The sequence below is a fragment of the Aotus nancymaae genome, unplaced genomic scaffold (genome assembly GCF_030222135.1).
Source record: "Aotus nancymaae isolate 86718 unplaced genomic scaffold, 86718_ANA_hifiasm-v0.15.2.pri h1tg000028l, whole genome shotgun sequence".
NCBI lineage: Eukaryota > Metazoa > Chordata > Mammalia > Primates > Aotidae > Aotus > Aotus nancymaae.
In genome coordinates, this window is record NW_026988441.1 from 31,306,264 (window position 1) to 31,367,260 (window position 60,997).

Below are 60,997 nucleotides of genomic sequence, written 5' to 3' on the forward strand. Positions count from 1 at the left end.
GTGTCCCTTCTGGGCCTGGAGGCTCGGCTCCTCCTCTCCCAAGCCTGGCAGGGGCACTGGGCCGGCCCGCATCTTCCCAGCAGCCAGTTACTCAAGAGGAAGCTGACTTGGGCTCCAGACCGTTAGATGCCAACTCCTGGCTTCCGGAATCAGACTGGGCTGACCTGACCTGGCCCCTTCTCCCTGGGCCTTGTAGCTTTCTAACGGCCAGGAGGAGCAGTGACTCCCGCCCCACATGTGGGGCACAGAACAGGGTCCGTGTGGAGCCAGAAGGGACACAAGCAGGTCTGCTTAGTTCTGGGGCGCTGGGAACTAAGCTGGAAATAGCTGATCCTCCCCACCTTGTGGGGGGTCTCAGGGCAGGGAAGAGTTAGGACTGCTTTTTTTGGCGGGGAGACAAAGTCTTGCTCTGTCACCAGGCTGGAGTGCAGTGGTGCGATCTTGGCTCACTGCAACTTCTGCCCGCCGGGTTCAAGTGATTCTCCTGCCTCAGCTTCCTGAGTAGCTGAGGACTACAGGTGCCCGCCACCACGCCTGGCTAATTTATTTATTTATTTATTTTCGAGATGTAGTCTCGCTCTGTTGCCCAGGCTAGAGTGCAATGGCACGTCTCAGCTCATTGCAACCTCCACCTCTCCGGTTCAAATAGTTCTCCTCCCTCAGCCTCCTGAGTAGCTGGGATTACAGGCGCCTGCCACTATGCCCGGCTAATTTTTTATTTTTAGTAGAGATAGGGTTAAGCCATGTTGGCCAGGCTGTTCTCCAACTCCTGACCTCAGGTGATTCACCCGCCTCCCAGAGTGCCGAGATTACAGGTGTGAGCCACTGCGCCCAGCCAATTTTTTAAAATGTTTTGTAGAAAGGGGGTTTCACCATGTCACCCAGTTTGGTCTTGAACTCCTGACCTCAAGCAATTTTCTTGTCTTGGCCTCCCAAAGTGCTGGGATTACAGGTGTGAGCCACCATGCCAGGCTTTTTTAGATGACAGACTCTCGTTCTGTCACCCAGGCTGGAATGCAGGATCGCAGTGGTATGATCACGGCTCACTGCAACCTTGAATGCCTGGGCATGAGTGTTCCTTAGCCTCCCCAGTAGCTGGGACTACAGGTATGCGCCACCACACCTGGCTAATTTTGTTTAATTTTAATTTTTGTTAGAGATGGGGGGGGTCTCACTATGTTGCCCAGGCTAGTCTTGAACTCCTGGCCTCAAGCCATCCTCCCACCTCAACCTCCCAGTGGACTGGAATTACAGGGGTGAGCCGCCGTGCCTAGCCTCTCTCTACTATCTTGAAATCAGATGGGAGGAGGCTCTTTTCTGGATGAGACTAAGCAGGCACAATGAAGTCCCCAGGTCATCGGGGCTTGGCCGTTGCCCCTTTCCCTGCCCTGGGTAGGCGTGGACAGAAGCTTGGGATGCGAGGGAGAGGAGAGATTGTGCTGTGTGTCATGTCTGTTGTTCAAGTAAATAAAAGTTGCCTTGACTTCGTTCCTGAAGGTCTGGTCTGTGATTCACTCCTGCCTCCCATCGCTGGAGTTTCAGCTTTTGATTGGCCTGAATTTACTGTGCTGGCACTCTGGGTGCCTGCCTGCCCATCCCTGCCCCACCTGCTCTGAGGACAGCAGCAGGGTGCCCTGTGCTTGGAAGCGTGAACCTTGGGGGTGTCCTGGATTGTGGGGTCACAGTGAGGGAAACCCTAGACTGGAGAGGTTTCCACATCGCTGATCAAGGGAGGATAGAAGTGGATCTGAAGTGGTGGTCGGTGAGGTGATCTTGAGGGAAACGCTAAGCCTGAGGGGTGACATGTGGCGATAACCAGGACCTGAGGGTCTTGAGCTAGTGACATTTGGGGGCAACTTGGACCTACGGAATTACTCAGACCTGCAGGGGGAGATTTGGGGTGCCTAGTATCAGAGAATGCTGGAGGGGAACTTGGGTTTGAAGGATGTGACATGAAGGAAACCCAGGTCCTAAGGGACATTTGGATGTGGTGGAGACCTGCGTGACGCCCCAGGTCCATGACACCTCAGTGACACCTGAGGGGCACAATAAAGGGTCCCCCAGGTCCGAAGGCGACATTTGGAGGCACAGGGACCACAAGGGGGTACACTCTGGGCTCTCCACACACCTCCATAGTCCCAGACCTCCAGGCGGCGCCACGGGGCGCGGGCTAGTCCCCAGTCCACCCTCACATACCTGCGGGAATAAGCGCGGAGGGGCAGGAGGTGGGGCCGTCTCCGATTGGTCTCCTCGAGCGGAGGGGCAGTGCCAAAAGCCAATCGCTGTGTCCAGCGCCGCCAAAGTCCCGCCCCCGACTGAGCCCACCGCCCTCTAGCGGCGGGCCCAGCCACTCCGAGAAGCCTCTGTTCTCTCCTGCCCCAGCCTTGACAGTGACCCAGACACAGTCCGTCGATTCATCCAAAAGGCAGGAAGGCCCCGAGGAAACTGCTTCTCGGGGAGCCAGGGGCGTTTAGACAACCACGGGCTTTCTCGCCGTCCCCTGGATTCCTCACTCTATTTGAGGATAGGGAGGCCTCTTCAGTGGCGCAGACACGCCCTGGCCACGCCCCCTGGCGAGCGTTACCACCCCAACCACGCCCACTCTGCGCTTCTTCTTTGGCCAGAGCCCCGCCCACCTAGGTAGAGTCTAAACTCGAGGTTCCCGCTTTTGATCGGGGTGTCTTCCCCATCCAGCTGCACCCAACACCTGCCACAGCCTCCCATGCTCAGCAATTTGGAGACAAGGACCCCCAATGTTGATGTCTGGAAACAGGGCGCCCCCAATCCCCCATCGTGGCCCTTCCCAGGGTTCAAGGGCCCTGCAGCCAAGGGTGGGCAGGGGTCAGTTGTGCCATTCAGGTCCTGAATCAAACTTCCTAGCTGTGTGTCCTTTCTTTCCACTTTGCAACCTCAGTTTTCTCATCTTCAAAATGGAAGAGATAATCCTACCGACTCACAGGGCTGCCGTGATGATTAAATGACAGCAGTACCGCATTCGGCTCTGTGGTCCCTCATGGTGAGCTATCCATCCCTGTTTTGAAATATTTACATAAGGCCGGGCACTGTGGCTCATGCCTGTCATCCCAGCACTTTAGGAGGCTGAGGCGGGCGGATCACCTGAGGTCAGGAGTTCGAGACCAGCCTGGCCAAAATGGCAAAACCCCGTCTCTACTGAAAATAAAAAAATTAGCAGGGTATGGTGGCACACTGTAATCCCAGCTACTTGGGAAGCTGAGGCAGGAGAATCGCTTGAACCCGGGAGGTGGAGATTGCAGTGATCTGAGTTCATGCTACTGCACTCCAGCCTGGGCAACAGAGCGACACCAAAAAAAAAAAAAAAAAAAATTTACATAATTACCATGTAATGAAGCCAGCAGTTCATCCCATCCCACCCCTCGCTTCAGAAATGAGGCCAGATATAAATAAATATATATATATATACACACACACACAAACATATATATATATATATTTTGTTTGTTTGTTTGTTTTTTTGCGGAGGAAACAGGGTTGAGGGTGTGAGTGGCTCTGGAGATACACCTCAGTCTCAAAATAAAGTTAAAAAGCCGTGCTCAATTAAAAAAAAAAAAAACACAAAAGGATAAAAGGACATATATGGTTCAATAAATAGAAAAAGTTACAAAATGACGTGTCCGTAATATACAAGATGGGGGGTATTTGTGGGGGTGACTGGGGGTGTGATGGTCTCCCTTCTCCTCCCTGGGTCAAGGTGGTGGAAAAGAAGGATGGCCAAAGAGAGAGGGGGCGAGGACTTAGAGAGGCGCAGAGACAAAGGCAGGTAAATGCAGAGAACAATGCAAACAGAGTAAGATAAAGGCGCGAAGCGGACAGGCAGGAGGAGAAAGGGGGAAAGAGAGTCAGAAAAATGCCAAGAGGGAGGTCTCTTTCCAGATCGAGGGCGGGGTCTCTGGCTCTCTCAGTCTGTGTTCCCTGACCCCGGGCTGGGAGGGGCAGTATGAGCCTCGCTCAGTTCCTGAGTTGTACGTCCCGTGACTAGCAGGTGAGAGGAGAGGGCAACTATGACTTCAACCCTGAGCCCACCCTGGGACCCTGGCGCCCAAGAAAATGGGAAGGTGAGGTATGAGGCTGAGGCCTGAGGCCTCTTCAAATTCTTCAGTGGGGGTGAGGCATTGGTCCTGGCTGGGCAGCCACTTTGAGGGTGGCACAAGGGGGGGGCCCTGAGCAGTAGGGGGTGGGGGAAGACTCCTGGCCACCCAGGGTGGGGTCGGGGGAGGATGTGCTACATTGACTCAGAGGGCCGATTTCTGGGAAGTCCTGCCTCCCAGCCTCCCTCCCAGAGCCCAAGCCAGTCCTGGGTAAGGGAAGAATTTGCCTATTGCTTTTGGGGTGTCCAAAGTGGGGTCATACCAGCAGCCCAAGCACACACCCCTTCCAGGCTTCTGGGTGGTGGTATGGCTTCTGCTTCTCGAGCCTTGCACACTTCCTCGCACACTCCCAGGCACACACGTGGCAGGACGCCGCTTCCCCTGCCCCCCATCTCCAGCCGGGATCCTTCCCTGACTTCATAATACTGAAACGCCACATGGGCCTAATTGGAGAGGAGGGGTGGGAGAAGCAGGGGCGAGAGGACTCCCACTCCCACGCACCCCACTGGCCCTCAACCGAAACGCTCCCGCACCAAAAGCATGAGTTTCTTCTTGCCCTTGTAGGTCTGTTTAAGGTTCTCCAAGAATTGGGCGAACTGGAGGTGCCCGTCGGGAGCCAGCAGGAAGGTCTCCCGGGCCTTGCCCAGGAATTCGATGAAGTCTCCGTAGTGCCGCGGGCTGATGTGCGTGAGACGGGAGTGGCTGGTGGTGATGTAGGCGGTGACTGCCGCGTCCAGGAGCTGGCAGAGAGGCGCCCGGTCGGCACCCAGTGGCTTGGCGGCCCGGCGGGCCCCTAAGGGGCCCAGGCCGGGCGCCGAGAGAGTCCAGCGGCGCAGAATATCGGACAGCATCGGGGCACAGTGTATGCTACGGATGATGAGGGGGACGATGGCGGAGAGCTCGTGCCGGCCCAGGGAGTGGCTGAGCGAGCAGGCCCAAAGTACGTCGTTGACGGCAGGGTGGCTGTCCTGGTTGAAGGCGATGCTGAGCTGCGCCAGGGCCAGCGTCGCCAGCTTGTAGGCCCGCAGCGGCAGCCCGCGGTGCTCCATGTAGCGCGCCACAGTGAAGAGGTGGGCGTGGCCCAGGCCGCCGGCCGCCGCGTCCAGCACGATCTGGTAGGCCGCCTCGAAGGCCGAGTGGTTCTTCTCGCACAGGGTCAGGGCAGGCAAGGCGCAGTTCTGAGGGTCCTTCATGGCGCACTGCAAGGCCAGGGTGCGGGCGCAGGCCCAGAGCTCCTCCCTCCGGGGCGTGTCCAGCTGCAGTCGCAGCAGAGTGGCTTGTGTGGTCCCCGTCACGGCCACGATGGTGGCCGCCTCCACCGGTGTGAATAAGGAATACCAGTTCTGCATGATGTTTATCAGGGCTTGTGGGCCTGGTGGGAGGTGAGGGGGAAACCCATTAGGACAAGGGGCAGAGATGTGTACATGTATGCGTGGGTGACCATGACACTGCCGCCTCCACACCCTGCTGAACAGAAACTTCCTTTACAAATCATTAGGGTGCAGCTGGACCACGTGGGAACCACGTGCTAAAAGGCTAGCTTTGGAGCCTCTTTCTGCACACCGCCCCCCCCGCCCGCCCCCACCAGCCCTCTGCAGACACAGTAGCCTGGCCAGCTTCTAGACCTTTGTCCAGCTCCATCAGCTGGTCGGACATTCCCTCCCAGCCAAGCCCTGAGCACAGGCCGGAATCAGGGAAGAGTCTCTGCTTCTCTTTCCTTTTTTCTGTTTTGAGATGGAGTCTTGCTGTCACCCAGGCTGCAGTGCAGTAGCGAGTTCTCAGCTCACTGCAACCTCTGTCTCCAGGGTTCCAGTGATTCTCCTGCCTCAGCCTCCCAAGTAGCTGGAATTACAGGAATACACTACCACACCTGGCTAATTTTTTGTATTTTTAGTAGAGAGGGGGGTTCTGCCATGTTGGCCAGGCTAGTCTCAAACTCTTGACCTCAAGTGATCTGCCCATCTCGGCCTCCCAAAGTGCTAGGATTACAGGCATGAGCCACTGCACCCAACCCTCTTTTTATTAAAAAAGTTTTTAGAGACCTTGTCTCACTGCACCACTCAGGCTGGAGTACAGTGGCACAATCACAGTTCACTGCAGCCTCAATCTCCTGGGCTCAAGTGATCTTCCCACTTCAGCCTCCCTGGTAGCTTGGACTATGGGTATATGACCATGATTGGCTTGCTTCTCTCTCTCTTTTTTTTTTTCCAGAGGAGGTTTTGCTCTGGCGCCCAGGCTGGAGTGCAGTGGCAAGATCATGGTTCACTGCAGTGTTGACCTCCTGGGCTCAAGCGATCCTCCTTCCTCAGCCTCCCAAGCAGCTGGAATTATAGTAACGTGCCACCACACCCAGCTAATTTTTAATTTTTTGTAGAGATGGGGGTCACACTATGTTACCCAGGCTGCTCTTGAACTCCTGGGCTCAAGTGATCCCCCCGCCTTGGCCTCCCAAAGTGCTGGGATTATAGGCGTGAGCCACCACACCTGGCCACTTCTCTCTTTCCTGTCTGCCTGGTTCTCTCAGTGCCCTCTACAGAACCAGAATAGGGGCTCTCACCGATCTCTGTGGCACAGCTGACCAGCCAGCGCACCATCTCCCTCCGTCGCCAGGTCATTACATTCAGAGTCATCCGCATCACCTGCAGGGTAGGGGTGGGGAGAAGGGGGTTAGCTGGAGTCTTGGGCTGGCCTATGGAGGGGCGTTGGGAGATGGAGGAGCCCGGAAACACCTGGAGGTTAAGGCTTTCCAGTGAACCTGCATATGTGATCTCAACTCTCTGGGCCTCAGTTTCCTTACTTAGAAAATCGAGATAAAAAAACAAAAACAAACAAACAAAAAAAGAAAATGGAGATAAAATAGTATCTGACTCATAGGATTATTGTTCTAGTTTTTTTGTTTGTTTGTTTGCTTTTTTATTTTTATTGTTTTATTTTATTTTATTTTTTTGAGTCGGAGTTTCGCTCCTGTTACCCAGGCTGGAGTGCAATGGCGCAATCTCGGCTCACCGCAACCTCTGCCTCCGGGGTTCAAGCAATTCTCCTGCTTCAGCCTCCTGAGTAGTTGGGACTACAGGCACGCGCCACGGTGCCCAGCTAATTTTTTGTATTTTTAGTAGAGACGGGGTTTCACCATGTTGACCAGGATGGTCTCAATCTCTTGACCTCGTGATCCACCCGCCTCAGCCTCCCAAAGTGCTGGGATTACAGGCGTGAGCCACCGCACCTGACCTATTTTTTTATATATATATATATATATATATATATATTTTTAAGACGGGGTTTCACCATGTTGGTCAGGCTGGTCTTGAACTCCCGACCTCAGGTGATCCACCTGCCTTGGCCTCCAAAGTGCTTGGATTACAAGCGTGAGCCACCATGCCCGGTGTTTGTTTGCTTTTTGAGATGGAGTCTTGCTCTGTCACCCAGATTGGCATGCAGTGGCATGATCTCGGCTCACTACAACCTCCGCCTCCTGGGTTCAAGTAATTCTCCTGCCTCAGCCTCCCGAGTAGCTGGGATTACAGGTGCCTGCCACCACAGTCAGCTAATTTTTGTATTTTTAGTAGAGACGGGGTTTCACCATGTTGGTCAGGCTGGTCTCAAACTCCTGACCTCAACTGATCTGCCCACCTCAGCCTCACAAAGTGTGGGATTACAGGTGTGAGCCACTGTGCCCAGCCTGACTGTTGTGAGAATTAAACAAAATTGTGTAGATGAAGCTCTCTGCAAGGTGCTTGTTGCTTGAAAATGCTCTCAGGTAATGTCAGCTGTTAATATCATTGCTGTTGTTGCTGTTCTTCTAAAGTGAGGCCCCATGGATCCTATCCCAGATCCTACGTCATAGATCTTACACTGGAACAAACCAACCTGTCCCCTCCCTCCTGAAAGCTCTGTGCTCCCAGTTGGCTCCTCTCCCTTGACTCAATTAAAGCATCAGCTGTATAAGCCCCACCTCTGATAGGTCCTACCGCGGATCAGCAGCTCACATGCTTGCCTCTCCCCGAGGCCCCACCCACAGGTCCTCTCCTGCACACCCTGCCTTCTGTAAGCTCCTACCTCATGGGTCTTCTCTGAAAACTCCTTGTCTTGCTCCCATGCCACAAGGCTCCACTCACCACAGGAGGCTGTCTAGGGCCCATTGTGCACCTTGTGGGCCCTTGTTTGTTCTACCTGGGAAAGTCCCCAATTTCTTTTACTTTTTTTTTTTTTTTTTTAAGATAGGGTCTCACTATGTCTACCGGGCTGGAGTGCAGTTGTGCTCTCTCGGCTAACTAACCTCCGCCTCCTGGCTTCATGTGATTCTCCTGCCTCAGCCTCCCAAGTAGCTGGGACTACAGGTGCCTGCCACCATGCCTAGCTAATTTTTTGGTAGAGATGGGGTTTCGCTGTGTTGGCCGGGCTGGTCTTGAACTCCTGGCCTCAAACAATCCTCCTCAGCCTCCCAAAGTGCTGGGATTACAGGTGTGAGCCACAGCGCCTGGCCCCAGTTTTTTTCTTTTTTCTTTTCTGTTTTTTATTTTAGAGTTAGGGTCTTTTTGCTCTGTTACCTGGTATGCAGTGGCGTGATCATAGCTCACTGCTGCAGCCTCAAACTGGCCTCAAGCGATCCTCCCGCCTCAGCCTCCTGAGGAGCTGGGAGCTGGGACCAGGGGTGCACCACCACAGCTGGCTAATTTTTAAAGTTTTTTTGTGGAGATGGGGTCTCACTGTGTTGTCCAGAGCAATCTCAAACTCCTGGCCCCAAGCAATTTTCCCACCGCAGCTTCCCAAAGTGCTGGGATTTCAGGTGTGAGCCACTGTGCCCGGCCCTATTCCTTATCTTCTTAGGGAACTTCTGCCACCCTCTGAGGCCCTGCCCCCACAGGTCCCTTACCTGTCTATTCCCACAGACTCTGCCCTCCTATAGGTCCCATGGGGTCCACACCCTACGGGTGACTCCTTTCTAGCAGGCAGCACTCAAGACTTGCCCCTGCAGGACCACCCTTTGTTTGGCCCTTCGGGATGACCCAGACACTCCATCGCAGGCTCTGCATACAGGACTTTTTTCGTTTTTTTTTTTTTTTTTTTTTTTTTTTTTGTCTTCCGAGATGGAGTCTTGCTCTGTCATTCAGGCTGGAGTTCAGTGGCCTGATCTCGGCTCACTGCAACCTCTGCCTCCCAGGTTCAAGCGATTCTCCTGCCTTAGTCCCCCGAGTAGCTGGGATTACAGGCATAGGCCACCATGCCTGGCTGATTTTTGTATTTTCAGTAGAGACGGGGGTTTAATCATGTCGGCCAGGTCGGTCTTGAACTCCTGACCTCGTGATCCGCCCGCCTCTGCCTCCCAAAGTACTGGGATTACAGGTGTGAGCTACCATGCCCAGCCACATACAGGACTTTCAACCACAGACCCCACCCCTAGAGTTGGCATCTCATCTTCCGGACCTTCCCCAAAGCTGGCCCCACAGTAGTGAATCCCTCTCCTTAGAGGGCAGTCCTCTTGAGGCCCCGCCCCCACGGAAGCTCCTTATTGGTAGGCTCTGCCCCACCCTCGGCTTCAAACCCATCCTCCCATGATTCTTAACCAATAGCACATCACTCCCAGGCCCCACCCCCAGACTCTGCTTGTGATCCATCTGCTAGCTTGCAGGCCTTAACTTTCCACTCCAGGGACAACTCTTCCCTAAACCTCAGTACCCTCCATAGGCAAATTCTATTAATAATTCATAGGCTTCAACCCCATTGGAGACCCCATTCCCTCACTCTCACAGATCTTGCCCTTCTGTGGTCCCGCCCCCAAAGGTGAGGTTCACACTCAGGCCGCACCCGCAGAGGTGTGGCTCACATGCAGACCCCATCCTGAGAGGCACGATTCACTTAGTCCCCATTCCCAGGGGAGTGCCTCACTCATGCCACGCCCCCAAGGAAGTGAGCCACACTCAGGCCACGCCCTCATAGGTGTGGCTCACTCACAGTCCCCGCCCCAAAGGGAGTGGCTCTCACTCAGGCCCCAGCCACAAAGGAACAGCTCACGCAAATGCCCCGCCCCCAGGGAAGTGGGGCACACTCAGCCCGCCAAGCTGGCGGCCGTCACCTGCAGGCCCAGCTCCAGCGCAATACCCAGCAGCGTGGTGTCCGGTGGGGCGCTGACTGGGGTGGCTGTCTTGCAGGCGTCTTGTGCCAGCTTGAAGAGCAGGGCCGGAGAGTGAATGTTCTGTTGGATGGAGCCCAGTACCGTGTGCAGCCACTTGGGGTCTCCTGGGAGAAGGGAGGGACAGAGGACACAGTCAGATACACCCCAGCACCAGCCTCTGACCACCGCCGACCTGTTCACGCAGGTCCTTCCACCCAGGGGCACATGTGTGAGTGTGGAGGGATGTGCACCGGGCAAAGGCTCTGTGAAGATTCAGGCCTCAGTGCCCCTGTCCCTGCCAGTTATCTCCTCTGTGCCCCTTTCCTGTTACAAGGGGCTGGGCCCAGTGGCTCACACCTGTAATCCCAGCACTTTGGGAGGCCAAGGTGGGCAGATCACAAGGTCAGGAGTTCCAGACTAGCCTGGACAACATAGCGAAACCCTGCCTCTACTAAAAATACAAAAATTAGCTGGGTGTGGTGGCAGGTACCGGTAATCCCAGCTACCGGTAATCCCAGCTACTTTGGAGGCCAAGGCACGAGAATCGCTTGAACCAGGGAGGCGGAGGTTGCAGTGAGCTGAGATTGTAGCACTGCACTCCAGCCTGGGTGACAGAGCAATATCCGTCTCAAAACACAAAGAAACAAACAAAAAACCACCTAGGGGTCCTGTGGACCTCTCCTCCCTCATCTCAAGGGCATAGGCTGCACACCCAGAATGCCAGGGTTCAAATCCTTGTCCTGGGTGACCCTAAGCAAGTCACTTTACCTCTCTGTGCCCTGGCTGCCCCATCTGTAAAATGGGTAACACTCAGGCAATGGAACCCACCTCACAGGGTGGTGGGCCCATACTTGGCAAGGCCTTAACATGGCAAGGAGCTGCTCAAATGTTAGCCTCTATCATTATCATTATTATTATTATTATTTTATTTAATTTTTTTTTTTTGAGACGGAGTTTCGCTCTTGTTACCCAGGCTGGAGTGCAATGGCGCGATCTCGGCTCACCGCAACCTCCGCCTCCCGGGTTCAGGCAATTCTCCTGCCTCAGCCTCCCAAGTAGCTGGGATTACAGGCACGCACCACTCTGCCCAGCTAATTTTTTGTATTTTTAGTACAGACGGGGTTTCACCATGTTGACCAGGATGGTCTCGATCTCTTGACCTCGTGATCCACCCGCCTCAGCCTTCCAAAGTGTTGGGATTACAGGTGTGAGCCACCGCGCACGGCTATTATTATTATTATTATTAAAGTTTTGTTCTTGTTGCCCAGGCTGGAGTACAATGGCGTGGTCTTGGCTCACTACAACCTCTGCCTCCTGGGTTCAAGCAATTCTCCTGCCTTGGCCTCCCAAGTAGCTGGGATTACAGGTACCCACTACCACGCACAGCTAATTTTTGTATTTTTAATAGAGATGGGGTTTCACCATGTTGGCCAGGCTGGTCTCGAACTCCTGACCTCAAGTGATCTGCCCACCTTGGCCTCCAAAAGTGCTGAGATTACAGGCATGTGCCACTGTGCTTGGCTAATTTTTGCATTTTTAGTAGAGATAGGGTTTCACCATGTTGGCCAGGCTGGTCTTGAACTCCTGACCTTGTGATCCGCCCACCTTGGCCTTTCAAAGTGCTGGGATTACAGGCATGAGCCACCGCGCCCAGCCATTGCATCACTCTCATCTTCCACTAGAATGTAATTCCACAGGGCAGGGGATCTGGGCCAGTTTTGTCACCTGCCACATCCCCCGCACCTGAGACAGTACCCGGTACATATAGGAGGTACTCAAGGAATTCGGGTGGAATTTTGTGAAAGGGTAAAAGGAGGTAGGAAAGTTAAGAGGGAAGGAAGGAGATGACGGAGGAGGAAAACAAAAGGATTGGGACAGCTGCCAGCCTCACCCTTGGCGGCTGTCAACATGGTGGAAGCCAGTTCACACTGGTGGGTCTCCAGGTGGCCAAGGATGAACCAGCGGGGGAAGCGGTTGCTCATGATGGAGTCCAGCGGGTTGGGGTGAGGTTCGCCAGCAGGAAATGCTGTCTCCAGTACGGGCAGCCTGGGTAAGGGGAGAATGAACCATGGTGAGATGGGGCTGCTGTCCTCATTCTCTCTAGGAGACAGAGAAGCCTCCTGCCCCTGCCTCCCCACTTCAGCCAGCAGAGCCCTAAGAGCCCATTATGGAAGATATGTGTGCAAGATGTTCACTGCAGTGTTGTTTATTAATTGATACATTACTTATTTTAGAGACAGGGTCTCACTCTGTTACCCAGCTGGGACTACAGGCATGTGCCACCATAACTTTCTCTCTCTCTCTCTCTTTTTTTTTTGGACGGAGGTCTCGCTCTGTCACCCAGGCTGGAGGGCAGTGGTACAATCTCGGCTCACTGCAACCTCTGCCTCCCGTGTTCAAGCAATTCTCCTGCCTCAGTCTCCTGAGTAGTCAGGATTACAGGTGCATGTGCCACCACGCCTGGCTAATTCTCACATTTTTAGTAGAGATGGGGTTTCATCATGTTGGTCAGGCTGGTCTCGAACTCCTGACCTTGTGATCTGCCCGCCTCAGCCTCCCAAAGTGCTGAGATTACAGGCAGGAGCCACTGCGCCCAGCCTTTTTTTTTTTTTTTTTTTTTTAAAGATGGGGTCTTGCTATGTTGCCCAGGCTGGTCTCAAACTCCTGGCCTCAAGTGATTCTCCTGTCTCAGCCTTCTTATAAGCTATACTGTTAAGTGGCTCACCATATATGCAGTTTTGTGTTTAGAAAGTTATTCAAGGCTAGGCATGGTGGCTCATGCCTGCAATTTTAGAACTTTAGGAGGTTGAGGCAGGCAGATCGCTTGAGCCCAGGAGTTTGAGATCAGCATAGGCAACATGGCGAAACCCTGTCTCTCCAAAAAATACAAAAATTAGTTGGGCGTGGTAGCGGGCTCCTCTAATCCAAGCTACTCAGAAGGCTCAGTGGGGAGGATCACCTGAGTCTGGGAGGTTAAGGCTATGTTGAGCTGTGACAGTGCCACTGCAGTCCAGCCTGGGTGACAGAATGAGATCCTGTCTCAAGAAAAAAAGGAAAAAAAAAAGTTATTCAAAGTTGCCAGATGATGGGATTAACAGCATGAAATAGGACTCAAGGCTAGCCTCATTCCAAATATTACCTAAACTTCCTTGCTGTTCCTTTAGACGGAAAATGAGAGTAAACATACTTATTTTGCTACGTTGTTTTGAAGATTATATGAGTCATTGAGTCACGGACTTAGACAAGAGGCCAGCACCTTTTTCTGAAAAGGGTCAGACCACTAATATTTTGGGGTTTTGCAGGTTCTTTCGTCTGCATTTCTTCTCTTTCTTTCTTTTTTTAGAGTCTTGCTCTGTCGCCCAGGCTGGAGTGCAGTGGCGCAATCTCGGTTCACTGCAACCTCCACCTCCCCGGCTCAGGCGATTCTCATGCCTCAGCTTCCTGAGTAGTTGGGATTACAGGCATGTGCCACTGTGCCTGGCTAATTTTTATATTTTTAGTAGAGATGGGGTTTCATCATGTTGGCCAGGCTGATCTTGAGCTCCTGAACTTGTGATCCATCTGCCTCAGCCTCCCAAAGTGCTGGGATTACAGACGTGAGCCACCACACCTAGCCACTGATCTGTATTTCAAAGACTTAATTCTGTCACTGCCCTGCCAAAGAAGCCACAGACAATTCACAGATGAATGGACATGGCTGTGAGCCAATGAAACCATTTCTGGACACTGAAATGTGAATTGCATATATTTTTCATGTGTTACAAACTATTCTTTTGATTTTTTTTCAACCATTTATAAATGTAAAAACCATTCTTATCTCATGGGCTGTACAAAAACAGGTGGTAGGCCAAATTAGGCCCCATGAGCTGCATTCTGCTGAGAAAAAAAGCCTTGCATAGAAAAGTCTGTTGTCTAAATCTTGGCTCTTACGTGTTCTTTCCAAATATTCTTTCCAAATATATTGGAAAAACACTCCAAACTCTCTCTCTCTCTCTCTCTCTCTCTCTGTGTGTGTGTGTGTGTGTGTGTGTGTGTGTGTGTGTTGAGACAGAGTTTTGCTCTTGTTGCCCAGGCTGGAGTGCAGTGATGTGATCTTGGCTCACTGCAACCTCCTCCTCCTCCCGGGTTCAAGTGATTCTCCTGCTTCAGTCTCCCAAGTAGCTAGGATGACAGGCGTGCACTGTGTGTTTCGCCACACCCAGCTAATTTTTGTATTTTTTCTTTTCTTTTCTTTTTTTTTTTTTTACTAGAGATGGGGTTTCAGCATGTTGGCCAGGATAGTCTCGATCTCTTGACCTCGTGATCTACCCACCTCTGCCTCCCACATTGCTGGGATTACAGGCGTGAGTGACCGCGCCTGGCCCATGTGTGTGTGTTTTAAACAGATGGGCCAAGGCAAAATGGTCACTTGAGGCCAGGAATTTGAGAACAACCTGGGCAATGTAATGAGATCCCATCTCTACCAAAAAAAATTTTAAACTAGCCTGGCATGGAGATGAGTGACTGTAGTCCCAGCTACTTGGGAGGCTGAGGTGGGAGGATGCTTTGATCTCAGCTATATGAGGCTGTGAAGAGCTATGATCCTGCCGTTGTACTCCAGCCTGGGCAATGGAGTGAGACTCTGTCTCCAAAAAAACAAAAAAAGGGAAAGATGGAGTCTTGCTCTGTTGTCCAGTGGCAGTTCATAGGTGGGATCATAGGTCACTACAGCCTTCAATTCCTGGGCTCAAGCAATCCTCCTTCCTCAGCCTCCCAAGTAGCTGGTACCACAGGTGTGTACCACCAGGCTGGCTCCCAGATTGTTCACGGGTTATCTCTGAAGGATGGTTTCAGAGGGTGTGGAATAGGTTTCACCTTGTTGGGCATGGCTTATCATCGAGTTGGTCGTTTTTCTTTGAGACAGAGTTGTGCTCTTGTCACCCAGGCTGGAGTGCAATGGCAAGATATTGGCTCACTATAACCTCCTCCCGGGTTCAAGCAATTCTTCTGCCTCAGCCTCCTGAGTAGCTGGGATTAAAGGCACGCACCACCACACCTGGCTAATTTTTGTATTTTTAGTAGAGATGGGTTTTCACTACATCGGCCAGGCTGGTCTTGAACTCCTGCCCTCAGGAGATCTGTCCACCTTGGCCTCCCAAAGTGCTGGGATTACAGGCATAAGCCACCGTGCCCAACTGAGTGGGCCTTTAAATATTCTCCTTCTGTGATCTGCTGGTGTACCTGAGAAATGAAAACTAGGTTATTCATTGCCCCTTTTTTTTGGAAATGGTGTAAATGTCTATCAGCTTCCAACCGATTCACTTACTGTGAGATATGACAAAGCCTGTAAGATGCAAAGCTCAGTGAAAAAAAGGTGCAAAGAATACATACAGGATGTACTACTGGTGTAAAAGGAGGATCAACATTCAATTTCCAGATTATGGGTTTGCAGAAACCTCAATTCTTGCAGGATAAATACAAAAGTGGCAACATTACTTGCCTCCAGAGAGATCTCGGTAGGCTGAGATAAACCTGCCTAGAAAAGATCTCAGCTTTGTGTAACTTTTCATGTATCATGTGAATATTCTCTTTTTATTTTATTTTTATTTATTTATTTTTTTAAAGACAGGGTTTCACCATATTGGTCAGGCTGGTCTCGAACTTCTGACCTCAAGTGATCTGCCCGCCTCAGCCTCCCAAAGTCCTGGGATTACAGGTGTGAGCCACCGCACCCGGCTTCATGTGAATATTCTCAAACTCAAAATAATATTACACATTCAGCCAGGTGCAGTGGCTCACACTTGTAATTCCAGAGCTTTAGAGAGCCAAGGTGGGCAGATCACTTGAGCTCAGAAGTTCAAGACCTGCTTGAGCAACATGGCAAAACCCCATCTTTACAAAAAATATAAAAACTAGGCTGGGCGTGGTAGCTCACGCCTGTAATCCCAGCACTTTGGGAGGCTGAGGCAGGCGAATTACCTGAGGTCAGGAGTTCAAGACCTGCCTGAGCAGCATGGCAAAACACCATCTCTACTAAAAATACAAAATTAGCTGGGCATCGTGGCACATGCCTGTAATCTCAGCTACTTGGGAGGCTGAGACAGGAGAATTGCTTGAACCTGGGAAGCAGAGGTTGCGGTGAGCTGAGATCGCACTGTTGCACTCCAGCCTGGGCAACAAGAGCAAAATTCGGTCTCAAAAAACAAAAATAAAAACAAAAATTAGCCAAGTGTGGTTGTGGATGCCTGGAGTCCTAGATACTCGGGAGCCTGAGAAGGGAGGATTACTTGAGCCTGGGAGGCAGAGGCTGCAGTGAGCAGAGATTGCACCACTGCAATCTGGCCTGGGTGACAGAACCAGACCCTGTCTCAAAAAAAAAAGCACACATCTATACTTAATAATAGAAAGCACAGCTGTGTGAGGTGGCTCACAACTGTAATCCTAGCACTTTGGGAGGCCAAGGTGGGTGGATCACCTGAGGTCAGGAGTTCGACACCAGCCTGGCTAACATGGTGAAACCCCATCTCTACTAAAAATACAAACATTAGCCAGTCGTGGTGGTGCATGCCTGTAATCCCAGCTGCTCGAGAGGCTGAGGCAGGAGAATTGCTTGAACCCAGGAGGCGGAGGCTGCAGCGAGCCAATATCGCACCAGTGCACTCCAGCCAGGGTGACAGAGTGAGACTCTGTCTCAAAAAAAAACAAAACAAAACATAAAAAACGATGAAAAGCACATGGCATCATCAAATGCCAGGGTGAGGGAGACTAAACTAGGCTGTGAGTTCAGGTTGGAAGGGTGGGGCTCTCAGTTCCCCTCCCATGCCCGCCCCTCGTCCCCCAAGCCCCCCCGCCCTGGCCACCTATCCTCACCTCATGGCTCGCAGTGCCAGGCGATAGGCCAGGTCGGGGTCATGAGGCAGCAGGGCGGTAAATAGGTAGCGGGCACAGGTGTGCATGGGCACGCTCTCCCGGAACAGCACCTCCCCGAAGCCACTGAAGGGACCCCCTGCAGGAACAAGCCTGAGCTCAGCCCCCAAGTGGGGGCTCACCTCTGGTCCTCCCCAGGTCTCCCTAGACCCCAGGCTTTAAGTAGAAGGTGGGCTGGCCCCTGGGTAGAGGGGCTATGGCTACATAGATCCCCCAGGGAAGGGGTTCAGGGCTGAGACAGACAAGCACTGGGTAATCCAAAGAACAGACGAGGCCAGGTGTGGTGGCTCAGTAATCCCAGCACTTTGGGAGGCTGAGGTGGGCGGGTCACTTGAGTTCAGGAGTTCAAGACCAGCATGGCCAGCGTGGGGAAACCGTGTCTCTATCAAAAATACAAAAATTAGCTGGGTGTGGTGGCTCACGCCTATAATTCCAGCACTTTGGGAGGCCAAGGCGGGCGGAACACCTAAGGTTGGGAGTTTGAGAGCAGCCTGTCCAACATGGAGAAACCCTGTCTTTACTAAAAATACAAAAAATTAGCCAGGAGTGGTGGCATATGCTCTGTAGTCTCAGCTACTCCTGAGGCTGGGGCAGGAGAATCACTGGATCCCGGGAGGCAGAGGTTGTGGTGAGCCGAGATCATGCCATTGCACTCTAGCCTGGGCAACAAGAGCAATACTCTGTCTCAAAAAATAAAAATAGGCTGGGTGTGGTGGCTCACGCCTGTCATCCCAGCACTTTGGGAGGCCGAGATGGGTGGATCACCTGAGATCAGGAGTTTGAAACCACCCTGACCAACAAGGTGAAACCCCCATCTCAAAAAAAAATTAAAAAAATAAAAATAAAAATAAAAGTACAAAAATTAGCTGGGAACCGAATTTTGCTATTACAACCTGTAATCCCAGCACTCTGGGAGGCTGAGGTGGGTGGATCACCTGAGGTCAGGAGTTCGAGACCAGCCTGGCCAACATGGTGAAACCCCGTCTCCACTAAAAATACAAAAAATTAGCTGGGTGTGGTGGTGCATGCCTGTAGTCCCAGTTTCTCGGGAGGCTGAAGCAGGAGAATCACTTGAACCCGGGAGGCAGAAGTTGCAGTGAGCCACTGCACTCCAGCCTGGGTGACAGAGCAAAAACTCTTGTCAAAAAGAAAAAAAAAAAGAGAGAGAGAAAAAAAAGAAAAGAATAGAAAAGAAGAGACTCCAGGCACACTCCCAGGTGTGGAGCAAGACTCAGATGCGAGGTGAGGCCAGAGGATGCAAGGTGGGATGCAAGGTGGGGATGGAGGGTGGAGGCTGCACCTGCCTTGGGGAGCGGAACCAACGGCCAAAACCACCAAGTCCTATTATCAAAGAAAGCCTGGAAGGGGCAGGACCAAACAGCACCCTGCAGCACTAAGGGGCGGAGCCTCATAACACACAGGCCAATAGAGCCAGGGCATGGGCGGGGCCAATGAGGCGCAGGACAAGCCAAGGGCGGTGCATAAGTTGCGGACGAAGGTGGGTCGCCCTGGGTTTCTATCATCAGCCACTTGGCTCATTGGCTCCCGGGAGGTAAGGGGGCGTGGCCTCACTACACGCAGCGGTTACTCTGGGGGCAGCACGCACTAGGGAGCGGTAACAATAGCTGGAGCTCTTCTTTTTTGGGGCCTCTTTCTTTTTTTCCTTTTTGTGGAGAACGGGGTCTCGCTATATTGCCCAGGCAGGTCTCGAACTCCTGGGCTCAAGCTATCCTCTCGCCTCTGCCTCCCTAAGAGCTGGGATTACAGGAGTGAGCCATCGCGCCCGGCGGATCTCTCCTTCTAGGAACTGCCGAGGTACGAGTGGACAGTATGGACCAGGAGGTGGGGCTAGGGGCGGGGGGATGGGCGGGGCCTCCCATCCTGCAGCAACCAGGCCGCTACAGGAGCAGGGGCAGGACCCTACCTTTCAGGAACAGCCAGGCCTAGGGGCGGGGCCTCACCTTCCAGCAGCAGCCCCGCCTGCTTGCGCAGCACTTGCACCAACCGCTCATCCAACTCCACCTCCTCCAGCAGGGCCAGCAGCTGCTCCTCGTTGCGAACCACCTTGTCCTGGGCGTACAGCCCCTCTGGCAGGGCCCGCTGCTGCCCCAGCCCCAGCAGTGCCACCTCCAGCGCCAGCACCAAGTAGGACTCTCCAGGGCTCCCGGGCACAGGCACGTGCTGGTAGGCCACCTTCCGCTTCTCGGGGCTGGTGTCTGGGGGAGACAGGGTCGGGGCTGCTGGAAACGGATCCCCTTCCCTAAGACTCCTGTAGCCCTTGGCCCCAAGCATGGAGACTTGGGCGCAGGGTGGGCTTCAGAGGGAGTCTGGAAGCTCCCAGCACTCACGGAGTTGGGGGGCACCTTCTAGCAGCAGCTAGGCCTGTAGTGGCCTCGCTTTTGGGAGAAGCTAAGCCTATGGGCTCGTGGCACTGGCCAGGGGAGGTAGCCAAGGGTAGAGGCACGGCCAAGGGTGAGAGTCGCGGGGCTACTTAATAGGGGTACTGGGCCAGGGGGCGTGGCCAATGAGGCGGAGATTGTCCCACTCCTGCAAGAGTCCCCCACGTACCTGAGTAAAGGGCAAGTGTCTCCTCCTCCAGGCGACAGGCCTCCAGGAGCGCCCTGCAGAGGCAGCCAATGGGGTCCAGGGGGTGCCCCACCCATCCTTCCGTGTTGGTGATGCAGGTGGAGCCTTTCTGGAGCAGCTCTGCAGGTGGAAAGAGGGGGCTCAATACCCACACACCTGCCCAAGCCTCTAGGAGGGAGGGGTATTCCTCTTGACCTAACTGCCACCCAGCCTAGTCCCATAATGCCTACCACCTGCCCACCCAGTGGTCACCTTCATCTTTTTTATTTTTTGAGGTGGAGTCTGGCTCTATTGCCCAGGCTGGAGTGCAGTGGGTCAATCGTAGCTCACTGCAGCCTCAAGTGAGCCTCTTGCTTCATCATCCCAAAGAGATTATAGGTGTGAGCCACCATGCCTGGCCACTGGATGCTTCTAAAGCACCCAATCAAAGTGCCGTTCCTTCCTCATTGCCCTTAATCCCTCTCCACCGCTCAGAAGCTAAAGCTCCAACAGGCTTTGGGTCCCCAAGGACCCGTATGAAGTTTCTGCATAACTAGTGACCTGTTCCATCTGAAGGCGTCTTTCCTCCCTCCATCCCTCCTTCCCTCCCTCCTTCCTTCCTTCCTCTCCCTCCACCTCTCTCTTTCCCTCCCTCACTCCCTCCCCCTGCCTCTCTTTCTTTCCTCTTCTCTCTCCTTTCTTCTTCTTCTTCTTTTTTTTTTTTTATTTAATTTTTTGAGACAGAGTCTCGCTCTGTAGCCCAGGCTGGAGTGCAGTGGCACGATCTTGATTCACTGCAACCTCTGCCTCCCGAATTCAAGCAATTCTCATGCCTCAGCCTCCCTGGTAGCTGGGAATACAGATGTATGCCACCATGCCTGGCTAATTTTAAAAATATTTTCAGTAGGCCGGGCACCGTGGTTTACACCTGTAATTGCAGCACTTTGGGAGGCTGAGGCAGGTGGATCACAAGGTCAGGAGTTCGAGACCAGCCTGGCCAACATAGTGAAACCCCATCGCTACTAAAAATCCAAAAATTAGCCGGCGTGATGGCACTCGCTTGTAGTCCCAGCTGAGGGTGAGGCTTCAACCTGGGAGGTGGATGTTGCACTGAGTTGAGTCCATGCCATTGCACTCCAGCCTGGGTGACAGAGTGAGACTCTGTTTTACAAAAAAAATTTTTTTTTCAGTAGAGACCAGGTTTCACCATGTTTGCCAGGCTGGTCTCAAACTCCTGACCTCACATGATCTGCCTGCTTTGGCCTCCCAAAGTGCTGCAATTACAGTCATGAGCCACCATGCCCAGCCTGTGTGGGTTTTTTTGTTTTTTGAGATGGAGTCTCACTCTGTGGTGCTGGAGTGCCGTGGTGCGATCACGGCTCACTGCAGCCTCAATCTCCCAGGCTCAAGCAATCCTGCCACCTTAGCCTCCAGAGAAACTGGGACTACAGGCGTGCGTCACCATGCCCAGATAATTTTTAAAATTTTTCATTTTTTGTAGACGTGTCTCACTATGTTGTCCTGGGCTGGTTTCGAACTCCAGGGCTCAAGTATCCTCTAGCCTTGGTCCCTCAAAGTGCTGGGATTATACGTGTGAGCCACCGTGCCTGTCCCTATTTTTCAGTTAATTTTTTTTTTGAGATGGACTGTTGCTGTCACCCAGGCTGGAGTGCAGTAGCGCAATCTCGGCTCACTGCAGCCTCTGCTTCCAGGGTTCAAGTGATTCGCCTGCCTCAGCCTCCTGAGTAGCTGGGATTATAGGCGTGTGCCACCACACTCGGCTAATTTTTGTATTTTAGTAGAGATGGGGTTTCACTATGTTGGTCAGGCTGGTCTCAAACTTCTGACCTCATGATCCACCTGCCTCGGGCTCCCAAAGTGCTGGGATTACAGGCATGAGCCACCACATCCGGCCTAATTATTTTTTAAAAGATGAGGTCTTGCTCTGTCACCCAGGTTAGAGTGCAGTGGCAGAATTATAGCTCACTGCAGCCTTGAACTCCTGGGCTCAAGTGATCCTCCTGCCTCAGCCTCCAGAGTAGCTGGGACTACAGGTGTGAGCCACCACATCCAGCTAATTTTTTTTAATTTAATTTTTGTAAAGACAGTGTCTAACTATGTTACCCAGGCTGATGTTGAACTGGTGCCTCAAGCGATCCTCCCACCTCGGCCTCCCAATGAGCTGGGATCACAGGTTCGAGTCCCCGTGCATGGCTGAGGCGGACCGTATTCGTGCTCACCTTTTTTCTGCTGCTTGTAGCTCTCTAGCTGATGCCGCCGCTGCAGTCGGAGCGTGTTGACGATGGCACTTGCCAGCCGCAGGGCCTGGCGGGGGTATCCATGGGCACGCAGGGTGTCCACACGGGCGCAGGCGGTGGGGAAAGGTTCTCCCAGCCAGAGTGGGCGGCCCTGGGGGTCGAAAGTCGGTTTGTCCCCACCCACGCTGCCTGTGAGGCTGGAGCTGTAGGAGTCACTGGCCAGGATCCTCTGCAGGTGGGCGTCATTCCAGTGCAGCTCTCCAGCCAGCAAGGCGCGGCCAAACACCGTGTAGCGGGGACTTGTGGCTGCCACCGCTTCCTCTTCCTCTGAGCCTGTAGAGAGGCACCCAACATGGCCCAGTGGTGGGGAGGGGGGGTCCCTAGAGCAGTTGAGCCATGGCCAGCTTGCCCCACCACGTGCCAACTTGGGGTTAGGCCTGGGCAAAGCTATGGGCATACATCATCTCCCCAGTCCTTGAAAGATACCTTCAAAGACCCTTCAAAGATGCCTGCGTGGGCTGGGCTCAGTGGCTCACGCCTGTAATCCCAGCACTTTGGGAGGCCGAGGCGGGAGGATCACATGAGGCCAGGAGTTTGAGACCAGCATGGCCAACATGGTGACACCCCATCTACTAAAATTAACCCTGGAGTGATGGTGCACGCCTGTAGTCCCAGCTACTCGGGAGGCTGAGGCATGAGAATCACCTGAACCCGGGAGGTGGAGGTTGCAGTGAGCCAAGATCGCGTCACTGCGCTCCAGCTTGGGTGACAGAGCAAGACTGTCTCAAAAAAAAAAAAAAAAAAAGGATGTGTATATGTGTTAGGGGCTATTACAGCCCCATCATATGGATGGAAAACACTGAGGTTGAGCAACTAACTGCCTGTCTGTCTTTCTCTTCCTACCTGCTATTTTTCTTTTCTTTTTTTTTTTTGAGACAGGGTCTCGCTCTGTCGCCCAGTCTGGAGTACAGTGGTGCGACCTCTGCTCATTTGCAACCTCTGCCTCCCAGGCTCAAGCGATTCTCCTGCCTCAGCCTCCTGTCTGGGACTCCAGGTGCGTGCCACTGCACGTGGCTAATTTTTGTATTTTTTGTAGAGATGGGGTCTCACCACGTTGCTCTGGCTGGTCTTGCACTCCTGGCCTCGAGCGATCTGCTCCTCTTTGCTTCCCGAAGTGCTGAGATTACAGGCGTGAGGCGCCGCGCCCGGGCTGTGCTTGCTCTGTTTCTTTCCCTCCCTCCTCAATCTCTCTCTCTTCCCTCCTGTCTTCTCTGCCTCTCTCCACCCATCTCTGCCTCTCTTCACTCGTTTTTCCCTCCTCTGTATCTCACTTTCCCCTTCTGTTTGATTCCTCCTGTCTTTTTTCCTCTCTCACCCTCTTTGCTCCCATAGCTAGTAAGAGGCCAAGCCGGGAGACCAGCCCAGGACTGCAGGTGCTTTAAATATTTTACTTCACAGTTGGGCTGCCATTGCTCCTGCCCTCAGCACTCACTGTCTTTGGGCTGGACAAGTTGGGATTAGTCCTGGGAGAACAGCCAAGGACTGCAGTCCACATTGCTTTGCCCCATTCCCTCTCTCTCCTGGGAAGAGCACCATGATGGGAAGTGGGGCCATAGTTAGTGGTGATGGTTTTGGGGGTGCATGGTAAAGACCCTTCTCTCCTACCTGGGCTGGGCGCCATGGTGGGCTGCAGGCTGGAGCCGTCGAAGGAGTAGTTGCCCTCTTCCAGTGGGCACACGTCGAGCTTGTCCCACCTGCTGAGCAGCTGGAGCCAGCCTGCCCTTTCCTCTGGTTTGCAGTGGGGGCTCAGGACGACACAAACCCACAGGGCCCCTGAGGAGGCAGGGGCAGCCTCAATATTCCTGCCAACAGTGGCAGCAGCAGCTCACACTTCCACAGTGCCCACTCTGTGCCAGGCGATGATCTGCTAACCCTTCACCTTGGCCCTTAGAAGTTGCAACGCATAGCTTTTGCACCTTACAGGCAAGCAAACTGGGGCACAGAGATGTAACACGACTCTGTTGGGATTAGAGGGCCAGGCACAGTGGCTCATACCTGTAATCCCAGCACTTAGGGAGGCTGAGACAGGCGGATTACCTGAGGTCAGGAGTTTGAGACCAGCCTCGCCAACATGGTGAAACCCTGTCTCTATTAAAAATATTTTAAAAAAATTAGCTGGGTGTGGTGGCAGACACCTGTTATCTTAGCTACTTGGGAGACTGAGGCAGGAGAATCGCTTGAACCTGGGAGGTGGAGGTTGCAGTGAGCTGAGATTGTGCCATTGCACTCCAGCATGAACAAAAGGAGCAAAACTCCATCTCAAAAAAAAAAAAAAGGTACATGACCATACCACCCTGAACATGCCAGTCTGATCTCAGAAGCTAAGGAGGGTCAGGCCTGGTTAATACTTGGATGGGAGACCTCCTGGGAATGCCAGGTGCCATAGGCTTATTTAAAAAAAAAAAAAAAAATTAAAACACACTTAACAATTGGAAACTGAAAAAAAGAAAAAGAAAAAAAGCTGGGTGCTATGGCTCAGGCTCGTAAACCCAGCACTTTGGGAGGCCGAGGCAGGCGGATCGTTTGAGGTCAGAAGCTTGAGACCAGCCTGGCCAACATGGTGAAACCCCTCTTTACTAAAAAAAAAAAAAAAAAAAATTAGCTGGGCATGGTGGCAGGTACCTGAGATGGGGTTTCTCCATGTTGGTCAGGCTGGTCTCGAACTCCTGACCTCAGGCGATCTGCCCACCTTGGCCTCTCAGAGTGCTGGGATTACAGGTGTGAGCCACTGTGCCCGGCCCGTTTTTCCATTTTCAAATTGTCGGGAAATAAAACCAAAAGAATATTTTGCAACTTGTAGAAATAATGTAAAATTCAAATAAATACGTAAGTATCCACAAATAAGCAAGGTTTAAAAAAATGTTGAGACAGGGTCTCACTATGTTGTCCAAGCTGCACTTGAACTCCTGGGCTCAAGAGATCCTCCCAGCCTTCCAAGTAGTTGGTAATACAGGTGCCCGGCACGGTGCCAAGCACCTTTTTTGTTGTTTGTTGAGACAGGGTCTTGCTCTGTTTCCTGGGCTGGGGTGCAGTGGTGATCATGGCTCACTGCAGCCTCGACCTCCGGGGCCCAAGTGATCCCCCTACCTCAGCCCCACAAAGTGCTGGGATTACAATTGTAAGCCACTGCGCCTGGCCTCCCAGGTATTAAATAAAGTTTTATTGGAATGTCACCATGCCCATTTGGTATATATGTCTGTGGCTGTTTTTTCTATTATAAGGGACAGAGTCAGGTCATCATGACAAAGACCAAAATGGCCTGCAGGGCTGAATAACATTAACTCTGTGGCTGTTACAGAAAACACATGTCTTGGTGCAGTGGCTCACATCTGTCATCTAAGCACTTTGGGAAGCCAAGGCCAGAGAATCACTTGAGCGCAAGAGTTTGAGGTTACAGTGAGCCATGATTGTGCCACTGCACTTCAGCCTGGGCACACAGAGAGATCTCAGCTCTAAAAAAAAGAAAAAAAGAAAGAAAGAAAACATGTGGGCGGGGCCAGGCGTGGTGGCTCACGCCAGTAATCCCAGCACTTTTGGAGATCGAGGCGGGCAGATCACCTGAAGTTGGGACTTCAAGACCAGCCTGATCAACTTGGAGAAACCCCATCTCTACTAAGAATACAAATTAGCCGGGCGTGGTGGCGCATGCCTACAATCCCAGCTACTTGGGAGGCTGAGGCAGGAGAATCGCTTGAACCCAGGAGGTGGAGGTTGTGGTGAGCTGAGATTGTGCCATTGCACTCTAGCCTGGGTGACAAGAGCAAAACTCCGTCTCAAAAAACAAAACGAAACAAAACAAAAAGAAAAGAGAAAAAAAAAAAAACATGTGGGCTGGGCGTGGTGGCTCATACATGTCACCCTAGCACTTTGGGAGGCTGGGGCGACAGGATTACTTGGGCCCAAGAGTTCAAGACCAGCCTTGGCAATATAGTGAGCCCCTATCTCTTGAAAAAATTAAAAATTAGCGGGATGTGGTGGTGGGCGCCTGTAGTCTGAGCTACTTGGGAGGCTGCAGTATAGGATCACGTTGAGCCCAAGCGGCAGAGGTTGCAGGGAGCCGAGATCGTGCCACTGCACTCCAGCCTGGGCAACAGAGTGAGACCCTGTCTCAAAAAAGAAAAAGAAAACGTGTGTACATGTGAATCAGCCCGTGGGCCAATGACATTTGATTGCTTGTACTTCCTGTCAGATGTCAGTTTCATGTGAACAGGATTTCTGTGTCTCCCGTTCTCTGTGGGACCACCAGTGCCCAGTACCATGGCTGGCACATTAGAGGCGCTCATAAATGTTTGCCAAATGAACGGAGGGAGGATTCAGGGGACAGACCCTAATCTCGGAGTGAGCCAGCCAGCCCCCATGGGAGCTGAAGTCCCGGCGTCCACCACGCACCGGGGTTCAGGCCTCACCCAGCTCGTCCCAGAGCTGCCTGCACTTGTCCGTCATGCCCGTGCCCTGTTGCCGCCACAGGGCCAGGCGCGGGTCCTGCAGGAACTGCTCGGTCATGAGGATCAGCATGCGCGCCCCGTTGGAGTCCCGCATTCGCAGCATCTCTCGCACCTGCGCCGGGGACAGGGTGGTGAGGAAGGGGCGGGGCGCCCACTGGGCCTTCTGCACCCCACGCCCCCCACTGGCCCCCACAGCACCTTGCTGAACATGGAGCGCAGCTGCTGGCTGGCCCCGTAGTAGCCGCCGTTGGACAGCAGCTGCTTCACCTGCTCCTGGATCTGCTCCTCGTCCAGGTGCCAGCAGTTGGCGTCCTCGATTCCTGCGCCTGCAGTGGGGTCTGGGGCGCCTGCGCGGAGGAAAGGAAGCTGAGGCTGGGGCTGGGGTTGGGTTGGGGAGAGATAGCGTCCATTCTTTTTTTTTTTTTTCTCAGACAGAGTTTGGCTCTTCTTGCCCAGGCTGGAGTGTAGTGGTGCCATCTTCGCTCACTGCAACCTCCACCTCCCGGGTTCAAGCGATTCTCCCACCTCATCCTCCCAAGTAGCTGGGATTACAGGCACGCGCCACCACACCCGGCCAATTTTTTTTTTTTTTTTTTTTTCAGACAGAGTCTTGCTCTGTTGCCAAACTGGAGTGCAGTGGCGAGATCTCGGCTCACTGCAACCTCCGCTGCCCGGGGTTCACACAATTCCCCTACCTCAGCTTCCCGAGTAGCTGGGATTACAGGCGCTTGCTACCACGCCTGGCTAATTTTTTTGAATTTTAGTAGAGACGGGGTTTCACCATGTTGGCCAGGATGGTCTTGATCTCCTGACCTTGTGATCCGCCCGCCTCAGCCTCCCAAAGTGCTGGGATTACAGGTGTGAGCCACTGCGCCTGGCCCACACCCAGCCAACTCTTTTGTATTTTTAGTAGAGACAGGGTTTCACTGTGTTGGTCAGGCTGGTCTCAAACTCCTGACCTCCGGTGATCCACCCACTTTGGCTTCCCAAAGTGCTGGGATTACAGGTGTGAGCCACTGCGCCCAGCCCATCCATCTATTCTTCCAGGTCACCCAACCCATTCCAAAGTTCCATCCATCCCACCTAAACACCACCCACCCATCTGCTTGTCCATCCCAACTGGCCATCTGTTTATTTATCCATCCATCCATCCCTCCATCTGTCCATCTATCTTGTCCTAAGCATGACTAGCTCATTCACGCCTTTGCTCATTCATTCACTTGGTCATCTGTTTATTTATCCATCCATCCATCCCTCCATCTGTCCATCCATCTTGTCCTAAGCATGACTAGCTCATTCATCCCTTTGCTCATTCATCCACTTGGTCATCTGTTTATTTATCCATCCATCCATCCCTCCATCTGTCCATTCATCTTGTCCTAAGCATGACTAGCTCATTCATCCCTTTGCTCATTCATCCACTTGGTCATCTGACACAGTTTAGCTCTGTCTCCACCCAAATTGCATGTTGAATTACGATCCCCAGTGTTGGAAGTGGGGTCTGGAGGGAGGTGATTGGATCATCGGGATGGGCACCATCCCCTTCGTGCTATCTCATGATAGAGTTCTCATGAAATCTGGTTGTTTGAAAGTGTGTAGCATCTCCCGCTTTGCCCTCTCTCTCCTGCTAGCCATGTGATGTGTTCGCTTCTCTTTCGCCTTCTGCCATGATTGTAAGTTTCCTGAGGTCTCCCCAGATGCAGATGCCTGTGTAGCCCCCAGAACCATAAGCCAACTAAACCTGTTTTCTTTATAATTATCCAGTTTCAGGTATGTCTTTATGGCAGGTGAGAACAGACTAATACAACATCCATCCAATCCATTCATCTATCTCACCTGAAACACAACATACCCACACACCCACCCATCCATACACCCACCCACCCACCCATCCATCCATCCATCCACCCACCCATCCATCCATCCATCCATCCATCCACCCACCCATCTACCTATCCACCCATCCATCCACCCATCCATGCATCAATGCATCCATCCATCCATCCAAGCATCCATCCATGCATCCATGCATCCATCCATGCATCCACCATGCATCTATCCATCCATCCATGCATCCACCATGCATCTATCCATCCATCCATGCATGCATCTATCCATCCATCCATCCATGCATCTATCCATCTATCCATGCATCCGTCCATGCATCTATCCATCCATCCATGCATCTATCCATGCATGTATCCATCATCCATCCATGCACCCATCCATGCATCCATCCATCCATCTTGCCCAAACCACCACCAGCTCATTCATCAATTTATTCGTTCATCCATTTACTTATCCATCCAATCCTTTCATCTATTTGAAACACTACACATCTGTCCATCTACCCATCCGCCCATCCATTTACCCATCCCGCTCAAAACAACACTCATCCATCTGTCTCACCTGAAGCACCACCCACTCATCCACCCACTCAAGTCATGCCAGTCTCTCTCTACCTGCCCATGTCCCCCATATCAGTTCATCCACACACTCATACCCCTTACAGAACCACCTGCCCCATCAGTCCATCATCCACCCTACCCATAATTCCCACCCCCCGCCCATGTATGTATTCACCTCATTGATGCACGTGTCCACTCACCCCTTTTATCTTTCCAGTCCACATGAACTAACCACTCACGATACGCACCTCCCATTCATCCATCGACTCACACAAGTACACTCTCCACCCACCCAACAACTAACCCTAACTCTATTCTTCCATCAAACCAACCATTCATTATCAAACCATCCATTCATATGTACCTCTCAAAACACCCATCATCCCATTCATTCATCCATCCACCCTACACAAAGCGCCCAACTCAGCCCACCCACCATGCTGATCCACACATATGAACCTTCCATTCGTCCATCAACTTACTCCCAATCCATGTACCCCTGGGCTCTTTCATTAACTTCATCTGTCCACCACTCAGTCTACTTTAACCTCACTAGTCGAAGTCCTCCCCAACCAACCACCCATCCTCACTTCCAATCACCATCACCACCAATTCTGTCTTTCCTCTTTTTTTTTTTTGAGTCAGGGTCTCAGTCTGTCATCAGGTTGGAGTAGAGTGTGGAGCGATCATAACTGACTGCGTCCTTTATCTCCCAGGCTCATGATCCTCCCGTCTCAGCTTCCCAAATAACTACATACAGGCATGTGCCACTATACCCAGCTACTTTTGTTTATTTTTTGTAGACAGGAGGTCCCACTATGTTGCCCAGGCTGGTCTTGAACTGCTGATTTTAAGTGATCCTCCCTCCTCAGCCTCCCAAAATGCCGGAAATACAGGCATGAGCCATCAAACCCAGCTTCTAATTCCTATTCACCTAATGGCATACGTAATATCCCATCCAGGCCAGGCTTGGTGGCTCACACCTGTAATCCCAGCACTTTGGGAGGCCGAGGCAGGTGGATCACCTGAGGTTAGGAGTTCAAGACCAGCCTGGCCATCATGGTGAAACCCTGTCTCTACAAAAATACAAAAATTAGCCAGCATGATGGCATGTGTCTGTCATCCCAACTACTTGGGAGGCTGAGACAAGAGAATTGCTTGAACCCAGGAGGCAAAGGTTGCAGTGAGCCGAGATCATGCCACTGCACTCCAGCCTGGGGGACAGAGGAAGACTCTGTGTCAAAAAACAAAACAAAACAAAATAATCTCACCCACCCCATTCATTTTTTCACACCGTCAGTTGCCCCCAGTGCCTGATTGTGAACACTTCTTTTTTTTTCTTTTTTTTTTTGGAGACAGGGTCTCACTTTGTCTCCCAGGCTGGAGTGCAGTGGCGCAATCTCGATTCACTGCAACCTCCACCTCCTGGGTTCAAGCAATTCTCCCACCTCAGCCTCCTGAGTAGCTGGAACTACAGGTGCCCCCCACCACGCCTGGCTAATTTTTGTATTTTAGTAGAGACAGGGTTTTGCCATGTTGGCCGGGCTGGTCTCGAACTCCTGACCTCAACTGATCTGCCCACCTCAGCCTCCCAAAGTGCTGCGATTACAGGTGTGAGTCACCGCGCCCGGCCAATCACGAACACTTTCCATGCCCACCCAGCACCACCCTCCATCATCCGTGTATGCCTCCACCCACTACACATCTTCCCCCATCCTAGATAGACAATGCAATCCCCTCGGAGCCCCCCAAATCCTCTCAGTCCTCACCACACCTCCTGGTGTATCCCCTCACCCAAAACACCTCTGACACCCACAAATGTCCCACATTACCTTCACGCCCTCCTCCTCCCACACCCAGGCTGCTCCAGATCGACGCCCCCAGCCCTGGAGCCGGACCTCCCACTTGCCCTCTAATGCAGGCTCTCCCCTCCTGCCCTCGCCCTCTGCCCGTAGGCTGATTTGCAACTACTCATCTGTCCTGTGGCCAGATGATATCTGGGATCTGCCATTAGCTAGGTGGGTGACTTCAGATGATGCAGGCTATGGCTTGGTTTTTCTGCCGCTCCACCCCCACCCAACTTCCCCTCATTCAGTGACCCATGCAGGACACTCAGCAAGTGGCGTGGCTGTGTGCTGGGGCCTCCTCTCCCCCTGGACCCCCGGGGTGGAGTGCCCTTACCATGCACCAAATTGATCTCAGAGCCCAGCAGGAGGATCTCATCAGCCAAGCGCTGGGCGGTGGGCAGCACCTCAGTGTGGTGAGCGCTGATGAGGTACTGCACGAACTTCTGCAGCTGGTCCCGGTTCATCTGGGAGAGCGTTTCTGAGATGGGCAGCCGTAGCTCCACCTGGCGGGCGTGCCGGATGCGGTACAGGGACAGGGCTACCACGTGGGCGCAGTAGAAGAGGTCGCGGTTGTCACAGCCGCAGCTCACGGAGGTGATCTTGCAGCGATCAAAGCTGATGGAGACGTGGTAGAGGCGTTCGGGCTCTCCAGGGCCCCCCGACTCGCGGATGTTTCCGCTCAGGTGGAATCCTAAGGTCAAAGCCAAACTGTCCCGTCTGTGTCATCCCGAGACAGGCAGTGTCTGTGGTGCACAGCAAGACCCATTTGCAAAGCCCAGCTGAGCAACCTAGTGTAAGTCACTTCACTCCCTCTGCTTTTTTTTTTGGGACAGTCTCCCTCTGTTGCCTAGACTGGAGTGCGGCAGTGCGACCTTGGCTTACAGCAACCTCTGCCTCGCAGGTTCAAGCGATTCTCCTGCTTCAGCCTCCCGAGTAACTGGAATTACAGGCGCCGCCAGCACACCAGCTAATTTTTGTAATTTTAGAAGAGACGGCTGGGCATGGTGGCTCATGCCTGTATTTCCATTACTTTGGGTGGCCGAGGCGGGTGGATCACCTGAAGTCAGGAGTTCGAAAGCAGCCTGACCAACATGGAGAAACCCCATCTCTACTAAAAATACAAGAATTAGGCTGGGCGCAGTGGCTCACGCCTGTAATCCCAGCACTTTGGGAGGCTGAGGTGGGAGGATCATGAGGTCAGGAGTTTGAGACCAGCCTGGCCAACATGGTGAAACCCCATCTCTACTAAAAATACAAAAAAAATTAGCCAGGTGTGGTGGCAGGCACCTGTTATCTCAGCTACTCAGGAGGTCGAGGCAGGAGAATCACTTGAACCTGGGAGACAGAGGTTGCAGTGAGCCGAGACTGTGCCACTGTACTCTAGCCTGGGCGACAGACCGAGACTCTGTCTCAAAAAAAAAAAAAATGCTTAGAATGCTGTTGGTATAAAGTTAAGTCCTAAGTAAACACTTGCTCTTTTTTTTCTGAGATGGAGCCTTGCTCTGTCACCCAGGCTGGAGTGCAGTGGCACCATCTCGGCTCACTGCAACCTCTACTTCCCGGGTTCAAGCAATTCTCCTGCCTCAGCCTCCCGAGTAGCTGGGATTACAGGTGTGTGCCACCATGCCTGGCTAATTTTTCTATTTTTAGTAGAAACAGAATTTCACCATGTTGGCCAGGCTGGACTTGAACTCCTGACCTTGTGATCTGCCCACCTCAGCTTCCCAAAGTGCTGGGATTATAGGCGGGAGCCATCTACGCCCTGCCCAACACTTGTTCCTATTTTCATTATGAATAATAGTATCATAGCCATGACACCAAAGGTGGTTTTCTGAGTCGTTGGGTTACTATGAATATGGCCAGGGCTTCAGGAACTCCTCACTTTCCTGAGAAGATGGCAAAGGCCTGTGCCGCTCAGGGGCGAGTGATTGATGAAGTGAGCCAGGGGCCAGGTCTCTCATTCACTCCCCCATGCCCCTCCCTGGCCCCTGGGAAGCCCAGGTGTCAGGCTTATCTGACTGGTTGGGCAGCTCGGGCCCAGACTGGGTCATGCAGGGAGATGGCTTCCTCATACCAGCTGGAGGTTGCTAGGAGCCTGCGGTCAGCCAGGCCACGTCCCAGCAGAGGGGATCTAAGGTGCCACAGAGCCCACGGAGGGTTATCCTGACCCAGCCCCTGCCTCCAGCTGGGAGAAGTGGCCTGCTGCTGCTGGAGCTCTGGAGACCCAGGCCTCACTTATTTTCTGGCTCAGCCTCTACTGGTCCCCTTCTGGGTCTGGCTGCCTGAGGTCTAAGGCCTTTCCACTGCTCTCATTACATCTCCCCCAATCTCTGCAGCCTTTGCGTTTTCTTAGCCTGAGGACTGAGACCAGCCCTCATAGCTGATCCTACGGGGCTCGTCATGGTGGGTCATGCCTGTAATCTCAGTGCTTTGGGAGGCCGAAGCAGGAGGATTGCTTGAGCCCAGGAGTTCGAGACCAGCCTGGCCAACATGGTGAAACCTCGGGTCTCTACTAAAAATGCAAAAAATTAGCCAGGCATGGTGGCAGGCACCTGTAGTCCCAGCTACTTGGGAGGCTGAGGCAGGAGAATCACTTGAACCCAGGAGGTGGAGGCTGCAGTGAGCTGAGATTGTGTTACTGCGCTCCAGCCTGGGCGACAGAGCAAGACTCTGTCTCAAAAAAAAAAAAACAAAAAAAAAAAACTTGTATAATCCTACCTGGGTCTCTAAGCCTGAGGTCTGGAACCTCCCATCCCCTGGCCCAGGCCTCCCTCCAATTCCCCTTCTTCCAGGCCTGGTATGGTCCTCCCCGGCCTCCTCGGAAGGAGTGGGGGACAAAGACTCACCCACTTGCAACACACGGTCCACGGCCCCGCTCTGGAGCAGGTGCAGCCCTCGGGTAAAGGGCACCCGGGCGTCGTGCTCGCCCTCTGGGGGCGGGTAACCCAGGGACGAGTACATACATATTTCCCGTTCACTGCGTGGAAACGACCAAAACACGATACGCTTCTGGACCGGCTCAGGCACCCGGGAGAACCGCTCCTCCACCTGCAGGAAGGGCCAGTGGGTTAGGAGCCTGGGCTTGATGTAATCCCAGTGGTTTGGGAAGCTGAGGTGGGAGAATCGCTTGAGATCAGGAGTTCGAGACCAGCCTGGGCAACATAGAGAGGCTCCTATCTCTAGAAAAACACTGGCCGGGCACGGTGGCTCACCTGTCTCTACACACACACACATGCAAATTTAAACATTAGCCGGGTGACCGGCCACGGTGGCTCACACCTATAATCCCAGCACTTTGGGAAGCCGAGGTGGGCAGATCATGATGTCAGGAGTTTGAGATCAGTCTGACCAACATGGTGAAACCCGTCTCTATGAAAAATACAAAAATTAGTCAGGCATGGTGGTGCACACCTGTAATCCCAGCTACTCAGGAGGCTGAGGCAGAAGAATTGCTTGAACCTGGGAGGCAGACGTTGCAGTGAGGCAAGATCGCATCACTGCACGCCAACCTGGGTGACAGAGTGAGATTCCGTCTCAAAAAAAAAAAAAAAATTGCCAGGTATGGTGGTGCACGCCTGGAATCCCAGCTACTCAAGAGGCTGAGGCGGGAGGATAGCTTAAGCGGAGGAGTTTGAGCAAGACCCTGTCTCAAAAAAAAAAAAAAGAAAAAAAAGGAAAGAAGGCCAGGTGCGGTGGCTCTCACCTGTAATCCCAGCACTTTGGGAGAACGAGGTGGACGGATCACCTGAGGTCAGGAGATGGAGATCATCCTGGCCAACATGGTGAAACCCCGTCTCTAAAAAAAAAAAAAAAAAAAAAGCAAGCCACACTATGCTGAACGCTGAACGCTTATGCATGTGATTTCCACATTCTCACAGCCACCTAGTGTGAGCTTGTCCAACCCATGGCCCTGGCCCAGGATGGCTTTGAATGTAGCCCAATGCAAATTTGTAAACTTTCTTAAAACATAAGATACGGCCAGGTGTGGTGGCTTATACCTGTAATCCCAGCATTTTGGGAGGCCAAGGCAGGTGGATCACTTGAGGTCAGGAGTTTGAAACCAGCCTGGCCAACATGGTGAAACCCTGCCTCTACTAAAAATACGAAAATTAGCAGGTGCCATTAGCATGGCAGCCCACACCTGTAATCCAGCTACTCAGGAGGCTGAGGCGGGAGAATCACTTGAACCCAGGTGGAGGCTGCAGTGAGCCAAGATCGTGCTACTGCACTCCAGCCTGGGCAACAGACTGAGACTCTGTCTCAAAAAAAAAAAAAAAATTGTAACATTTTCTTGGCCGGGCATGGTGGCTCATGCCTATAATCTCAGCACTTTGGGAGGCTGAGGTGGGTGGAACAGGAGGTCAGGAGTTTCAGACCAGCCTGGTCAACATGGTCAAACTCCATCTCTATTAAAAATACAAAAAATTAGCCAGGCATGGTGGCACGTGCCTGTAATCCCAGCTACTTGGGAGGCTGAGGCAGGAGAATCGCTTGAACCCAGGAGGCGGACTCCAGCCTGGTCAACAGAGCAAGACTCCTCAAGAACAAAAAAAAAAATTTTTTTTAAAGCTCATCAGCTATTGCTGGTGTTAGTGTATTTTATACGTGGCCCAAGACAGTTCTTCCAAGGTGGCTGGGGGAAGCTAAAAGCTTGGGCACCCCTGACGGTGAATTGGTACTAAATCATGACACTGTTTTGAGAATCTGAGAGAATCTGAGACTCAGAGGTGGGATGAATTCAGTTGTTCAGGATCCCAGAGCTGTGAGCCGTTTCAACTTCTAAAACAGACTTCGCCGTTCCTCAGTTTCCCTTCCATGCCCCATCCCTGGGAAGGGGCCCCAGGAGGGGGGGTGTCCTGGCCCCCCCGTGGGCTCTGGGCAATGAGATGAGCTGGTCGAGCCTGCCTTCCAATCTGAACTTGCTATTCCCTGGCTGGGTGACCTTGGGCAAGTTTCTCAACTTCTCTGTGCCCCAATTTCCTCAAAGTGGGAACGAGAACAACAACTCCCAAAGGGCTGCAGAGGATTCCATGAGCTTCTGTGGGTCAAGAACTCCAAGGGCTCGGCTTGGCCAGGGCAGGTTTGCGGGAGGCTTAGAGATGGTTTTCAGATTATTCTGTGTGCCTCACACGCAATGAAGGGGCAGGGGCCCTCCTTAGCCTCCACGCCCACCTGGGTTTCTAAGGGAAATGGGAGAGCCGATGACCAGCCCAGGCCTCGGGGACAGTTGACAGATGACTAAGGAGGGATTTTCCAGTCCATGAATCAGAGCCTGCCCATCCACACTTGGCCCAAACCCATCCGTTCCGGCCGACTTCCTAACTCCAGAAAGGCCAGGCAGGAAAGAACGCCCCCTAAAGCTGGACAGAGGATAGAGCCCATGTGAGCTCCCAGTTCAGGTCTGGGCCATGTCTCCAGCTCCTTGGGGCCCACACTGAAGCTGAAAAAGGGGACTTAAAGGGTCCTCTCTCTGGGACATCCTGGCAGTGCCCCCAGAAGCCACAGAAGAGAGGTTCTACGGGTACCTGTCCAGGGACCACCACCCAGGCCCTGCCCCTGCTGTCGACCTCTGGAAGGGATAGGATAGGATAGGATGGGGGATGAGGAGGGACCCTGGGACTTGAGTAATCCATGCTTCAAGCCAGGAGAAGCTGGGCAGTCCCAAGAGAGACAGAGAGAGAGAGAAGAGGAGAGAGGAGTGGGGAGAGAGAGAGGGGAGAGGAGAGTGGAGAGAGAGATCTGGAGTAGAGAGGGGTCCCCAAGGAACAGGTGAGATCTGGAGGCTTGAGGGCAGGAATGAATGGGGAAAAACGGGGTGTCCTGAGCTGGAATCTATATAGATGGGGGAGTTATTTATTTGGAATGTAGGGTAGGGATCTAGAGGGCAGGAATGGGGGCGTGTGAGTCTCTAGGGGCTACGATGGAGGGAAACGGTATTCCCAAGCGGGGGTTGAAGAGAGGACTGAAGACTTAATGGGGTGCCCTGAATGGGGAATAAAGATGCGATAGGAAAAGAGGGGTGCCGTTGGGGGATTAGGTGGGAAAAGAGGGGTGCACGGGGTTGTAGGCGGACCATGGGGGCCGGATCTCAGACATCTGGGGTTGGTAGGAGAAGAAGGAAGTGTCCTGATTTGAGATCTGAGGCGCCGAGGGGCAGAGATGGCAGAGAAGGGATGAGGGTGGGTTATTGGGTTTGAAGGACAGAAATAGGAGGATGAGGGGGTGTTCGGGGCAGGGTTGAGGATCCTGGGGGTGAGATCTCAGGGGGTGTCCCTGATGGGGGCAGCTCTGGATTCTGGGGATTGGGGAGGAGGAGAAGACAGGTGGGGAAGGTGCTGGGGGTGCGTCCCTGCCCCCGCCCCCTTCCCCCGCGGTCACCTGCTCGAAGGCCCAGCTCTCGGCTACCCGCTTGGCGCTGAGGTCCAGCAGCGCCTCGGGCCGTCCCCGGCCACGCAAGGCCCCGGCCCCGGCATCGCGCTCCTCGGGTCCCGCGGGGCAGCCCCGGCTCCGCTTGGCCGCGGGGGGCTCCATCTGGCCGGGCCGGGGCCGGGGCGGGGCCTCTTGGGGGGATCGGTCCAATGCCCGCTGCGCGTCGCCGGCTCCCGCGCCCCCTGCCCGCCTTCCTGTCTGTCCTCCGCGCTCGGCCGCCCCGGGACCCCTGCCGCACCCACCCCCGACCCGCGCCGGGCCGGCCGGGTGATGCGGCCCCTTTAAGACTCTTCACAACAATGAAGCTGCCTTGGCCTCCGCTTTAGCTCCGCCGTCGTCCCGCCCCCGCCGCCCGTCCCCATTGGCCCCCCCTCGGCCTCCGCGGCCCTCCCTCGCCATTGGTTGCGCCGCCAGACCCATCTCCCAGCCTTGCTGCTCACTCGATGACTCTGATGCCAGTCTTTTCGTGTTTACCCAACCAGAGCCCGCTGCGAGGGGTGCTGTCAATCACGGGGCGCCAGAGGCCAATCAGAGCGGGAGGACCCCTGCGGCCCAGGCCTTATGCGGAGTTTCGGGGCGGGCCCGGGGTTCATTCACAACATTCCTCCCCCGCCTCCCTCGGGCTGGACAGCATGCCCGGGGCTGATCGGGCTGCGCCCACACACGGCTTTGTTTACTGAGGGTCGCTTCCGGGCGCCGCGAGGGAACAATCAACACACCCCGGCCGGTGAGCGAGACCGAGCAGCGGGATCCCTTGGCAGCGGCTCAGCCCCTCGTCCCTCCGAGCTGTGTGACCCGAGAAACTCACTCTACCTCTCTGGTCAAGTTTTGGTGCTGTGGCGGCGGAGGGGTCGCAGGCTCATTGGGGGAGCTCCTACGGGCCGCGGACCCCCTCTCCAGAAACAGAGCTCGGTTAGGGGATTCATAGGTCATCCCTTGAGCCTCAAAAGCAGTACCCCGCCCCTCCTTTCCATGCCCTAGATTCTACGTTGGGTCATATGAAATTGCTGATTTTTCTACCATTTTTGGCCTGTTAAAATGGCAATTCCATGAGGTTCAGCCTAACGCTTATCAAACCTCAGGACCTCTGAGCATTTTTTCTGACTCAGCTTGTCCAGGCCACCGTCTCTGCCCTGGAAGCCGGCCATGGTTTCCATCACGCGTTCCCGTCCCGGCTCCCTGCCAATGTCCTCAGAAAACCTTGCATTTTCCCTTCCTCATACTTCTCCCCATTACCATTTATTTATCTGTTTTGGCGTTTTTTTTTTTTTTTTTTTTTTTTTTTTGGAACGAGCCTCACTCTGTCACCCAGGCTGGAGTGCAGTGGTGCTATCTCCGCTCACTGCAAACTCTGCCTCCTGGTTTCAAGTGATTCTCCTGCCTCAGCCTCCTGAGTAGCTGGAATTACAGGCGCCCGCCATCACACCCGGCTAATTTTTGTATTTTTGGTAGAGATGGAGTTTCGCCATGTTGGCCAGGCTGGTCTCGAACTCCTGACCTCAAGTGATCCCCACCTTGGTGGTTGTTTAATTTCGGTCTCCCTCAGGAAGCAGGAGCTTGTCCCATTTGTGCTTTGCTGTACAGACAGCACCTCGAATAGCACCGGGCATACAGTAGGCGCTCAAGCTAGAAATTGTTGAATACACCAATCAACTCATGCTTTGCCTTCATTCAGTTAAATGATCCGCGCAGCAGAAAAAACCCATTGATTATCTGCCCATCCATATGGAATCCCTAGCTTTTCCTGGAGAAACTTTGAGCCTCACAGCTGCTGCACTCTCTGGCCAGTCTTCAGCCACTCCCCATACCCCCTCCCCCGCTCAACTCATTAAACTCCCCTGCAGACCTGCACTGTCCAGTATGGTCACCAATGGCCACAAGTGGCCTCTAAGCCCTTGAAATGGGACTGGCTCGGATTAGGTTGTGCTGGAGAGGTAAAATACAGAGTGGATTTCAGAGACGTAGCAGGAAGGAAACAAGGCAAAATATTTCATTAAGAATGTTTTGGGCCAGGCGCGGTGGCTCAAGCCTGTAATCCCAGCACTTTGGGAGGCCGAGGCGGGTGGATCACGAGGTCAAGAGATCGAGACCATCCTGGTCAACGTGGCGAAACCCCGTCTCTACTAAAATTACAAAAAATTAGCTGGGCACTGTGGCGCGTGCCTGTAATCCCAGCTACTCGGGAGGCTGAGGCAGGAGAATTGCCTGAACCCAGGAGGCGGAGGTTGCGGTGAGCCGAGATCGCGCCATTGCACTCCAGCCTGGGTAACAAGAGCGAAACTCCGTCTCAAAAAAAAAAAAAAAAAAAAAAAAAAAAAAAAAAAGAATGTTTTGGCCGAGTGCGGTGGCTCACGCCTGGAATCCCAGCACTTTGGGATGGTGAGTTGGGAGGATCACTTGAGCCCAGGAGTTTGAGACCAAGTCTGAGCAAATGGCAAAAGCCCATTTCTCTTAAAAAATAAGAAAATTGGCTTGGTGCGGTGGCTCACGCCTGTAATCCCAGCACTTTGGGAGGCTGAGGCGAGTGGATCACCTCAGGTCAGGAGTTCCAGACCAGCCTGGCCAACATGGTGAAATCCCATCTCTACTAAAAATACAAAAATTAGCCAGGCATGGTGCCGAATGCCTGTAATCCCAGCTACCCCGGAGACTGAGGCAGGAGAATTACTGGAACCCAGGGGGCAGAGGCTGCAGTGAGCCAAAATTGAGCCACTACACTCCAGCCTGGGCAACATAGTGAGACTCCTTCTCAAAAAATACAATGAAAGCAAAATAGCTGGGTGTGGTGGCGCATGCCTGTAATCCCAGTACTTTGGGAGGCCGAGGAGGGCAGATCACAATGTCAGGAGTTTGAGACCAGCCCAAACAACATGAGGAAACCTTGTTTCTACTAAATAAAAACACAACAATTGGCTGGGCGTGGTGGCATGCGCCTCTAATCAGGGCTGTTCAGGAGGCTGAGGCAGGAGAATTGTTTGAGCCCAGGAGGCAGAGATTGCAGTGAGCCCAGATTGTGCCACTGCACTCCAACTTGGGCAACGGAGCAGACTCTGTCTCAAAAACAAACAAACAAACAAACAAATAAATAAAGTAAAACAAAATTACATATGTGCCAGGACACAGTGGCTGGTGCCTGTCACCCCAGCACTTTAGGAGGCTGAGGTGGGTGCAGTGCTTGAGCCCAGGAGTTTGTGACCAGGCTGGGCAACACAGTGAGATGCTATCTCAAAAATTAATAAATAAAACAATATATGTGACTCAAGTTGTATTTCTTTCTTTCTTTTTTTTTCTTTTTTTTTGAGACAGTCTCAGTCTGTCACCCAGGCTGGAGTGCAGTGGCACAATCTCGGCTCACTGCAACTTCCGCCTCCGGAGTTCAAGTGGTTCTCCTGCCTCAGCCTCCTGAGTAGCTGGGATTACAGGCAGGTGCCACCAGGCCCGGCTAATTTTGTATTTTTAGTAGAGACGAGGTTTCTCCATGTTGGTCAGACTGATCTTGAACTCCTGACTTCAAGTGATCCACCTGCCTTGGCCTCCCAAAGTCTTGGGATTACAGGCATAAGCCACCACGCCTGGTTAAGTTTTTTGATTTGTTTTTTTTTTTTTTTTTTGAGATGGAATTTTGCTCTTGTTGCCCAGGCTAGAGTGCAATGGCATGATCTCGGCTCACCACAACCTCCACCTCCTGGGTTCAGGCGATTCTCCTGCCTCAGCCTCCTGAGTAGCTGGGATTACAGGCATGCGCCACCACATCCACTAATTTTGTATTTTTAGTAGAGACAGGGTTTCTCCATGTTGGCCAGGCTGCTCTTGAACTCCCGACCTCAGGTGATCTGCCCGCCTCAGCCTCCTTAAGTGCTGGGATTACAGGTGTGAGCCACTGCACCCGGCCAATTTTTTTTGAATTTTGGTAGAGAAGAAATCTTGCTATGTTGCCCAGGCTGGTCTTGAATTCCTGAGCTCAAGCAATCCTCCTGGCTTGGCCTCCCAAATTGCTGGGATTAGAAGCCTGAGCCACCACACCTGGCTTGAGTTGTATTTCTATTAGACAGTGTCCGTCTTAAGAAACCACAGCCTGCCACAGTGACAGCAACAGAAACAGCTGTAATAAGAATGTACTGACTGCTTATGCAATGCTGTAGCTGTGGAGATACACGCTGGAGTGTAAGCCATCGAACAGTGTTGCGGAGTGGGGATTGTCACCTCCGTTTCTCAAAGGAGGAACCTGAAACTTGGAGAGGCTGAGCCACTGGCTTGAGGTCACCCAGCAGCTGGACCAGTGGGGGACCCGGACCTGTGGGGGCTGCTTTGGAGCCGTAGACTTACTGGGGCATCTCCTTGCCAAGGATTTGGGGCAACAATAGATCTATGGGGAAGGAGTAACTGGGGTCAGAAGAGACACAGGGAGGAGTTCTAGCGAAGGATGGCCGGGTGCACTGGCTCACGCCTGTAATCCCAACACTTGGGGAAGGTGAAGTGGGAGGATCACTTGAGTCCAGGAGTTCAAGACCAGCCTGGGCAACACAGCGAGAACCCCCATCTCTAAAATTTTTTTTTGAGACTCTATCTCAAAAAAAAAAAAAAAATTGGCCTGGTGCAGTGGCTTACGCCTGTGATCCCAGCACTTTGGGATGCCAAGGTGGGTGGATCACACGAGGTCAGGAGTTCAAGACTAGCCTGACCAACATGGAGAAACCCTGTCTCTACTAAAAATACAAAATTAGCCGGGTATGGTGGCGCTTGCCTGTAACCCCAGCTACTTGGGAGGCTGAAGCAGGAGAATTGCTTGAACCTGGGAGGTGGAGGTTGCGGTGAACCGAGATCGTGACATTGCACTCCAGCCTGGGCAACAAGAATGAAACTCCGTCTCAAAAAAAAAAAAAAAAAGTACCGCGTGTACCGTGTGGTGGTGCACACCTGTAGTCCCAGCTACTCAGGAGGCTGCGGTGGGAGGATTGCTTGAGCCCAGGAGGTGGAGGCTGCAGTGAACCATGATTACACCACTGCACTCCAGTCTGGGTGACAGAGCCAGACCCTGTCTGAAGAAAAAGCAAAACATTACAAAACAAAAACGAAAAGCACAATTTTTCTGGTGCTCCCCTTGCAAACAGGCCCTAAGGACTGGCTTTTCCCAGCAGCCCTCTTCAGCATCTGATATGTGGGTATGTCAACTAAGTTTAGCCTTGAAAGGGCTCCAATATTGTCCTGCGATGCTGAGAAGTCACTCTAGGCCAGTGGGTAGACTTTAAGAGGAACAGAGAATGGGGTATCACAGGGTGAGAATGTCTTTTTTTTTTTTTTTTGAGATGGAGTCTTTCCCTGTTGCCCAGGCTGGAGTGCAATGACGCAATCTCGACTCGTTGCAACTTCTGCCTCTTGGGTTCAAATGATTCTCCTGCCTCAGCCTCCCAAGTAGCTGGGATTACAGGCCTCCACCACCATGCATGGCTAATTTTTTTTTTTTTTTTTTTTTTAGTAGAGATGGAGTTTCACCATGTTGGCCAGGTTAGTCTTGAACTCCTGATCTCGTGATCTGCCCACCTCACCTCCCAAAGTGCTGGGATTAGAGGTGTGAGCCACTACACTTGGCTGAGAAGGTCTCATTTCATTCTCTAACAATAGATACTAATATATATATATATATATATATATATATATATTTTTTTTTTTTTTTGTGATGGAATCTTGCTCTGTCACCCCGGCTGGAGTGCAGTGGAGCTATTTCAGCTCACTGCGGCCTCTGCCTCCTGAGTTCAAGCTATTCTCCTGCTTCAGCCTCCTGAGTCGCTGGGACCACAGGCCCCACACCTGGCTAATTTTTGTATTTTTAGTAGAGACAGGATTTAACCATGTTGAACAGGCTGGTCTCAAACTTCTGGCATAAGTGATCCACCCACCACCGCCTCCCAAAGTCCTGGGATTACAGGCGTGAACCACTGCACCCGGCCTCGAATATTTAAAATCAATTCCATCTCTCAGGTGAGATAAGAGAACTAAGGCGTGGAACAGTCATGTGGCTTGCTCAAGGTCCACACCTGGAAAGGGTAGGGTCTGCACAGAATTTGGAAAACAGGAATATTCTGCTCATGTCCTCTGATTTTACAAGTGAGGGAAATGAGGCCCAGAGAGGGTTGGAAAGCTGCCCAAGGCCACACAGTGGTCCTGGGACAATGTGGGAGGTTGGGACTGTCCTCAATATGAAGTCCCCCGGTTACTACCTGCCTCTACTTCCTAGCAATTTTTAGGAAAGGAGAGCTGGGCATGGTGGTGTGTGCCTGTATTCCATCTACTTGGATTTTTCTTTTTGGTTTGGTTTTGAGACAGGGTCTCGCTCTGTTGCCCAGGTTGAAGTGCAGTGGTATGATCACGACTTCCTGCAGCTTCAACCTCCCGGGCTTGAGCGGTCCACCTGCCTCAGCTTTGTGAGTAGCTGAGACTACAGGCGTGCAGCACTATGCCTGGCTTTTTTATTTATTTATTTATTTTTGAGATGGAGCCTTGCTCTGTCTCCCAGGCTGGAGTGCAGTGGCATGATCTTGGCTCACTGCAACTTCCTCATCCTGGGTTCAAGCGATTCTCCTGCCCCCGCCTCCCGAGCAGCTGGGATTACAGTTGCCTGCCACTGCACCCACCTAATTTTTATATTTTTGGTAGAGATGGGGTTTCACCATGTTGGTCAGGCTGGTCTTGAACTCCCAACCTCAGGTGATCTGCCCACCTCGGCCTCCCAAAGTGCTAGGATTACAAGCGTGAGCCACTGCAACTGGCCTGCCTGGCTAATTTTTTAAAACGATTTTTTAAGAAGAGATGGTGTCTCACTATGCTGGCCAGTCTGATCTTGAGAACCTGGGCTCAAGCGATCCTTCCACCTTGGCCTCCCAAAGTGCTGGGATTACAGGTGTGAGCTGTTGTGCCCCGCCAGTCCCACCTACTTGAAAAGCAGAGGAGGTAGGATCACTTAAGCCTGGGAGTTCAAGACCAGCCTGAACAACATAGCAAGACTCTGTCTCAAAAATAAAAAATAAATTAAAAAAAGATAAAGATAAAAAGGAGTTTGGTGGGGGTAGTTCCAAGCACCTGCGTCCTTCCTTCTCAGTAAAGCCAGTAAGCTTGGGCTTTAGGGAAATGGAAGCCACATTGATTCCACCCGCCTGCCCAGCGTGAGCTCACTGTCTAGGCATGTCCAGCTCCTGATCCCAAACCACGTGTGCTCGCAACCCGTGGGAGATGGGGTTACCCTGGGGACTCAGTTGAGAGCGGGGATGAGGGCCCCCAGCTCTGTGGATGTCTCCACCCCAGCTTTCTGAGGGTCCCTCCCTTCTGCCAGCCCCCTGCAGTACCCCAAGCCCTCGTTGACGCAGGCAGGAAACCAGCTGGGTAGGCTTCGCTTGCTTCCTGGTCGCAGGGACGCAGCGCCTCTGGCGTGCCCAGATGGCAAGATTTCCTTCTTGCATTTCTTTTCTTCCTTTTTGAAAGAGGATTTCATGGGCAAACTGTCAGGGCTCTGCCAGGGGAAGTGGGCATGCTGGGTCGAGGTGGGGGAAGGTGGAGGTAGGAGAGAAAGGGTTAGGCAAGAATAACCATGTCTTGAAAAGCCACAATGCAGGTGTGATGGCTCACTCCTGTAATCCCAGCACTTTGGGAGGCTGAGGCAGGAGAATCGCTTGAACTCGGGAGGTGGAGGTTGCAGTGAGCTAAGACTGTGCCACTGCACTCCAGCCTGGGCAACAGAGCGAGACTCTGTCTCAAAAACAACAAAAAAGAAAAGTCACATTTAATGACCCCCGGTCCCTGGGAGAGGGGAACTGGGGAGGGACAGAGGACATGGGACGGCAGGATTTGGGTTCCCACCACCCTGCACCCCAGCACACAAGCGCAGCTCCTAGTCACATCGGTATGCCCCTTATCCTTAGGCTCCTGAATTCACGCTGAGGGGGACTGAGGATCCCAATTGAACAAACAGAGAAACTGAGGCTCAGAAAGGTTTTCTTTTTTTGAGACAGTCTCACTCTGTTGCCCAGGCTGGAGTGCAGTGGCAGGATCTCAGCTCTTTACAACCTCCACCTCCTGGGTTCCAGCGATTCTCCTATCTTAGCCTCCCAAGTAGCTGGGATTACAGGTGTGCACCACCACGCCCCGCTAATTTTTGTATTTTTAGTAGAGACGGGGCGTCACCATGTTGGCCAGGCTGGTGTTGAGCTCCTGACCGCCTGATCAAGTGATCTGCCCGCCTCAGCTTCCCAAAGTGCTGGGATTACAGGGGTGAGCCACCGCCCCAGGCTGAGGCTCAGAAAGGTGAAATAACTCAAGATGTGGGTTCTTCTGGAGTCTCGGACTCCTGGCTCCAGCACTAATGAGGGCTTCGGGGAGTACATGAGGGAAAAGTCACTCAGGAAAGTGAGGGGGAAAAGAGGCTGTTTGGGGAGCCCTGAGGGGAGAAGACATTCCAGACCCCATACCTGTAGTGCCGGAAAGCCCTTCCTTGCCCCTGGGGTCCTCCTCAAAGGGGCTGGCGTCAGAGGCACAAAAGGAGCCAATTTGCAGGAGCCAATTTGGGCTGGTATGGATGCTGCCAGCCTGCGGGTGGGCTGAGCTCTGGTTAGAGGCGCCTCCTAGTGTCCAACTCTGGCGCCAGATGGCACCCAGAGCCCACCCCGTCCTGGCCCTCGCCTTTCTGATTCCAAATAGAAAAGCTGGAAGCTAATTTTCCAAAGACTGCAAAATCACCACTCCCCTAACACGTAAAGATGAATGGGTGCTAAAGTGTTTATTTCTTCCTGTTTACCAGGTCGGAAATTTTTTTTTTTTTTGAGACAGTCTTGCTCTGTTGCCCAGCCTGGAGTGCAGTGACACAATCTTGGTCAGTGCAACTTTCATCTGGGTTCAAGTGATTCTCCTGCCTCAGCCTCCAAGTAGCTGGGACTACAGGCATGCACCACCATGCCCAGCTAATTTTTGTATTTTTAATACAGACCAGGTTTTCACCATGTTGACCAGGCTGGTCTCAAACGTCTGACCTCAGGTGATCTGCCTGCCTTGGCCTCCCAAAGTACTTGGATTACAGGCATGAGCCACTGCGCCGGACTTGTTTTTTTTTTCTTAATTTCACTGATGTGGGAAACAGGCAGATGTTATGCTCAAGAGAGACTGAAAAATACACTTTTTTTTGAGATGAGGCCTCGTTGCACTGCCCAAGCTGGAGTGCAGTGGTGCGATCTCGCTGACTGCAGCCTCAACCTCCCACACTCAAGCGATCCTTCAAGTTCAGTCTCTGGAGTAGCTGGGACTCCGGGCATGCCCCACCACATCCAGCTAATTTTAAAAAATGTTTTGCAGAGATAGGGTCTTGCTATGTTGCCCAGGCTGGTCTAGAACTCCTAGCCTCAAGCAATTTACCCACCTCTGCCTCCCAAAGTGCTGGGATTAGGCCGGGCACAGTAGCTCACACCTGTAATCCCAGCACTTTGGGAGGTTGAGATGGGGGTGATCACTTGAGGTCAGGAGTTCGAGACCAGCCTGGGCAACGTGGTGAAACCCCGTCTCTACTAAAAATGCAAGCTGACTTTTGTATTTTTAGTAGAGACAGGATTTTGCCGTATTGGCCATGCTAATATTGAACTCCTGGCCTCAAGTGATCCACCGGCCTTGACTTCCCAAAGTGCTGGGATTACAAGCATGCTACCACGCCTGGCCTAATTCACTATTTTAAAGTGTACAGTTTAGTGTAATCACAATCTTGTGCAATCACTTCTGTGTTAGGCAGGCGTGGTGACGGGCACCTATAGTCCCAGCTACATGGGAGGCTGAGACAGGAGAATCACCTGAACCCAGGAGGCGGAGGTTGCAGTGAGCCGAGATGGCATCACTGCACTACTCCAGCCTGGGTGACAGAGCAAGACTCTTTCTCATAAAAAACAAAACAACAACAAAAAAAAACCTCACACAAACCACACGTGAAGCGCTAGGATTGCAGGTGTGAGCCAGGGTGCCTGACCTTGAAAAAGACACTTTGCAAATCAGGGTATTTGAGCGAAGGTGTGAATGAAGGCAGGTTGGGCTTTCCGCCTGGGAGTAATGGTTGTCCACTGAAAGTGAACCTCTCCGCTGGACAGGATATGACACTGGCATGTCTGTAGATAAGACCTACTTTGTGTTGCTGGCAGCTCTCACAACTTACAGAGTTGTAAAGTCGTTCAAAGACAGTGATATGAATCAGGTGTTCAGGAAGGGTGTGTTGTTTATAGCTAAGGCGCTGAATGAACCATTGAATACTCACAGCTCATTCATGAAACATGAGGTTTTCCTTGTAGAAAGAAGGAACCATTCTTTCATTCAATAAACACCTGCTCATCGAGTGCCTATTGAGACACAGCCCTGAACAGACACTGTGCCCTTGAGAAGCAAAGCAGAAACAGAGGAGGCCGGGTGTGGTGGCTCACGCCTGTAATCCCGGCACTTTAGGAGACTGAGGCGGGTGGATCACCTGAGGTCAGGAGTTCGAGACCAGCCTGGCCAACATGGCGAAGGCTGGCGTCTACTAAAAATACAAATATTAGCTGGGCGTCGTGGTGATCATCTGTAAGCCCAGCTACTGGGGAGGCTGAGGCAGGAGAATTGCTTGAACCCAGGAGGCAGAGGTTGCAGCAAGTCGAGACTACGCTCCAGCCTGGGCAGGAGTGAAACTCTGTTTAAAAAAAAAAAAAAAAAGCCCGGGCAAGGTGGCTCAGGTCTGTAATCCCAACACTTTGGGAGGCCGAGGCAGGCGAATCACAAGGTCAGGAGTTCAAGACCAGCCTGGCCAACGTGGTGAAACCCCATCTCTACTAAAAATACAAAAATTAACTGGGCATGGTGGTGCATGCCTGTAATCTCAGCTATTCCGGAGGCTGCGGCAGGAGAATTGCTTAAACTGGGACAGGGAGGTGGAGGTTGCAGTAAGCCGAGATGGCGCCACTGTGCTTCAGCCTGGGTGACAGAGCAAGACTCCATCTCAAAAACACCCAAAACCAAACCAAGGGCGGAAGTCAGTTACTGCCTGAGATGGGCAGATCACCAGAGAAGCTGGGGAATGGCCATGAAGGGAAGAGCTACCCTTATCCCTCAGTCTGGGGTCTGGGCCTCATTCATCTCCAGCCCCTCCCTGCTCCCCAGAAACCATGAGGGTGGGACCTTCCTGGCAGCTTGGGAAACGCCAGACTACTCAGTCTTTCCATACGATGTGGCTTCCACTGCCCCAGTTCCTGATTTTTCAAGATGCTAAGGACTTTGTGAAATTTCTCTTGGCATGTTTGGGTGGGGGTGGGGTGGGGGTGGTAAAATTCACAATTTTATTTTATTATTATTTTTTGAGACAGAGTCTTACTTTGTTGCCCAGGCTGTAGTGTAGTGGCACCATCTTGGGTCACTGCAATCCCCACCTCCCGGGTTTAAGTGATTCTCCTGCCTTAGGCTCCTGAGTAGCTGGGATTACACGCGCCCATGACCACACCCGGCTGATTTTTAGCAGAGATAGGGTTTTGCCATATTGGCCACGCTGGTCTTGAACTCCTTGCCTCAAGTGATCCACGGGCCTTGGCCCCCCAAAATGCTGGGATTATAGGCATGAGCCACCATTCCCGGCCTAATTCACCATTTTAACGTGTACAATTCAGTATAATCACAATGTTGTCCAATCAGTACTAACATTTTCATCCGCCCCCTCCCCCGCAAAGAAACCCCGTTCCTATGAGCAGTCACTCCCCATTCCCGCTCCCTCAGCCCCTGGCAATCACTCATCTGCTCTCTCCCCCATGGATTTGCCTCTGTTTGGGACATTTCACGTAAGTAGGATGATTCAAGATGTAGCCTTTTGTGTGGCTTCGTACAGAGTTTATAATTTTGTAGTTTCAGTCCCATTTTTGGACCAGTGCTTCATTCCTTTTTGTTTTTTGGAGACGGAGTCTGGCTCTGTAGCCCAGGCTGGAGTGCAATGGCACCATCTCGGCTGAGTGCAACCTCCACCTTTCGGGTTCAAGTGATTCTCTTGTCTCAGCCTCCCAAGTAGCTGACACTACAGGCACACGCCACCATGCCCAGCTAATTTTTCTATTTTTAGTAGAAAACAGGGTTTCACCATGTTGTCCAGGCTAGTCTTGAACTCTTGACCTCGTGATCCGCCTGCCTCAGACTCCCAAAGTGCTGGGATTACAGGCGTGAGCCAAAGAGACGGGCCTGCTTCATTCCTTTCTGGGTGTGTCACCCAGGCCAGAGTGCAATGATGAGATCATAGCTCACTGCAGCCTTGAATGACCAGGCTCAAGTGATCCTCCTGCCTCAGCCTCCTAAGTAGTTGAGATGACAGGTGTGTGCCACTGCACTTGGCCTTCCTCCTTAAGGGTGAATATTCTACTGAAGGATAGACCCCAGTCATCCCTTCATCCGTGGATGGACGTATGGCTGTGCCCGCCTTTTAGCTATTGTGAGCAGTGCTGCTATTTACATGGATATGCAAATCTATGAATGAACACCTGTCTTCCATTCTTCCATATACTTAGAGACGGAATTGCTGGGCCATATGGTAACTCCACAATGAACTTACTGAAGAGCCACTGAACCGTTTTTCCCTCTTTTAAAACAAAAATAGTCCATGATCCCAGCACTTTGGGAGGCAGAGGTGGGTGGATCCCTGAAGTCAGGAGTTTGAGATCAGTCTGGCCAATATGGTGAAACCCTGTGCGTACTAAAAACACAAAAATTACCTGGGTGTGGTGCTGCATGCCTGTAATTTCAGCTACTTGGGAGGCTAAGGTGGGAGGATCACTTGAGCTTGGGAGGCAGAGGTTGCAGTGAGCCAAGATTGTGCCACTGCACTCCAGCCTGGGCTACAGAGCAAGACTATCTTTAAAAAAAAATTGGTAGTCTTGACTGTCCCTGTGTAGAACTCAGAACACACTTGAGATGGAGTTTGGGGGCAGCTGCTGTTGACCCAGCACCTCTGTCTCCTTAGTAGGTGAGGTGGCCACGAGAGGATGGGCCTCTAGGGAACCAGTCACCCTGCCCCGTCTCAGGGTAGAAGCCGACTGTGTACAGGTACCACTTGCCAAAGACAGCAATTCAGTATCACCCTGACTGCAGCCCATCTGTTCCCTGTGCTGTGACCTTGACCTGGGTCCAGTGAAGGAAGAAAAGGAAAGTCATCAGGCCAGAGATCCCAGAATATTCCACAGGTACTGTCTGGCGTAGCAAACCCAAATAATTTGGAGGTGGGGGAACCCCAGGATGGACAGATGTGAATTCTGGTCTTGTGACGGTGACAGGTAGCAGAGGGCCAGCTGAGAGCATGGATCGGGACTCTGGCAGCTACAGGCTCAATTCCACTCTGGAATGTTATGCAGGACCTGAATGGGGCACCCTGCTAGATGACATGTATAAAGCGCTGGAACTGGTGGCTCAACACCTGTAATCCCAGCACTCTGGGAGACCGAAGCAGGAGGATTGCAGGAGCCCAGGAGTTTGAGACCAGCTGGGGTAACATAGCAAGACACCATCTATACAAAAAGTAATAAATAGCTGGTCATGGTGGTACATGCCTGTAGTTCCAACTACTCGGGAGGCTGAGGTAGGAGGATGGCTTGAACCTGGGAGATGGAGGCTGCAGTGAGCTATGATCGTGTCACTGCACTCCAGTCTGGGCGACAGTGTAGCCTGGCTCATAGGCAGCGCTACCTAAACGCTGGCTGTCTTGAGTCCCTTACAGTTGGCACTCTATCCAGGTCGTACCACGTGGTTTCCTAATGCATTCCGGTTTAATAGGCACCTTGGTGCCATGAGGTGGCATCTGACCAACTCATGTCCAGCCTGACTCTGGTTGTGTCCCCAGGGCTGAGGACTGACCAGGAGGAGTGAGAGAGACACCAGGGTTTAAATGAGAAAAGACTCTTTCCCGGGTCTCAGGCAGGGCTAGAGGCGCAGAAAGCAGCCCAGCTGTCCCCTGGGCATAGGGCTGCTAAAGGCGGTGGGGTGGGGCGGGCCAGGCCATGTGGCTCATGCAGACTTGTGGGCTCACTGTCCTGCTTACCAGAACACAGGACTGCAAGAGATATGACAAAGCCAGGTTTATTACTCTGGGTTAAGCCTGTGGAGGCAAGACCTGGGAAGGGGCATGGGGACAGTTCTCAGTAAACTAAGATCTGCTGATCACCTGCCCATGGGCCAGGCCCCCACTGAAGTTCTAGGTGAGGCCCAGAGCTGGGGGACAGGGTGCTCTTCCTGAGACTGCAGCTTGTGGGATCACTGCAATGTCCCATCATGGAGGTGGGGGGTAGGGTGTTGGCCTGCGCTGGGCCAGCATCCTCAGGAAGGTGCCTTGTTGGAGGAGGTGCTGGCAGCTGCCCTGTTCTTCTTGGCCGGGGCCTTCAGCAGTGCCAGCTTCTTGGGCAGGCTGCTGCTGGCTTTCATCATCACGTCATGTTCGATCTTCTTCCGGATCCCGACTTCTAGGTTCTGAGGGACAAGCACAGGGCAGTCAGACTGTGACCTGGGGTGGAGAGAGGGCCTGACTGGTCAACCTCTTCCCGTCCAGAGCTCACAGGGGGCTAGATCAGCACTGTTCCCTCAAACCGCGCCTGAATGTGAGCCTGGCGGGTGGGGTTTAAGTCCTGCACTCTCCGGGCCTCCACACACAAAAAATCCACACCTCCACACCTTAGCTTTTAAACCTCTGCTCATGCCCCTTTTACAGATGGGGAAACAGGCTGCTGGAGCCAGGAGGCACTGAATGCCCAGGTCCCTACACCACATGGTACCCAGCGTGCCACAGCCTCTGGTCCCAGTCTCTCGGTGGGCAGCTTCCTCTGCCCCAGGTCATTTCTGCTTTGCAGACAGCAAGCTGAGGATCCGACGGGTGGGCAAGGAAGGCACAGGTGTGGGGCAAAACTAGCAATGTGAGTCCCAAACTGGTGGCTCAGTTGCCTTCTCCAGACGGCCCCTGCCCTGCCGCTGTGAGTTCCAATGGGTTGGGTGTGGTGGCTCAAGCCTGTAATCCCAGCACTTTGGGAGGCTGAGGCAGGAGGATCACTTGAGGCCAGGAGTTCAAGACCAGCCCTGGCAGCACAGTGAAACCTGTCTCTACCAAAAACTAAAATTAGCCGGGTACTGGCACTCACCTGCAATCCTACCTACTCAGGAGGCTGAGACGGAAGGATTGCATGAATCCAGGAGGCTGAGGCTGCAGTCAGCTATAATGGGGCCACTGCACTCCAGCTTGGGCAACAGTTAGACCCTGACTTTAAAAAAAAAAAAACATAACCAACGCACCTGACACTTCTTTGAGCCCTCTGCCGTTCTCAGAGGCTTACAAATCTGCGCTTTCAATTCCCTTCCCATATCACCTCGCTCCCTTCCTGAGTTCTATTAAAGATCAAGAGCAGCTGACGTTATTTGAACACGTCTTGCGCCGCAGGTCTTGCTTCTACGAGGCTCTGCTAAAATGGTAAGTGGTGTTCCTGTACCCTTTGCACAAGAAAAGGGAGGCTCACAGAGCTGGGAGTCCTCCAGGCCTCATCCCTTGCCCTTTGCCGATCCCTGAAAGCTCCTTCCCTGAAGGCTCCTTCCCTCGCCGGCTTCCAGGCTTCCTTGAACTCGTCCCTAGTACGTCCCCCAGCCTCTATTCCTCGCCAGCCTCCACCTATTGCCTCTCTCTGCGCCCCGGGCTCCATCCCTCGCTCCTAGCTGGTCCCCGGGATCCATCCTCTCCCCTCGCCGACCCCCGGGGTCCACCCCTCGCCCCTAGCCATCCTCCAGGCTCCACCCCTCGCTACTCGCCGCCCTCCGGGCTCCATCTCTTGCCCCGGCACACCTTCTTGAGCTTCTGCTGCTGCACGACGCGCGCCTTCTTGGGAGCGATAACACGACCTGGGGAAAGATGCGCTCGCATGAGGTCGGGAAGCCCCGTGTCCACCTCGCTCCCAAGTTCCCGGGCCACTCCTTACCGCCTTTCCTCGGGCCCCGATTCTTTTCAGAGGTCGCCGCTGCCGTCTTGCTCTTTGCTGGCTTGTGCGCCTGGAACTTGCGTTGTCCCTGCGCCATGTTCCGGCATGCAGCGGAAGAGGCGGGGCTGTGAGCTGTCGTAGCCGGAAGGCACAGGGCACTATGGGATACAGCAGGGCGGAAAAACGCAAGACCTCACGGGATACAATGTGGCACAGATTTAAAGAGACAGGACCGGCTGGGCGCGGTGGCTCAAGCCTGTAATCCCAGCACTTTGGGAGGCCGAGGCGGGTGGATCACGAGGTCAAGAGATCGAGACCATCCTGGTCAACATTGTGAAACCCCGTCTCTACTAATACAAAAAAATTAGCTGGGCATGGTGGCGCGTGCCTGTAATCCCAGCTACTCAGGAAGCTGAGGCAGGAGAATTGCCTGAACCCAGGAGGCGGAGGTTGCGGTGAGCCGAGATCGCGCCATTGCACTCCAGCCTGGGTAACAAGAGCGAAACTCCGTCTCAAAAAAAAAAAAAAAAAAAAAAGAGACAGGACCCCACGAGGGTAAAGGATCACCGCCGGAGTTTTGCAGATATTGTGAACAAAAGGTGACGATGATAAGCTAACGTTTATTGAGTGCTTATGTGTTTTAGAAAACTTACGTTTTATGCTCTTTACACATACAAACTCAGACTAGGTTTAGGGGTGCAGTACTTACCTCTAGTGCAGAATTTAAGAAAGTCCGAAAACTTCCGTAATCGTAAACAATATTTCCAAGACTTAAAAAATATTTTCATATCCAAAACAATCTAATTGTCAAACTGCATCCTGCACACCGGCAGCATAATTTTATAAATAAAGTTTCAGTGGAACCAGGGTGTTGTGGTCAGTAAGCTGAAGGCACAAGTGCAGTGTTCTAGCCTCTTTAAAATTGATGTTTTGGCCGGGTGCGGTGGCTAACGCTTGTAATCCCAGCACTTGGGAGGCTGAGGTGGCGGATCACTTGCTATCAGGAGTTTGAGACCAGTCTGGCCAATATGGTGAAACCCTATCTCTACTAAAAATACAAAAGAGTTGGCTGGCGCGGTGGCTCACGCCTGTAATCCCAGCACTTTGGGAGGCCGAGGAGGGCGGATCACCTGAGGTCAGGAGTTCGAGACCACCCTGACTAACATCGTGAAACCCTGTCTGTACTAGAAATACAAAAATTAGCTGGGCGTAGTGGCGGGCGCCTGTAATACCAGCTCCTTGGGAGGCTGAAGCAGGAGAATCGCTTGAACCTGGGAGGCGGAGGTTGCAGTGAGCCGAAATCATGTCACTGCACTCCAGCCTGGGTGACACAGGGCGACCCTGTTTAAAAAAAAAAAATTGTTTTGTTTTGTTCTTCATGGATTTTATTTTTAAAGATGGGGTCTCACTCTGTCGCCCAGGCTGAAGTGCAGTAGTGAAATCATAGCACATTGTATCCTTGAACTCTTGGGCTCAAGCCATCCTCCCATCTCAGCCTGGGTAGCTGGGGCTAGAGGTGTGACCCACCATGCTCAGATAATTTTTTTTTTTTTGAGATGGAGTCTCGTTCGGTCACCCAGGCTGGAGTACAGTGGCACCACCTCGGCTCAAGGCAACCTCCACCTTCCAGGTCAAGTGATTCTCCTGCCTCAGCTGAGTAGCTGGGGTTTACAGGTATCCGCCACCACGCGTGGCTAATTTTGTATTTTCTACTAGAGATGGGGTTTCTCCATGTTGGTCAGGCTGGTCTCGAACTCCTGACCTCAGGTGATCTGCCCAGCTTAGCCTCCCAAAGTGCTGGGATTACAGGCGTAAGCCACCGTGCCTGGCTGGCTGCTGAGCTTTTTTACTGTCCTCTTAAAATCCTGCCCTGGCGGTGTCGCCCTAGTTCCAGCCCTGACCTTAAGAGGGAGGTACAAGTGTTAGCCACACTTTATAAATGAGGAAACCAAGGCACAGAGAGGTGAAGTGATTTGTCTAAGATCGCACAGTGGAAAAAGTGGCAGAGTGAGGATTTGAACCTGGGTGGCCTTCTTCTAGATGCTGGGATGTAGACGGAAGGTCCTGTCTGATCTCCCTGCACTAGGAACAAGTGTGGTCAGGGGCGGGAAGGTCAGCTTTTGGGCAGCCATTCAAGAAATTTATTAAAAATCCTAGACAGGCAGGCTAGGGAGGCTGAGTTGGTTACATCTGGGGTCCATCTATGTCGCATCCCTGGAAGAGATGGTGGTGGTTAGGGCTGCCCGGAGCTCCTCAGGGGCAAAGACCCCCAGTTCCGTGATGATGCCGCCAGTGATGAGGTTGTGGGGGGTGACATCGAAGGCAGGATTCCAAACTCCAATCCCTGCAGGGGAGAGGGGAGGCAAGGAGGCAGGAATTTGCTTCTGTGGAAGTTCTCAGGTTGCGGTCATCTGTTTCTACCACAGTGGTTCTTGGAACTGGGGACTCCTGGAGCACCTGGAGTCTCACCCCAATGTACATGCAGGCAGGGACACTGTACCCAATAGTAAGTTTAGACTCCCAACTGCTCCTAGGTCCTATGCACATCCATTCCACTTATTATTGATTGATTCATTGATTTATTTGAGATGGAGTCTCGCTCTGTCGCCCAGGCTGGAGTGCAGTAGTGTGATCTCGGCTCACTGCAATCTCTGCCTTCCTGGTTCAAGCAATTCTTCTGCTTCAACCTCCCAAGCAGCTGGGATTACAGGTGTGCGCCACCACACCTGGCTAATTTTTGTATTTTTAGTAGAGACAGGGTCTCACCATGTTGGCCAGGATGGTCTCGATCTCTTGACCTTGTGATCCGCCCACCTCGGCCTCCCAAAGTGCTGGGATTACAGGCGTGAGCCACCGCACCCAGCAGGGTGTCCCCTTTCTGAGGGGGCAGCTTACCGGGTGCCGCAATCCGGACCCCATTAACGTCGGTCAGCTCCTGGCTTGGACGCTCTTCAATGATGATCTCCTTGCCGGTCTCCAGACGGAGGTCACAGGAAGAGCTGGGGGCAGCCACGTAGAAGGGAATGCCGTGGTGCTTGGCAACAATGGCCAGCTGGTAGGTGCCCACCTTGTTGGCTGTGTCGCCGTTGGCAACCACGCGGTCAGCTCCCACGACCACGGCTGGGGAGGGGACGTGTGACAAGTTGGGGGTCATTACCTGGCTCCATCCCCCAGAGCCCCACCCCCAGGGCTTACCCCCGCAGGGCTTACTGGCTGCTTACCTGACACACCCCTATGGGCCATGGCGGCAGCTACCATGCTGTCGGCAATAAGGCTGGCGGGGATCTGCTCATAGACCAGTTCAAAGGCCGTCAGTCGGGCTCCCTGGTTGTAGGGCCGGGTCTCAGTGCAGAAGGCGTGCTCCAGGCGGCCCAGGCTGTGCAGTGATCGGATCACACCTGCAGGGGCCCCGCCCACCAGGAGAAGGCCCCCAGGAGGGGCAAACAGATGGGGTGGTCCATTGGTTAGGGGTGTAGGCTCTGAAGGTGGCCATGGATGGACAAAGGCTTACCGAGCACAGTCCCACCCCGAGGCCCTCGCAGTGTCAGTTCCCTCTGCCTGCCACGCTCTTCCCAATGCTCACATAGTTCCTTGTTTCACATCTGTTTAAAGGACACTTTCTCGGTGAAGCCTTCCCTGATCTCTCAGTTTTGCATAGCAACCCCCACACTTCCAATCTCCTGATCTGTCCTTTGCATTGATCACCTTCTAACACCTCATGTGTACAGCCAGCCCCGCTTTTCTGTGGGTTCTCCATCCAGGGACTCAACCACGTGGGTTGAAAATCTTTGACAAGAATCACTGGAACCCGGGAAGCAGAGGCTGCAGTGAGCTGAGATGGTGCCATGGCACTCCAGCCTGGATGACAGAGCAAGACTCTGTTTCCAAAATAAATAAATAAATAAATAACATCTCAGCCTCCTGAATAGCTGGGACCACAGGTGCAAACCACTACAACCAGCTAGTTTTAGTATTTTTTGTAGAGACAGGGTTTTGCCATGGTACCCAGGCTGGTTTCAAACCTCTGAGCTCAAGCCATCCACCCACCTTGGCCTCCCAAAGTGATGGGATTACAGGCTTAAAAATAGAGACGGGGTCTTGCTATGTTGCCAAGGCTGGTCTAGAATTTGTGAGAGCAAGCAGTCCTCCCACCCAGCATCCTGATTACAGGCCTGCACTGCACTGCACCTAGCCAATAACTACAATTTAGTTAGTATTTACATTGTACTCACTATTATATGCAATCTAGAGATGATTTAATATACGGGGGTGGGCTGGGCGTGGTGGCTCACACCTGTAATCCCAGCACTTTGGGAGGCTGAGGCTGGTGGATCACCTTAGGTCAGAAGTTCGAGAACACTCTGACCAACAGGGTGAAAACCCATTTCTACTAAAAATATAAGAATTAGCTGGTCGTAATGGCTCATGCCTGTAATCCTAGCCACTCAGGAGGCTGAGGCATGAGAATCTTTTGAACCCAGGAGCTGGAGGCTATAGTGAGTTGAGATTGTGCCACTGCACTCTAGCTTGGGTGACAGAGCAAGACTCTTTAAAAAAAAAAAAAGAAATATATATATATATGTATAGGATGTGCATAGGTTATGCAAATGTGATAGCATTTTGTATATCACGGACTTGAGCATTGGTGGATTTCGGTATCTGTGGGAGGTCCTGGAACAAGTCCTCCATGGACACTGAAGAACGACTGTATTTATCTTTTCTGCTGACTGTTCCTTCTACTTCCCTGGGACCCCTGAGAGCAGAGGTTTTGTCTGTTTTGTTCACTGCTGCGTCCCCAGCAAATGGAAGTGTGTGGACCACTGCAGGTGCTTACTAAATGCTGGCTGAGTGAAAGAATCAAAGGCAGAGGTCTTGCCATCAAGGCCTCAGTTCCCAGGGATGAAGGTGGGACTCAGGCATGTAGGGAACTTTCCTAGGGAATTTAGGGTCAAGTGGAATCTGCTGCCTTGACCCCCTAGAGCCCATTCACCCTGTCTCCTGGTCGCAGCTACCTGATCTTTCTCTGGTCACTCCCTTCTCCCCAGTTCCTCTTGGAGTCCACATCCTGGCCTGGTTCTAGGCATATGGCTCAGACAGGGCCCACTGAATGGCTGAGCTGGGATGGGCAGGTGGTCCTAGTGCCTAGTGGACCCCCTGAGACACAAGGAGACTTTTCTAGTACAGGAGGCTCTTTTCCTCACGATTTGAGCCCTAACAGCTCCCTGCCAGCCCATGGAGCCTGGAGATGAAGGAGGGCAGAGCCAAACAGAGATAGATAGATCCTGATGCTACTGGCTTAACCCCTTGATCTAGCCATACCTGAAGCCAACAGTGTAACTTTTTCTGTACACTAATACCTTCACATTTTTTTGGTGGGTAAAATGGTTTGGGTTTGGGGTTCTTTCTCTTGTATCCAAAAAAGGTCCTAGAAGGCCCTTCCCTACCCCCTGAGGAGGCCCGCTCACCTAGGGCTGTGCCATAGCCAGCAGTGGCCAGAGCACCGGTGTTACAGTGGGTCAGCACAGTCACCTTGCCACCGTTGGGGGCCACCCGGTCCAGGAGGTGGTGGGCTCCGAGGTCCCCAATGCTCCGGTTGTCTCTGAGGTCTTTCTCTAGCATGTCCTCGGCGCAACGGATGACTCTGGGAGGGACAAGGGGTTTTCAGCACCAGCCACCAGGCCCCGGGACCCAGGCAAGCCCCTCCTCTCTGCCCAGTGCTGCTGTCCTGGAGCCCTCCTGCTCAAAGCCTCTCATTGCTGTGGGGCCTGGACCCTTCCGCCATGGCCACCAAAGTGTCACTCCATTCATTCACGCAAACACACGTTTACTGAGCACTTCCAGTGTGACCCAGCAGTAAACAAGACAGAAATCTCTGCCCCTGTGGAGTTGATGCTGGGGTGATGAATAGATAATAAAATGAAGGAAAAGACGGTGGAATCAGGCAAGAGAGCAGCGGGTGAGCTGGATCATATACGATGGTGGAGGAGGGCGACAGTGCTATGGGTGCCTGGCCTGCACCAATGGCACGTGCAAAGGCCGTAAGGCAGGGTTGAGCTTGGTGGGGTACAGTGACATTGCTAGGAGGGGCTGGAGCAAAAGGGAAGTGGAAGGGGGGGAAAGAGGGCAGGAAGGGGACCAGGACAGGAAACAAAATTCCTCAAAAGCAAAAACCCGGCTGGGCACGGTGGCCCACGCCTGTAATCCCAGCACTTTGGGAGGCCTAGGCAGGTGGATCACCAGGTCAGGAGTTCGAGACCAGCCTGGTCAACATAGTGAAACTCCGTCTCTACTACAATACAAAAATGAGCCAGGCCTGGTGGCACGGCCCTGTAATCCCAGCTACTCAGGAGGCTGAGGCAGGAGAATGGCTTGAACCCGGGAGGCGGAGGTTGCAGTGAGCTGAGATCGTGCCACTGCACTCCAGCCTGGGCGACAGAGCAAGACTCCATCTCAAAACAAAAAAAGAAAAAAAAAAAGAGAACAAAGTGACACCAAAAAGGGCCTCCAAGGGTGGACAAGGAGCCGGGTGTATTCAGGGGAGGCACGATTAAGGAGTTGGGTTTTGGGGCCAGGCTGCCCAGGCTAGACTCCTGGCCCATCTGTGGGGCCCTGGACAAGGGACTTAAGGTCGCCGCCGTGCCTCAGTCTCCCCATCTGTATAATGGGTCAGTATACTTAAAAAGAGTCAATATAATTCCTGTTCAGAGCAGTGCCTGGTACCAGATCCCCATACCTCTCCCGGACTGCCTCCTCCGTAGCGCCCTCCCGCTGGGCCTCCCGGGCTGCAGCATCAGCCAGGTCGCGGGCGGCACAGGCCATGTTGACAGCGGTGGGCCGGGCGGTGACAAGGAAGCTCAGCTTGTCGCGCACGAAGGCCACTAGCGCGGGGAGTCCCGGTCCCCCGGCGCCCGTCTGCAGCTCCACGGCGAGGCTGAGGCAGCCCACTAGGGCGATGGCTGGGGCGCCCCGCACCTGTGGGGGCAGGAATCGGGGCATTGGAGGCTGCTGGCGCTAGCGCACCCTCACCTCCAGCCCCGCCGCCCCGCCGCCCCGCCGCCCCGCCGCCCCGCCGCCCCGTTGCACCTTCATGGCACGGATGGCCTCCCAGGCTTGGTGCACCGAGCCCACCGCCTCGTAGCGGCTTTGCTGGGGCAGCAGCAGCTGGTCCAGGATCTGCAGGGAGCCCCGCGAGTAGCGGATCGCCTCCAGGGTCATGGTGCAGGGGCCAAACCCAGCGCGACTCAGGGGGCACTGGGGTCTGCGCGCACGTGAGGAGTGGGGCGGGCCGTGGGCGGAGCCTCCCCCGGAAGAGGCACACACGCATGCGCATCCAACCTGACCCCACGGGTTCCCACGACGCGCAGTCCAAGTGGCCGAACCCACTCCAGGTCTCCTGCCAAACCCGGAACGCGGTGAGCCGCTTCCTCGGAACCACAAAAGTGGCACTATTTATGGGGCGCCCACTGGATACCAGGCCCTGTGTTTAGCAGCCTGCTATAGAGTTAGGGGTGTATTCCCAGTGGCAAGGTAACATCAAGTGTTCAAACGATAGAATTTGTTAAATGATCTTCCTTCTCCAAGGTTCAGAGGGAGGTAATCGGGGGTCGTGCACCCCTTGAAGGATGCATGACTGTTTCTGGGCCACTTTCTGCTCGGTTTCATTCAAAAGTTAACATGCAGGCTGGGCGCTGTGGCTCACGCCTGGAATCCTAGCGCTTTGGGAGGCCGAGGTGGGTGGATCACTTGAGTTCAGGTGTTCGAGACCAGCCTGACCAACATGGTGAAACCCTGTCTCTACTAAAAATACAAAAAATTAGCCGGGCATGGTGGCGCGTGCCTGAGAGTCCCAGCTACTCGGGAGGCTGAGGCAGA

At 53.0% G+C, this 60,997-nt stretch overlaps 3 protein-coding genes across 5 annotated transcripts; all 3 read right to left on the reverse strand.

The window, feature by feature from the left end:
* Positions 1-3,442: 3,442 nt before the first annotated feature.
* On the reverse strand, positions 3,443-37,458 carry ZSWIM4 (zinc finger SWIM-type containing 4). The gene is made up of 14 exons (XM_012457825.3): positions 37,107-37,458; positions 33,575-33,776; positions 31,063-31,419; positions 26,672-26,820; positions 26,435-26,585; positions 23,634-23,801; positions 21,951-22,301; positions 19,714-19,851; positions 19,107-19,361; positions 17,089-17,224; positions 12,131-12,285; positions 10,201-10,364; positions 6,685-6,766; positions 3,443-5,499 (listed from the first exon to the last, which is right to left on the reverse strand). Exons 1-14 carry the CDS (start codon positions 37,257-37,259, stop codon positions 4,640-4,642), a joined length of 3,321 nt encoding a protein of 1,106 aa, XP_012313248.2. The 5' UTR covers positions 37,260-37,458; the 3' UTR covers positions 3,443-4,639.
* Positions 37,459-51,235: 13,777 nt separating this feature from the next.
* Positions 51,236-53,353, reverse strand: CUNH19orf53 (chromosome unknown C19orf53 homolog). Its single transcript, XM_012457826.2, has 3 exons — positions 53,126-53,353; positions 52,993-53,048; positions 51,236-51,638 (listed from the first exon to the last, which is right to left on the reverse strand). The coding sequence occupies exons 1-3, from the start codon at positions 53,220-53,222 to the stop codon at positions 51,489-51,491; spliced, it is 303 nt and encodes a 100-aa protein (XP_012313249.1). The 5' UTR covers positions 53,223-53,353; the 3' UTR covers positions 51,236-51,488.
* A 356-nt stretch (positions 53,354-53,709) lies between these two features.
* Positions 53,710-60,341, reverse strand: MRI1 (methylthioribose-1-phosphate isomerase 1). Of its 3 annotated transcripts, none has more exons than XM_012457828.3 (6): positions 60,209-60,341; positions 59,859-60,097; positions 58,591-58,766; positions 56,347-56,523; positions 56,021-56,245; positions 53,710-55,469 (listed from the first exon to the last, which is right to left on the reverse strand). In XM_012457828.3, the coding sequence occupies exons 1-6, from the start codon at positions 60,338-60,340 to the stop codon at positions 55,327-55,329; spliced, it is 1,092 nt and encodes a 363-aa protein (XP_012313251.2). In that variant the 5' UTR covers position 60,341; the 3' UTR covers positions 53,710-55,326. The 3 variants fall into 3 exon arrangements, with proteins under 3 accessions (XP_012313251.2, XP_012313252.2, XP_021530495.2); XM_012457829.2 differs by lacking the exon at positions 58,591-58,766 and adding an exon at positions 56,639-56,715 and having other exon boundaries at positions 56,347-56,471; positions 59,846-60,097; XM_021674820.2 differs by lacking the exon at positions 58,591-58,766 and adding an exon at positions 56,637-56,715 and having other exon boundaries at positions 59,846-60,097.
* Positions 60,342-60,997: the final 656 nt, after the last annotated feature.

Excerpts from the sequence above, each read along its gene's own strand:
- ZSWIM4 (XM_012457825.3), bottom strand. The coding sequence starts at position 37,259 with ATGGAGCCCCCCGCGGCCAAGCGGAGCCGGGGCTGCCCCGCGGGACCC. Across the intron at positions 33,777-37,106 it reads AGAGCTGGGCCTTCGAGCAG|GTGGAGGAGCGGTTCTCCCG; the intron begins GTGACCGCGGGG and ends CCCTTCCTGCAG. Across the intron at positions 19,852-21,950 it reads CTACAAGCAGCAGAAAAAAG|AGCTGCTCCAGAAAGGCTCC; the intron begins GTGAGCACGAAT and ends TTCCACCTGCAG.
- CUNH19orf53 (XM_012457826.2), bottom strand. The coding sequence starts at position 53,222 with ATGGCGCAGGGACAACGCAAGTTCCAGGCGCACAAGCCAGCAAAGAGC. Across the intron at positions 53,049-53,125 it reads TCGGGGCCCGAGGAAAGGCG|GTCGTGTTATCGCTCCCAAG; the intron begins GTAAGGAGTGGC and ends ATCTTTCCCCAG. Across the intron at positions 51,639-52,992 it reads AGCAGCAGAAGCTCAAGAAG|AACCTAGAAGTCGGGATCCG; the intron begins GTGTGCCGGGGC and ends CTTGTCCCTCAG.
- MRI1 (XM_012457828.3), bottom strand. The coding sequence starts at position 60,340 with ATGACCCTGGAGGCGATCCGCTACTCGCGGGGCTCCCTGCAGATCCTG. Across the intron at positions 56,246-56,346 it reads GGCCCATAGGGGTGTGTCAG|CCGTGGTCGTGGGAGCTGAC; the intron begins GTAAGCAGCCAG and ends TCCCCTCCCCAG. Across the intron at positions 55,470-56,020 it reads GGTCCGGATTGCGGCACCCG|GGATTGGAGTTTGGAATCCT; the intron begins GTAAGCTGCCCC and ends TCTCCCCTGCAG.